The following is a 71,003-nucleotide window of genomic DNA, read 5'->3' on the forward strand; positions in this document are numbered from 1 at the left end:
AAATAAAGTTAAATTGAAGCTATTTTTTGAAAAAAAAAAACACCTCTTCTGAAGCTACTGTTGCAACAGCTGAGAACAAAGAAAGAAGTGAACAAATTGTAAACTGCCATAAGTTAAAAAAGGATCTGAAGGTGATATTAGAAGCACTCTATCATTTCAAAGAATACGATTTCTCCTGTTGCAAATTCCTTAAATAAAATCTGCAGCTGTTATGTACTTCATTGATAGTCAACTGGCTTACTTGAAACCAGGGAGGTTGGGTTTTACCCGGTCGGAGCCAAAGAATAACGCTTCAACACAAAACCTGCTTATGAGTGGCTGGAACTGACCTCACCTCCAAACTCCACAAACATCCATCCAACTGGGCATCCCAGAATGCATCCTAACAAAGTCTGATCCATGGATGTTTTGCCAAACAGATAAGAGGACCTAAAGAGGCCAATTATTTCCAACTTTATTGTCCTCTTTCTGTGCTGATAGTTAAGGGGACCTACAAGACAGAAATGAGAAAGCACAAAAAGGGCTTATATTATGCTTATTAAAATCTGCCAACAATACTTAATTTATTCCAATCTGACAGGAAAATGAACAACTTCAATTCCAATTCTAAACCGCCTACAATTATAGACAATATTCTGCAGTAATTTAATTTATCTTGTGCCCTCAAAAATAAGCCAGACAAGCTGCAGCAATGCAAATTTACAGCTTCCAAACAATCACATATAGCCTTACTTTTACCCATCTTACAGGGCTTTAAAATGCATATCCAATATTGTTTTTTGCGCCACTGGAAAAATGAAGCATGTCGCAGTAAGCAGATTATAGCCCACAGTAATATAAAGTTTGGGGAAGAAAAGTGCATTCTAACACTTTTAAATAAGGCATTTAGCTCAATACTGTGTTCTTCTTTGGCCTTCATTACCAGTTCAGTGACGGCAACGGCCAGTAAAGTCAGAATTAATCACATAGACTAGACATTTTTTGATATTTAAAAGTCTTTGTGTACAGTGCGTGATGGGAGAAGCAGTTTGGTTTTTAACTTGGTTTCAGCTCCCCATTCTGCACACAGCAGCAAATCATTTGTAAGACAGCAATCAATACAAACTTCACTCTTTAAGACAGTTTTTTTAAACTGCAGTCACTCATATTGATTTGAAAAAGAAAAGTAACAGATATCAAATTAAATAACTAAAAATATTGAGTCAAAACCAGAAGAAGAGTTTTATACATTTCTTCCTACACACACCAAATAAACAGATAAATAACTGGATTGACACCCACACCCACACGGAGAGAAATCTCACTCCGAGACAGACATCTCACTCCTGCTGACATCACCACACAAGACTGAGGACGTCTCTGCACCGCCATCGCTGTCAAAGTGTCAAGAAGAGACTGAGCAAGACAGACAGGCAGAAGAAGAGAGATCAAGAGCGTTTTTAAGACGGCAAGAGAAAAGCCATGACTTCTTCCTGAGATAAAAATGGCAACGGCGTGTGATCTTCAGAAGGGAAGTCAAGTTATGTTTGCTGTTTGATGTTTCTTGACGCTGAACAGGGTCGCCCCGAATCATCAGCTGGTGTCACAGGCCTCGCAAAAAGCTGCACCGAGTCAAAAAGTACCACCGCTGCTTCAGGACAAATCATGAACTCAATATCCGAAGATGAGGGCTCATAAAATACACCTAATTCAGTTTATGTTAAACGTTCCTCCAAGAAAGGTCCCATTAAACCTGACTGTAAATTAAAGCCAAGCATTCCTTGAAGGACTGAATATCATCTGCTGCTTTTTATGCCAGAGTTTTACACTAAGATGATCTTATGATGGGAAAGAGGAAGTTAGAGCTGTTTTGGTCAAACCTTGTAAATAATATGCATAAATCTCACGCATTGTTGCAAGAGCAGGTGATGAAAATAACTCTCAGCAGCGACCACAGCAAGCTTTAGCTCAGTTCCTGTAAATCTGACTAAGTGTTGGCTGAGGTCAATTAGTTGTGGCGGACATCTTGAATTGGGTTGACTCTAAAAGTCAGTGAGTTGAAGATAAACAATGAGTAATGTTTCAGTGGTTCATGAGATACTTTGCTAACAATAAAAACAGGGCTCGCGCCAACAGTTAGTGCCACAGTTTTAAGTAAAGATCTCACTCAGTGTGCTGCCCTCAGAGTACGTGTTGGGGATGATGCTCAGCTACCACCACCACAAATCCTAGCTCAAAATCTATAAACTTGGCTGTCTTTATAAAGTTAGCAATCTTTGTGTTTGCTAAGACTGATTAGCTGAAACGGACATCTTCAGTTGGCGGACTCCAAAAGTTTAACAGTTGCAAAATGATTACTTTATGTGATTACTTTCTGAGAGTTTCATTAAAATCCATCCACTGGTTCGTGAGATATTTTGCTGATGTGATGGACGAACAAACACACAGACAAGGGCAAAAGCATTCTTGGCCTTTCGCCTTCAGAGGCTGGCCACAAAAACTAAAACAGCTCAAGTAAAAACCCTGTTTTTCTCGCCTTCTTAGCTCAGTTAGATGATTAAACATTCAGCTAAACCAATTACATGTGTTCCAACGTGTGTGAGCCAGTCTCCTGAGGTGTTGTCACACTTTTGAAACCAGTTGAGACGTATCAGTTTCAGACTGAAGTAACCGCCCCTCCACCATCTTCAACTCCAATCTGATGTGTTTTATTGGAGGCAGCTGCCTCATAGGTCAGTCTAATGTGTGCATCATAAATCCCCGTCCTTCACTTCCTATTTGTCGACCTGTCGGTTGGGAAAATGTTCTTGTTGCAATAAAAATTATCCTGTTAAAGACAACCTGGCGTCGCCTCAGTGGTACAGGTGCAAATCCAGACAACGAAGATTCAGCATCAGCCGAGTCCTGTGCAGCACATTATACCCCACCCACCTACCTCTGTGCCATTATTTAACAAGATCATTGCAATACATGTATAATTAATGTCTGCAGATCATTATGCAAGATGTAGCAAATATTTTTACATTTTCCTTGGCATAATATATGCACTTTGTTCAACTCTTTTTAATTCCCTGGTTCAAAAGCTACTGACCAGAAATCCTGAATTCCTTTAAGTACGTTCAATAAGAAGCTGCTCTGGATTGCATTTCCCTTCCCGATATGTTATGACTAATATTTTAAATGTTTTGTGTCCAATTTGAGTGCCCTTGTCACTGGCCAGTGTTAGTGTCACATACATACGAATATTGTCATTAATGGGGAAAAGTTTGCGGTTGGAAGAGGTTTGACTTCCCAAGTAGACATTAGCAAGATTTCAGAACTTCGCTTGAAGAAATTAATCATGTTCTAAGAGTTAAGTTCAAACAAATTATGCCCACAAAGCAAAAGGAGGCATTAAAAAAAGACAGCAAAGCAATTCCAGAGCTTATTCATCACTTCTTTAAGTAATTGGGAAGTAACACTTAAAAGGAACAGCGAATGTAAAGTTGAGCGCTGGAAAGTCTTTTTTTACTGCGTGAACTGCACTGCTGAATGTCGCTGTGAAGGTCGCAGAGGGAGTCCAAGGGAGAAGCCAACTGTTTGCAACATTTACTCAGGGAGAAGAAAGTAGGAACTCAAGTAAATGCTAGCAAATTATGGAAATAAAAACAGCACAATCTGCAGAAAAGAAATAAAATCTTAAGATAACAAGAAGATGGCTTCTACAGAAGTACAGTACGCAGATCTGAAAATCCAAGACGAGCTGCTAATAAAAGGCACAAGCTGGCATGGTGTTTCCACGAATCCCCCCAAAGTAAAGATCACGAGCTCTGCATGCAAGACAGCCCAATAAAAAGATGTTTTGTTGCTGAAGGATGGAATAAAATCCAAAAAAACAAACCCCTCTTAGTTAGATTTTATACCAAGTAAGAGCAGATTACTATTAAGTCACCATGCAGGGTGCCAGAACAATCTAGTTAATTGGGTTTGAAAATGTAAAAGACAGAAAAACAGGCTTTTTATCAAGAATATATATATATATATATATATATATATATATATATATATATATATAAAATACTAAATTGATATTTAAGGATTTTGCTTTTTAAATCATATCATATTTTCCCTGATTGCTAGAACTAATTAAAAGCCTAGCATTCCTTGAAGTAATGCATATCACCCGCCATCTTCCATGCCAGAGTTTTAAACTAAGCTCATCCTAAGAAGAGAAGGGATGAAGTCGCAGAAGTCTTGCAAGATGCGAGATCTTGCAACATTGTGCTTGGAGCAGGTGCTTAGAGTATGTGTTGTTAATGACTCAGCTACTACCGCATCAAACTTTAGCTCAGTATCTGTAAATGTTACTAAGTTATAGTTATGTTTGTGTTGGCTAAGGGCAATTAGCTGCCATCTTAAACTGGGTTGACTCCAAAAGTTCACCAGTTGAAAATGGACCCCCAAATGTCTGCTTTCAAAGTTTCATTGAAATCCGTCTAGTGCCTTAGGAAATATTTTACTACCAGACGGACAGATTTGACTTCAGGGTGTGGATGACTCTCAGCTACCACCACAGACATTTTTTTAATGATTTCTTTTTTTGTCGCCCAAGCTGTTGCAGTGCAATATCTGCAATGTGATGTTGGCAAGTACTCATTTTTTTGCCACCAACAAAGAGTATTTATATCTTTGTAGGAGTAGATACAGTATATATGTGTCAGATTTCCTTTAATATGAAGCAAGGCTACAGGACAAGATGCATGCAGCTGTGCCTCACTTAAATATAATGTAAGCTGAATGCAAACTGTGGAACCAAATTAGTTTTTAGCTTCTTCTCAGTAAGAGCTGTCAGGCATTGTGTCAGTGACTACTAATTAACAAAATCATTTACGACGGAACTCAAAGTGCATTTCAACCAACGCTTCCTTCTGATGCAAAATGAAGAGAAAAGAAAAGGGTCTCGGACAAACGTTGTTCCACCAAATGTTTTGTAGCACTTCCACCCAAAGTTCTGGTGGACTGCAGCGAGTTGATCACCACATTTCAGAGGTGAGGTTAAGGCCTCCAGCAGTGCCTTTGCAACCTACAAGGGCAGTCTTAATGAATAGTGAGATACATGATAAATGTGACCATATGGTGGAGCCGGCTGGCCAAGACAGGGGTGCTAGCAAGCTCAGTTAAACAGACTCGCACACAGACTAACACACATCTCCATACCGCTCTTGTTTCGCTCCTCTTGCTCGGGAAGAGGACTCATCAAACTGCATAACTCAAGACAGCAGCAGGTAGGGGTTAATGACCTGCGGGTCCTTTAGATGGAGTGTGATGACCAGCTGTGAAATCACAACAACACTTCCTGTCAAAAAAAGTTACACTGAAATTTAAACGAGAACTCAAGCTGATTCCGCATGAGCCAGACTGTCACTTAACAGCGGTGAATTTTTAATTTCAAGCCTCGTATCAACCTGGCTCATGAGGGCAAAAGTCTTCCTAATAGTGCGAATGCTGAGTCAGCATTCACACTGTTGTTTTTCCTGTTTACTTGTTATGGACTAACTACTTCAGAATACTTTCTGCTGCTTCAGCCATTCTGGTATCAAAACAGCTCATTCAGGACATGACGGCTACGAATTGTGGTAATTGTAACTTCTCTACTTTGTTAATTATTTAACTTTATTTAGCTTTTAGTTACTATTCTGATCATTTTGTGTTTTAGCTACTGTGCTGTTGTAGCTTTCAGTTTTTGTAATTTTAGGTTTTAGCTTTTGTTTTACTAATTTTGGTTGGTACTGGTTAGGATTCAGCATAAAGGTCAGAAATGTACAGCAGTCAATACAATGTCCTAATAAGGATATAAATATATATGTGTGTGTGTGTGTGTGTGTGTGCGTGTGTGTGTGTGTGTGTGTGTGTGTGTGTGTGTGTGTGTGTGTGTGTATGTGGAGCTTCAGTGAATCACAACAGATAAAGCCATAGGTTGTGTGTCAGCTTCTCGTCTCCTCTCCTCTGCTGTATACACTCCTATCTATTACTGCTATGCAACACATGCTGTTCACATTCCGCAGCGACAGAAACACACACAATATTCCTAACTAGCCTAGAGTCACACCCACACAAACTTGATGCGTATTTACTCCCATATAGCTGTAACTAAAGCGTGCAGCAAAGAAAAGCCGTTGTTCTCCTTTCGCAGCAGATGCTAGCTGTCTTTAATTGGCTCAGCAGAAACAAAGGAAAGGCCTTGGATGCTTCGCCGCATCCGCGTTCCTCAGGTCTACAGGGAAGCCCTCCGCTACGCCAAGACACATAAAGGGTCCTTGGATGTAGCTGACCTTTTTTTGCTGTACAAAGGAGGCCAGTTCCTGATTACACAGCACAGTTTCAGGGTCTGTAATGAATCAGTAAGCAGCAAGCAAACTTCAGAGTTGTCTCTGACCGGGGGGAGGGTTCCTGAACTCCACATGCAAATGTTTCCAGGCTACAGATCTAAAACGAGCAACAAAGTGTGATACGGTGCGCCTGATCGAGACATTTTCCTCGTGAAATGTGTTTAAAATTCCCCACCTGCTCCTACATGTCCAACAAAAGTTTACAACACCATTCCTCACAGTGTTCACACACACACACACACATAGTTTATGGGCACCATAAGGCTTGACTGTCTGTGATTCGCAGCTGTCAAACATCCCCACCGCTTAGACACCGAGAGTGAGAAATACAACTGCGGGTGTAATTTGTGCTGGTGCAGTTTAGTTCAGCAGTGTGAAACAACTCTGAGACAGCAGTGTGATGTATGATCCTACCACTGGCATCATTGATCTTAACTTTAACTGTAGCAGTGCAGTGCTACTTGATGGGGTGTTATATTGCAGAGAGATGTACTACAGAGGGCGTACAGTGACCTTACCATCCATACATGTCTCGCTGGTGATTAATTATGGGCGAATAAAGTTCTACTTTGCCAAGAGGCAAAGTTGAGTGCATCCCGTATGTCTGTGTTTCCTGATAATTTCATGATGCACTAAGGCTTTACGAGCTGTGAAAGACAACTGGCTACGAGTCCAACCTTCAGCCACATTACCTCCACAGAATGGGTCTCGTATGCCTCTGAATGTTTCTTTGTTGCACAAGTGCCAAGGACAGGATGAGCCGAAACAACACAGCGCCCTCTGCTGGCAGAAATCAACCACAACAGAGACGGGCCGACGGCTCAATCTCGGTTTTCGTCACCCCTGGATCACTGGAAGCAGATGTTTACATCAAAAACAAACACAAGATGATCACAAGATCAACAAACTAAAACTGCAATTACAGAAGAAGCCCTTGGTGTTGTAAAGAGGAGGCTGCCGTGGTCAAATCAGTGGCCTCAATAATGTCAGGCTGATTAAATCTGGAGTTTTTCAGGTCCGGCACTTCCCCACCAATATGTAATCACACAGGCTCAAACATTAAAATTCATGTAACTCCTTAGCACAAAAACATGACAATCAAGAGTCAATCAGCTACTTTAGTCATCTTTAATTCAGCATCAACTGATTGCTTTACTACCACTTCCTTTTTGCCACTCAATTTGATTACATGAGGCTTTTTGGACGCCTACGAAGACTGTGTGTCTGCACATTATGTGTCCAAACAATCAATTATTAAAACCTCTTAAATTATTGAAATAAATATGAAGGGAATCTATCTCCTTGGTTTGAATGGTTACTCATTCTGATTCAAGCCATCTTTGCATTACAGTGACTCTTACAGCTTGCAGCCTAATGTAAAAGTAATTAGATTTTTCAAGTGACCATTATTTCTGTGATATATTGCCATAAAGATCCCATTTGAAAACACATCCAAAGTGCTCCAATGCAAGCACTTCATTTTGGCTCTGAACTAACGTGTGGATTAAAATAGATTTATTTGCATATATAATATATGTCTGTTCAGTATGTTAATGCTTAGTTAGTTCTGGCTTTAATGGCTGATCTGACGGTCTAATTTGGAGTTTGTTAATTGGTTGAATTACTGCTATGACACTTATTAATTTACTGGCAAGTCTCATTTGTTGATTTCAGATCCAAACAGAATTTTCCAACAGCATGATGAATGATGCAGAGTTTAACCTAAAATATGTCATATGTAGGCATTTAGGGTTTATTTAAAAAATACACAGATTTTATGTTTAATTCGCTGTCAACAATTCTATGCTCCATCTCAAAATGAGATAGAGCATAGAGATGCTCCAAAACATTTTTAAGAAATAAAAAGTAATTACTAACAGAACCTTTATTTGATTAAAGTAGCATACCACCTGCCTTGCAAATCAAAGTTTTAAAGAAAGATCTTGCACGAGCTCCAAGTATGTGTTGGAGACGACTCTCAGCTACAACCAAACCAAATTTGAGCTTAATATCAGTAAAAATGACTGAGGTATAGACATTTTTGTTTTTGCTAAGGTCAGTTAGCTGTGGTGGCCATCTTGGATCAGGTTGACTCCTAACGTTAATGAGCTGCAGATGTACATTCAGTGATTATTTTCCGAGTGTTTCATGAAAATCCATTCAGAGGTTCTGGGGATATTTTGCTAACAAACAGACAAACTAGTACACATGCAGGCACGATCGGCCTTTTTTCATGGCAGCGGGGAACCCAAATGTATTCGTTTCCTTTGACAGAAACAAGATGCAAAACAGCCTTTACTGATCTATAGTTGCATTCAAAATAAAAATTCTGCAGTATCACAATATTTAAATGCCATATTACAAATATCAGCAGCACAACTTTGTAAATTAACCTTGACATTAGGTAAAATGCCAAGTTCATCGCCAAAATAAGCCAAACATTTAGATTAATGTATATTGAAACGACATCAGCTGATTTAAGGTCATCTTTTAATGCGATGAAAACTGCATTTGAAGACACAAAAAGTCATTTTTTTCTTTGTACGGTTTCATTTTGTTTATGTAAAGAGTTAAAACTCACAGAAAACCCTAAAGGATTAGTCTATAATTCTACACCATACTGAATCATAAAATAAAAAGACATTAAAAATTAAATTAAAATTCAAAGAAGCCATATCATCAACTGTCCTGCAGTGGTTTGTGGAACTCAGGACACTAAAAGACTCAAATGAAAAGAAACAAACAAAGCTGCACATATTGCCACTAATGTCTTCCTTTCACAACACTGTCACTGCACAATGACCTGTCAGGGGTTAAATGAACAACAAAAGCTGGAATAAATAATGCAGTGTCATCTTTGTTAGCTGAAACAATGAAATCTTAACTGTAATATAAAATAATCCTTGAATAAAAAACAACACTGACCCAAATACATTTTGACTTATTTAACTCAAATGTGTGAAATTTGACAAACCAAAACTGTTAAATTTCAGTTCATTAGAGCAACCAACAAGGAACTGGTAACTTGTAAACTCTTGCATACTTAGAAACAAGAAAGTCTAGACTGTTTAATTTCTGCAGTAAGGAGACACACGTGACAGTGACATTACTGCTAGCATCATGCCACTTGTGTGTTTAAATGTTTCCTCTCTGATCCACCTGATGCTGGGTGAAGAATTGAACCATTTGTTGGACGTTGTCCCATCATCGTCCTTCTCTGGACTGTGAGCTCGGCCTCCTCTGGTCCTCCATGGCTGCTGCGCTCTCAAAGATGAAGCCTCCTATGACCACGGCTTCTTTCTCTGTGTCGGCCTGTAGAACGCGTTACAAAAAAAAAAAAAAAAAAAAACAGCAACATGCACACAAGACCACATCATGTTCCTACTTCTTACAGTGTCTATAAAAACTATTCACCCCCTTGGATGTTTTACTTTATTTCAAGTCAGCCATGGTCAATAAAAACTGGCCTTTTTGACAAAGAGGGGGTTTTTTTTCAATAAAAAAAAACTCAATGTCAAATTGAAATCAAACTACTGCAAATTAATGCCAATTAAATAAAATATGTTGACTGTACAAATATTAACCCCCATTTAAAGTGACTATCCTCATTCAGTAGAGATGCTGGTAGTCTCACAGTCTCCACAGTCAGTGGACACGTCTCAAAGATTGCAAGAACACCTGTTTGAAATGACTGATTCATGGCAGCATTAAAAGAATAAAACACCCAAGGGGGTGAATAGTTTTCGTAGGCCCAGTATTATTCTGACTTGTACAGTGTGCTCAATAAAGACTTAGTCACGCATGGGTCTGCTGGAGTCTGTGAGCTTGTATGTGTGTATTTGTTTGTGTGTGGGTGTGTGTGTGTGATTTAATACTTCCAGTGAGAGAAAAAAAAAAAAAGGTGTTTCCATTGGTGTTTGCTAGCCAGGCTGCAGATCCAGAAACCAAATTTTGTTGTGAGATTAAAAGGCCTTCTTTGGATTCCTGTTTTATTGATTGGAAAAGAAACTGGGCCAATCGTTACCTTGGCAGATGAAATCAGTATCTACATGGGCCGCAGCCAGGATCCAATAATAAATGGTATCAAGCAGCGATGAACATTTATCAAGGACGTTGTAAGTCTAGCTTCTCAATTTTCAGCTCCTTATATCTGAGCAGAACACATTAAAGGTGAAGTAATCTATACAGAAAACAGAAGTTTTATAATTTGACACAAAGAAGTTCTTTTTATTTGTTTTGCAGTTCAGGAGTGTTTAAAGTTTAAAGCTGATTGTTCACTTGATGAACGGCCATATAACAGATGCTGAGAAAGCTGAGAACGTAATTGAACAACTGCAGAGACTAGAGAATGTGTAACCTGAACATTACTACAAAATAAATGCAACAATCATACCTGCTTATTATGCACCGTGATGACAGGAAGGAATGAAACTGTCTAATGACAGTGTGAAACCAGCATAGTCAGTAGGAGAAGAAAAGAAAAAAAAAAAAAAAGTGAGACGAGAGAATGTTAGAAATGCCGCTGAGCCATGTGGCCAGAAAAATTCCCTGAGTGGAGCGTGATAAAGGCTTACCAACAGAAAACATCCGACTGGGACAAAGAGTTGACAGTGATCAGCAAGGTTACACAGGTAAGCTTACCATTCGGCTGCCTCTCTGATCAGAGGGGTGAGTTGGAGAAAACCGGCTGAGCATCTCCTCGATGTCTCTCAGAAGCAACTTGGCCTCTGACAACACTGCAGTAACAACCACACAGAAACTCCATAGCAGTGACCACCACTACAATCCCCCATTACATTTGGTATTTTTTAAACATATATAGATATACACACACACACACATATTAGGTCATATATGGAAAGGTGTTCAGTCGTACAAGAAAAACAAGTTTATAGAGAACAGACTGAAAGACGAAGAATTTCACTCATGGGGAAGTGAGCAAACGTCTTACCCTCTTGAGTCTTTGTGATCCAGATCTCAGATTCCTCTTCACGTGGCACGTCGCTCATCTTTACAGCTTCTTTAAGGGGGAAATATTCAAATGACCAATTATTTTATCAGTTGTTTTAACAGGACTTACCCTTAGAGCATTAGCAAAAACAGAATCCTAAAACACACACTGAAGTACACTCTTCAGCAGTTAAATAATTTTTCACTTTGGTTTTTAATCATACTGACTTACATATATTATAGTAACAAAATCAAGTTACACGTTCTGTTTAAAGTCTGTTGGACTGTATCTCTACACACAATGCTGTCTGCTTTTTAAATTTTGTTTGTAGATTTAGAAAATGTATAACTTTGAGGTTAGTATTATTATGATGTTTGTTAAACTTAGGCATTACAAGTTGGTCAGGAAATATATACAAAACAAGAAACTAAAATAGGTTAGTTAAATTTTAAATCATTAGCTGTAACAGTGGTCTCCAATCCTGGTCCTCGAGTGCCACCATCCTGCATGTTTTCCTTGTTTCCCTGCTCCAACACACCTGATTCAGTGGTTAAATGACCTCTTCATGTTCTGCAGAAGCCCGTTAATCACCCATTGATTCAAATCAGGTGTGTTGGAGCAGAGAAACAAGTAAAACATCCAGGATGGTGGCACTCGAGGACCAGGTTTGGAGACCACTGATATAAGTTCTCACGTTTTATGAGTTTTTTAATTTAATATTTTAAACCCATACATTTTTTTTAACATTTAAATTTCATGTCAGGAACTATTATAATATTGTTTTGGTTCATGCTAATGCGATAATGCTAACAGCTAGCTAGCTAATGTATATTTCACAACTCTTCTAAATATAAAGTGTTTGTTATTAAATATATTTACAATTACTTTTTGGTTAGAAATTAAATAAAACCCGATTATAATTCAAATTGAACAATGACTACGATAAACTCCCTAGCTTTGACTGAGATTTAACCATTAGGTAGCCATGAGTTATCAAAAATGTAGTTTTCTTTCCTTTCTTTCCCTCTCTCCCTAATGACTTGTATAAATTTATTCTATGAAACTGAGAATACTCGTAACATTTTTATTCGACTATTTCCACGAAATTTAAAGTGTAATTTTAGTCCTTCGCCTTACCACACGGCCTCCAGGACAAGCGCCCCGACTTTGCGCTTTTACTTTGAAAGGACTTCAGTCAAGTGACTCCCGGAAGTTTTTGTTTTCTCACCTGTCAGTTTGGAGCAGCAGGCACTGTGCGAGTGTCCAGCCTTCTCTGTCTCTGTCTTTCTCAAGGAAGCAGGGTTTCTTTTTTTTTTTTTTTTCGAGCATGAGTGGTAATCCTACGTGAGCAGTTGATATCTAATTGAGGACGGCACCCAACACGGTTGGTGGGAGACGAAAGTGAAACAACTGACTCATTTTTTCATTCACCTACTAGCCAAGCTTAGCTAGCTGTTATCACCATAACAGATCGATCTTTTTTATCACGTTTGCTAGCGATGCATATTATTTGTCCGTACATGTCATTATATTGTGATTGTATTATTTATTGCGTTATTTGTTCCGGACCCTATTTCGAAACTGTCTATAATGTTTTTAGTTGGTAGTCAGTGTTTACCAAAGCTAACATTATAACGTTAGCATCGTACATAAACGACACTCATAGACTGTTTACATCTCGGTTCGAGCTGCTGTTTCTTTCTGTCTTTGCCGAGTGAAAGTTCGTTTGTTTTTTTTTTTCTTTTGTCTAGAGCACCGAGTTGTCGGCTCCATTAAAGGAAGTCTGACAAAATGACGCCTCACTTCTCGTGTTTTAGTCGCGTTAACTTTCGGTTTCAGGAGTTGTTTGGGGTCGCTTTCGATTTATTTATTTATTCACTCCAAGGTGAGCTGCTCTACGGCTTATGTTTTGCTCGGCGCGTTTCTTCGACGCTGTTCTGACAACCCGTCCATTCCCAGTTCCTCAAATGTCTTAGCCTTTTTTTGTTTTTTTATTTTTACTTTAGGCAATTTGCCCCCTTTTGTGTTTGCTGCATCACTGCACGCTGACATCACGGCTGAAGTCTAAAAGGGTGTGGGGGTTTGCTCTGAGTGAAATGTCTGGTTTGGACTGTTTATGTCCCTTCTTGCTCATTTCCCCAAAGCAACAAGCCACACTGAGGTCCTTATGAAACAATCCTCTTTAACCTCTACCTGTAAAAAGCCAAAGTTTGTTTCAAAACAAGCGTGAATGTATTTTTCCTGATGTTTATGAGTGCAAGACAGCAGCCACAGACCCCATAGTCTTAGAGGAAATGATTTGACTTCATGTTGTTAGGAATTGGTATTTACTGTGCCATAAAACTAATTAATGTGATACCATTTGCAGACATAAATAAAGACACAGCATTCCTGGAAGGAAAGCATGTCACCCTCAGCATGACTTTTAAAAGAAGCTTTATTTTTAGAAATGACAGAGGTGCAGCAGTTTTATTCAACCCTTGAAAATAACAATATACGTGAGCTCAAGTGATTTGTTAGCACTTAGCATGTGAGATCTGTAAAGTCGAGGGAGTTACAGCCATTTTTAGTGTCTGCTAAGGTGAGCTGGTTGTGGAGGCCATCTTGAGTTTGTACAGTGACTACTTTCTGAGAGCGTCGTTATAATCTGTTCAGTGGTTCATGAGATATTTTGCTAATAGACAAACAGGGTTGACGCCAATACGTAATGCTAAACGTTTAAGCAAAGACGTTGATCAATGTGTAGCACTCTGATTATGTGTCAGAGATGATGCTCGGCTACTACTAAACCAAATTTGAGTTTAATATTTCTGTGTTGACCATTCTAAATTGGGTTGACGCCAAAGGTTATTGGGTTGTAGATCTATATCCAATTATTACTTTCTGAAAGTTTCATTAGTCCATTCAGTGGTTCAATAGATATTTTGCTAACAGACACAGTTGACTAAAATAGTTAAGAGCAAAGTTTTAGAAACAGATCTCATGTGATCATTTAGCTCGAAGAGTATGGGTTGGGGTTGACTCTCGGCTAGGAACACGTCGGTTTTTAGCTCAGTATTTGTACAAGTGGCTGAGTCGTGGCTATTTTTGTGTTTGGCTAAGGCTGCAACTTTCTGAAAGTCTCGTCAAAATCTGTCCTCTGGTTTTACGAGACATTTTGCAAGCGCCACGGACAAAAACACTATTGCCTGTTATGAACAGCGGGCGATAAAAAGACTCTTCGCCGTTAAAAAATAAATAAATAAACTGAACATCTTAATGTAATCCTCAGGTCTTCTCGGCTGCAGATTAGGCCTGCGCAGACATGGAACCCCTGGCAGTGGACGATGACATCTGCATCCTCAAACACGAGACGGCCTACACAGCCGCCGGTGAGAGCCCCGTGTCGGTGTGTGCCGGGGACGAGTCTGTTGCCTCCCACTTTGCCTTGGTCACAGCCTACGAGGACATCAAGAAGAGGCTACGAGACACGGAGCGAGAAAACACTTTGCTGAGGAAAAGGGTGAAGCAGCTGGAGGACAAGGTAGGCGAGTCAATGTAAACGGCACGAACTGTAGACAGGGAGGAAAATGCTAAAAGTTGGAGCTATATGTCTATAATTTATCAGTGTGTTCTCAGTTTTTATCCACTGCAGCTTTAAAGTAGTGAGATGAAAGTAACCTTTATACTAACTGCATTCCAATGAACTTACAATAATCTTTTTCACACTTTTTTTTTTTTTTGTTCCTCTGCAGCTTTTCAGGCCGGAGGCTCCTCCATCGGAGGGTCCCCATTATGTAAACAAGGCCTTCAGTGCTTACCGGGGAATCTATATAGAGAAGGAGGACCTGCAGATGGAGCTGAATAAACTGGTGCTTTTTTATCTCGTCACAAACCTAACGTTAGACCACGGGTGTTAAACTCCAGGCCTCGAGGGCCGCTGTCCAGGAGGTTTGGGGGGTTTTCTGCTCCAACACACCTGATTCAAATGGTTTAATTACCTCCTCACCAAATCATCAAGTTGTCCAGGAGCATAGCAACAAGTCATTCATTTAAACCAGGTGTTTTAAGGCAAGAACATGTCTAAAACATGCAGGAGAGCGGCCCCCGAGGAACGAAGTTTGACACCCCCGCGTTAGACAGAGTTGGTTTAGTGCATTGGTATGGATGTTGACTTTTCTTCCGTCTTCTTCTCCATTTTGTTTTTTGTTTTTTGTCAGAAAAAAGAGAAGAGTGAGAGCGAGAGGTGGCTGACGGAGCAGCTCCAAGCCAAAGAGTTGGAGCTGCTTCAGCTGAGGACAGAGCTGGAGACCTCCCAAGGTACAGGTAGAGCACACAGGTCTGACTTCGAGTCCGTGTAACAGCTGAGGACAGTTCAAATGCTACATTACCACTGCAAAATGTTTTATGCAACGACAAATCACATGTGATCACATACTATACACCTTTGGTCACTTTTAGAAAAGACGTATAGACATGTTTGTAAGCACAGCAAAAGAAACCGTCATCTTCCATGAGGTAACATGATAGATGTTTGAACTACGCTCACCCTTTTAGGCAAATCGGTGCTGTTCATGTCAAAAGTCACAGTACGACGACGCCAACAGAACCAGATTAGGTGCTAGACTGGACACACTGTTCCTAATGTTAAAAAAATAATTCAGATTTCTTTTAAGGGAGGTTTTGCAGAGTTGTTATCAGTAATCAATATCTAGCCTGCAGTAGAAGTTGCTGAAAGCAGTTTTCTCAGCGGAGATGAGCTAACAGAGAATCACAGCGAGGCCAGATGCTGACTGCTGTCTTCTTAAAATGACTCGGTCTCAGAAATGTCATGGCAGCTCATGCGAAGGCTGTTTTCTGAGTCTGTACATCGTCGTCAATCTTGCATTTAATAATTCTTCACGTGAAAGACTGTGACTATTTACACTGAAGAGGGAGGCAGTTTGCAGTCCGTTAACAGTCATGATCCGTGTGAAATGCTTGTTGCGAAACAAAACGTGTTTATTGCAACCTGTTGCAAAATAAATAAAACAAAATACATTTTCCTTACTTTCCATCGGACAGTTTCAGTTTCTCGCCTAGTTACGCTTACGTAAACAATCTCATGTTTCACATGGATCGTTAACAGCAACAGACCACGGTTGACTCGATCTTTAGTGTAAATAATTATCTGATGCACACATGACAGCGGTGTAAATGATTATTAAAAAAAAGGGTTCATGTGAAACAGTGAGGGAACTTCTGCCTGATATTCCAAACTGATGACACTCTGAGTGATTTCTGCTGCAGGTAAGATACTGAATACTGATAACAGCTCTGCAGAACACCTTCAAAAGCTTTTATTAGAGGGTTTAAAGAATTATAGGAAATCATGCATCAGTGGAAGTTATCTCAGGATTTGATCTGAAACTTATCAACATCTAAAACAATACATTTGTAATACATGTATGAAACGTTTTTCAAATTAAAGACTATTAAAAAATATTTTATTAAAAAAAATGAGGTTTTATGTTGATCTGCCCTTTGTTTGTTTGTACTCCTAGTCATGAAGAGCCTGAACAACCCTCTGGACTCCTGGCAGGTGGAGAGGGCCGACACGGAGCTCCAGATCCTCAAGCTGCAGGAGGAGATCGAGAGGGTGACGCTGGAGAACGATCGACTGCTGGAGACCAGCAAAGTGAGTGAGGCGGGGCGATGGAGAGGGGAAACAACAAGAAGAAGATGAGTCACTAAACAGAACGAGCGCAGCTAAAGCAGGAGGGCTGTAAAGCAAATAAAGAGGAAGAGGAGCAGAGAGGGAGTGGGCGTGGATGACAAAGGCAGAGGGGACAGAATTTAAAAGCTAACCGTTGAAAGGAAGAAAGAAACAACCTAGGCTCAGATTTGATTTGAAGAAGCCATGTTAAGTCGTGCCATACCAACCTGGAGTTACAACCAAATACAGAAAGCACGTGCAGTCTTTATTCTGTGTATCTGACCTCTGTTTCAGGAGGAATCCCACGGCCTCAACGGACCAAACTTGGACCAGACGTGTGATGCAAAGATTAGTTCGAGGTACAGTGCTTTTTGAATATCAATGAAGAATTACTGCTGGTCTAAACATTGTTTTTACATCATTACAAATCATTTATAGCTAAAGTATGGATGGAAAGTGTCAGGGTTCGCCTTCTTTCTACTGCTGTCCCCCTTTGTTTGTTCATTCTGACTGAGCCGAGGCGATGTGGCATTGAATCGGTGTGTGCTTTCAAGTATTGGGCCAAATTAGCTGACTGGTCGTAGCTGTGCATTCTGCCGTGCTGCTGCTGGATCAGACCCTCGTCGGCTCCCATCTGTAAATTCTGCCCACAGACCCCTACGAACAGGACGGCGGGGGTTGCAGCGAAGGTGCATCGGTCCCGCCGTGAACAACAGCTGTTGATATTTTTAGCAGGACGCTTCAAAAATACACATGCGGGAAATGGCAAGATTCCAAATGTCGGTTTAATGTTCAGATTTCAGCCTGATTCGAAACCTTCGAAAGGCAGTGCTCTCATGGTCACGTGAGTCAGGAAACATGTGTCCTGGGGGATCTGATCACACTTGGGCGGCTCAGACTGCCTTCAGCAGTGGTCCGGGACACTTGGGTTTTGTCTGCATTCACCCAGTAGTCTGAGAACAAACCCATCCATCCTAAAAACCATCCTGACCTGATGTGAGTCCACACAATCAGCTGAATTATCCAGCTAAAAGTTTTAATGAACCGATTGATATATTTCTTGCATTATATTAGTAAGTGGATTAACAGGATGCTGTATGGGTGATTTTGCCCATTTAGTGATGTTTTTTTTTTTTTTCAGATTCACCAGATTATAAATTGCTCCTGTTCTGTTAATCACACAACAGGAACCTGAACGCTGTTATGTTTCATATTCAGCTGTTTACCCAACGCTGCCAGCTGCCGGGTCACCGTCAGACGTTTTCCTGCACTGCTGAGTTTATTAAGTTCCAATCTTCAGTGTCTTTGTGCTGACACAGAGCTCTCTCAAGTCACAAATTGGTTTATGCTTCTTCACTTTTCCCCTATTGCACCTGTTAGGTTACATAATTAAGCTTGTCAAGAGTTGTGTGAATAACTCCACAGAGGCGTGACTTAGATGTATCTGAACTGTGCTCGTGTCAAAATAACGCCATTGTTCAGGTGACTGCACTTCCTTCGTGATGTCACAGGAACATCAGCAGAACCACTGATGTTCTGCTCGCCGCCCAGCTGACTGGGTCACGTGGCTGCGTGTTGATTTGCGTGTAGAGCAGGTAACTGAGATCTGAACGCAGGATTGGTTTTAGGGTCAGGTGCAAACGCTTCGTACTTAAAGCCGTCTGCTTCAGATCGAATCCACCAGGATCACATTTGATGGGATTTCATCTCCATTTTATTGAGCATGCAGAGTTTGTACAATTACGCTCTTCAGAGGTAGAACAGGTCTCAGTGTAAAGTTTAGGATTGTCCTAATTTAATTTCTGATTCAGATAAGTAAAACGTGTTCATCTTTCCGTTCTTGGTAAAAAGCAGAATTGTCCTTAAAACACATGTACTGTAATTAAAAAAGTACAAGAAACAACAGAACATAGGAGAGGCTTCAGGTTGGTTTTGTTTCTGAGTGATGTCACTATCAGTGGGCTTTCTCAGTTGTTCCTTATCACTCACCACTGAAGGCGAAAGAGCGATCATGTTTTTGCCCGGGTCTGTGTTCGTGTGTTTGTGGTGGTAGTAAAACATCTCATGAATCACTGAATGAATTTTATGAAAGTAATTATCGGGTTGATATTTACAACTAAATAATGTTTGGAGTAAGCCCGATTCAAAATGGCCACCACAGCAAAGTGATTTTAGCACAGAAACAGTTATAAGTTAACGCTATAATTAGCTTTAAAAAAAAAAGGTCAAATTGGGTGTGGTATAAGCGGAGTATTGCCCCCAACAGATACGGTGAGTGCACCTTTCATTGTTGGAGTCAACCTGCTTTTAGTAGCAAAAGTTTAATTTCAATGAAACACTCAGAGTAGTTATTGGCTTTACATGTACAACCGATTAACTTTTAGAGTCGACCTGTTCTCAGATGGTGACTGCACCTAATCGACCTCCACAGAAATGGTAATATGTAGGTGACTTTTACCTTTATTGAGCTAAAATCTGGTGTGGTAGTAGCTGACAGTGGTTGACAACCCATATTCCAAGCTCTAACAGTTCATCGCATGAGATTGCGCAAAATGTTGTTTTCAAAGTTTGACCAAAATGGCTATAACTCTTGATTTTTATTCGAAACTCTGTCATTAAGGGCAGCGGGTGATATGCATCCCTTCAAGGAATGCTAGGCCTTTAAGTCGTTTTTTTTGTTGTTGTTGTTTCGCTTCAACCTGTTTGGGTCTCCAGAGGGGCCTGGAGGTTTTTCCCATCAGTCACCAAACAGGAGGTGGATACACACAGGCTTCCTCCTATTGTGTTTTACAGAGGAGTGTACTTCTCTGTTTTGGCCACTAGATGGGGGTGCAGCTCATCACATTTTGCAGAACAGCCAAGAGACGCACAGAACCTCAAAGGCAACTCAGTTGTGTAAGATCAGGGGAGGGAAGAGCTAAAATATATATATATATATATATATATATATATATATATATTAATGTCCACGTCTTTGCCTTATGGACTTCCTTTTACCTGCTTGGTCTCCAAAATTTGATGTGTGAGTGCTAAACGGCAGAAAAAGGCACATTTTTCTTCCTTGCAGGTTTTCTTTTTAAGTTTGTTCTTTTTCATCAGGTGATAAACAAAAGTGTTGATAAGACTCTTTACCTGAGGTGTTGATTGGACAGTTTGCACATGTTTGTTGTTTGTTAAGGTAGCACCTTAATGTTAGTGATTGTTTCTAACCATGTTTTTTTATTTTATTTTATTTTTATTATTTTGTGATACGTGCAATATTACTGGCTCGGTTGTCAGCAGCTTGTGCTGTGAAGCGATTAAGCTCCACAGCTGCTCAGTCGACGTTGGTGCTAAATGTGTCAGCAAAGAGAAGCAAGTGATTTAGCAAAAGAAAATACAGTTAACACAGAGAGCGCACTCCAGCAGTAGCTCTGTCTAAGGATGAGTGAGTATGAGGCTTATTCGGTTATATTTTTTTATTGTTCGGATTCTGACAGTTTATATAGTATCATCAGCATGAAATCAAATTTTCTGAATTTAAAAACAGGACATTACTTTTGAAAATGTCCTTTTTTTTTAATAGCACTAGGTAAACGAGACCCTGTTGGTCATGTGGCTGTTTCAGAAGCATACGCTGTAAACTGAATGTCCTGTTCGTCTTTAGGGAGAAGAACATCCAGCAGACGTACAAGGCTTTGTGCTGCGAGGCCACTCGTCTTCAGTCGGAGCTGAAGCACCAGACGGGCCTGATTAGGAAACTCAGACCATTATTCAGTGAGACAAGACAAGGTGAGGGACCAAAGCACACACACACACAGAGAACAGTGGGTGAGCTCAGGATTGTCCATCTGTTTTACTTGTTTCATGTAAAACCATCCCGTGCTTATTTTTCTGTTTTAGTTCAGTTCAGTCATGTGATGTCTTTGCAGGTTTCCGTGTTCCCATAGATTTATAGGCACATGTTCATGCAGGGCACCTCAGAGAATAAAAATAATTTTAAAAAGGCTCCTAAAAGTAATTTACAGTTACTAATTTAATCAGATCTCCTGTATATCTAACCACAAAACATTAACACATTTAAATTTCATTTTCAGGTTAGTGCCACATTTATACTATAAGGTTTTCTGACCTGCTGAAACATTAAAACAAATCGAGCTCGGTTTGCTCCCAAAAATACTCGTAAATGTCAACAACTTCAGCCCTGTTTAAAGAGACTTACAAACACTTAAACACCTCCACATCTGTGTAAAAACCTCCATATCGTGGCAAGAGCGACAGTAAATAATCAAAAAGTAAGTGAAAGATGTTGTACAGTTATATGAAGTTATTTCTATTGAAGTGTTTTTAAACTGACAGAAAATTAAGTGATCAGACTTTTAAAAAAAAAGGTTACTACGGTTTCTGTTTAGGAAAAAAAACATCATTCTCGGTATAAAGATGGCAGCTTTTTGTTGCCGTTTGGATTATAACCATCAAACACTTTATTAAACGACATTATAAAAACAATTTATCCCTCCTTCCGTGGTTAGTTGTGATTACCTCTGCCGTGGAGTGTCAGGAGAGGAGACCTCGAGGTGAAAATTAAAACGACGCACAGCAAGAAAATAAACCTCCGCCTGTTTATTCTGCTGAATAGGAGAGTAATCCTGTGGCTCGGATGAGGCAGACGGAGTGAAACGGAGGGAAAGCAGTGGGAAGAGGAGAGGGCTAGAGAGGAGTGGGGAGTGTGCTATTTATTTATTCACTCTTTTCTGTGCATCTGTATTCTTCTAATGCTCCTCCTTTGGAATCACTTTTATTCAAATCCTAGACTCAGGAGACCTTCTCATGGAGGCATAGCGGGGAGGGATGGATGGATAGATGATGTGTGGATGGAGAGAGGTATGGTGAATCTTTCAAGAACAGAGACTCATTTAAACTTCAATCTTCTCACCCGTGGTGGCAATTTGATAGCAAAGCAATGACATCTGATTTGTGTATGGAAATAAAAAGAGTAGCTTTGCTTATGCAAAGAGGTTAGTATGATGACGCTTTGTAGGAAATATAGATTTTTAGATCATAAGGTTTTAGTCTGTGTGTTATTTTTACCTCAGAGCTATGGTTTTTTTCCTCTCATCACAAGGTTTTACACAAAGGGCCTAAATCTGCAATAGGAACAGATCTGCCATCATAGTCTCAGATAAACACTAGTTTCTTTCAGTTATCAAATTATTTATCCTTGCTAAAAGATTTGGGTAATGGCAGTAAAAAATTAAAAAATGTTTTCATGAACATGTTTCATCACATTTCTAGAAAATTAAATTAGAAGTATGCCACACCTGTCATGTTTTGTTGTGCTGTTTTTTTTTTTGTTTGTTTGTTTTTCTATCCATATGTTTTGCAGAAACCAGAATCATCTCTTGCTTTGCTTCCACTCGTCTCTCGTCCCTTTGTCCTCCTGCCTCTTGATCGTCTCCACATTTTCTCTCTCTAGCGTCTTCAACTGTCCCGATCCAGTGTTTGGATGACGTAGAAAAAACCAACAACCACCTCCCAGTCGCTCGCCCCCCCAGCGCCCCCCCGGTCCCCTCGTGCTCGGGCCGTCCTGGCCCCCCCGTCGTCGGCAGCCTCTCGGGCCCTCCTCTGCCAGACAGCCTGAGGGAGGACTGCTGGTACAACGGGCCCTGGCCCTCTCAGAGCTGCCTGATGGAGGCCCTGGTGGGCAGCGACGCCTGCTCCGTCGTGCTGCCCCCGCCCCCCCTGAACCAGGCTTCGCTGGACGACAGCTCGCGCTCCTTCCCCAGCCCGCCCAAGCCCAGCGACGCCATGTTCTGGGAGGGACACTCCGGTGCGTCCAACTCCTCCACCTCCATGGGAAACTTCACTCCCATGAGCCCTCCCAACACAGAGTGGACCAAGCCCTATTAAAGTCTGTGAGAAATGTGACGAGAAATAATTTGGTGGATTTTAAAGAAGCGAATGAAGGAATGGATAAAGTCTCTGACTCTGCCACATATTTACCACCTAACCTGCCTTAAGTTGATTAAACCGCTCATTAGTGGTTTACTAGACTGAACTGGAACTAATCGAGGCCAGGAGAGGCCTTTTTGAGGTAAAGGACTCATTTATCTGCTGTCTCTGCACGCCACATCAGTGAACATGTCTGACTCTGCAGAGAAAAAAGGCCGATGAGAGACCCGTAAAAGAATACATGTGTGTCCTTGCATGCACACGCGTCAGTGTGTGCAAGCATGCGAGTTAACAGTTTAAATTATGTGTGTGTTTGTGCAAATGTATGCACAGTGAACAGCGTGTCTGCGTTTGCAGATCAGCCTACCTGTATCTCTACGTCACCATATTAAACCTAATAGGGCTCAAAGGGCCTCTTCTCCGTATATCATGGCCACACATCAGTAGAGCCGCAACATAGTACAACAATTCCAAAGAAGGTGGGATGCTGTGTAACGGGTGAGCAAAGACTGAATGCAAGGATTTGCAAATGTTACAAACTCGTTTTTATCACAATGGAACATAGTAAACATGTCAAATGCTGAAACTAAGGAACTGTACCAGTCTTAGGGAAAAAAAAGAGAGAAATATCTATGGCAGCAACACCTCTCAAAAAACTTGGAACAGGTCCATATTTCCCTCTGTGAAGCATCTTCTCTCTTTTTTTAACATCAGTCTGTAAACGTCTGTAAACCGAGGAGAGCAGCTGCTGGAGTCTAAAGAGGGGGGTGTTGTCTCATTCTTATCTCATGTAGGATTCTAGCTGTTCAACAGTCCTGGATTTCCTTTTGTTGGATTTCCTGTTTCATGATGTGCAGAACCTTTTCAGCTGGCAGTAGGTCTGGATCGCAGGCAGACCAGTTCAGCATGCAGTACTTGGTTTAGGATCGTCTTGCTGAAACATGTAAGGCTTTCCCTGAAAAAGACATTACTTGGTTGGGACCATATGTTGTTCAGACACCTGTATATACTTTTCTGCATTAATGGTTTCTTTTCAAATGTTGTAGCTGCTCACGCTCTAAGTACCAATGCACCCCCATACCATCAGAGAGGCCGATTTTTAAACTGAGAGCTGATAACATGCTGAATGGTCCCTCTCCTCTTCAGTGCGGAGGATATGACGTCCATTGTTTTTAAAAAACGGTTTCAAGTTTACATCTGTGTGACCCCAGAACAGTTTTCCGCTTGGCCTTGTCTGGAGAAGATGGCAGCACTTCTGGATGGTGCTCATATATGGCTTCTTCTTTGCATGATAGAAAAATGGGTTTACAAACAGCGATTTGTTCAAGTGTTCCCGAGTCCATGCAGTGAGGCTCAGAACAGAATCAGATCCGTTTTTACTGCAGTGGCCCCCGAGGGCCCGGAGATCACAGCATCCAAGATTGACTTTCAGTCTTGTCCCTTGAGCTCAGAGGTTTCTCCAGCTTCTTGAAATCTTCGATGATATTGCGAACTGTAGATAACAGATATTCAAAGTCTGCTCTATTTTCTGTAGAGGAACATTATTTTGAAATTGTTATATTTTTAGACGCAGTTATTTGCAGCTGGGTGAACCTCTGCCCATCTTTACTTCTGAGACCTTCGACCGCTCTAAAATTGTGTATATTAATATGTTCCATTGTGAGTAAAACATTGGTTTATGAGATTTGGGAGTCTTTGCGTTTAAGTTTTGCACAACGTCCCAACTTTTTCAGAATTGGGGTTGTAGTAGATTTTTGTATAACTGTACCTCCTTGATGCCATTCTTTTTTACATTGGAATCAGTGTAAAGTGTATAAGGTATGTAGCCCCATGTTTGTCTCATGATCATGTGCAGGAGATGTGTTCGTATGACGATTTGATGTGTTTGTGCTTGTGCTGTGATGGAGGTGGTCAGAAAAGGAGCTTTAGGCTAATCTCGGGTTTTTGTTCAAGATCTTAACAGCAACCAAAATTAACTTTTATTTTTTATTTTTCTCCCCAAGCCCCTTTTTTGTTGAAGGCCTTACCCACGCTGAACACGTCACTTTGGAGATTTAGGTGTTTGGATTTTTTTGTGTGTGTGTGTGTGTGTGTGAATTAGAGACTGTGAGGAAGATCTGTGTTGCTCTGAAAACACCTTGCCTCCTTAAATCTGCCTTGTCTGTTTTCACACACCTGTTGTCAAATAGCATCGATTACGGGCTTTTCTTTATCCAGCCGTACTGTAAACGTACAGCTGTGCATGGTTAGGTATTTTACTTGGTCATAATATAAATTAAAGGCTCCCAAAAATGGCACCTATACACTCCCGTGTGTTTGTAAAACTCAATGACAGCTAAGACAAGATTTGTGAATATTTAGGCAGGTGTATGTAATCCCCGCTATGTGCCAATGTTGATTTTCCGGTAACCGAAAAAGGAGGAACTGCTTCAATATTTAAGTCGGATGATGAGTCTAAACTGATGTACAGACGCAAACGAGATAAAGAGAATGTGCATATCTGTATAAATGTAAATGGTGGGTTTCAGTACTTTGCCAAATGTGATTTTTGCACTCCATGGTTTCTTTTTTTTTTTCTCCCCTGATACCAAAACCTTTGATATGAGAGCAAGAGCTGTCTGCAGTGGTGGCAAAACGAAGAAACGTGAGCTGTGACTTCACAAATACGTGCACAAAGGCTTAGGGTTTGTTGAAACGATCGCTTTCATTTGCATTTTCTTCAATCTGTTCCATAGCTTCGGTCTTTTTGTTCTTAGTTTTAAAGAAACGTTATTTTACAGCAGTACTTTCATACTTCTGTAAAGGATTTGCAAACCAAAATGCAATGTACAGTAGATACGGATTATATTTTAGACCTACTGCACTTCAGACTGTTTGTAAATATGATTCAATAAATAAATGAATGAAAGGTAGCAACTGTTTGTTTCTCTGGTATCAGCTGCAATCATTAGCATACAGTTACAACGAGGAAAAAAAACAAAACTGGAGAAATAGCAGAATCATTCAGCGCTCACTAAATGCCAAGATGTGTTGAAGAAGCTAAAACTTCACTGTTAAACCTAACAGGCTGGCTGATTGCAAAAGTCTAACTGAAAGCTAAAAGTAGCAGAAGAAGACAAAAATAGAGCAATGCTGAAACAGATTTTTTTTGTGTGTTTGAAGGAATTGAAGAGATCTCAGTATATTTCTATAGTGAAAATATTTCTAAATAATGGTAAATATTTTTAAAAGTTTATAATTTACAAGAAAACAAAGTCACAGCAGCTATCTCCTGAAGGAGCTGCACATTAAGCTAAAAAAGGAACAAAGTATGCAGATGTAGATTGCAAAAACAAATAAATAAATAAAAGACAGGAAAAGTCTGAATGCTGACTTTGCATAAACAGGCATATTGCAAAAATTCATTCAGACATTTCCATTACTCACTAAAACACACTGAGAACAGTCACACCAAACTATAAACGCCTTAATTTTTTTGTTTATTTGTTTATTTTGATGCGGCAAGCAATTCTGTGTTGAACATTCGGTCCGTTTTTTGGGCCTGTTACACGTGATGTGGTCAAACTACTGCTCAATGATTTGCAACGTGGTGGAAAATAAATAACCAGAAGGGAGGATACGGGCAAGTGATGATATCACTGCGGGTAATAAACACCTAAATGTTTGCACAGCTAAATGTTTCCTGTTGTGGTTATAAGGTGTCGAGAACACCCAGTTAATAAAGACCTGACATCTTAAAGCAGCTGTTAAAGGACAATTCTGTTGAACAGGTTCACTTTAAATTACACAGTTTTAATTTTATTTCAGTTTAAACATCACCGTGGCAGAAAAAGGAAAAACAGAGGCCTCAGCCCTTCACCTGAACGTCGCTTAAAATAGACCATCTGATAGCCAGCTGGACTTTATTTATTTAAATTAAAGTAATGTATCCATCCTGCTGAAGCCTCAGAGCAGACTCTTCATGACCACTCGTGCTTTAATGATCAGGTTGTCCCTCGTGTTGAACCTGTGCCCCATGAAATCCAAAGTGCTGGAGTCTTCAGAAGGAAAGACTGGACAGCTGTATTCTTGCTATAGCCTAACTGCCTTTTTATTAAAGTGAGGTGAAAATAATTTTAATGCATCAAAAGTTTTAATTAGTAGCCACTCATGTGCACAAAAGAAATGTTGGTCATTCCACAGATTTTGTCATTTTTAAGCGAAACAAACTTTGTCGTACTTCTCCCCAGTTTCTCCTCAGTAAGTTTGAGTCTGCAGGAGGACATCTTAAACACACGTTGATTATTACATGCTGGTTGGAAGTCTCTGTTTCCTGTTCTTGGCCGGGATCCCTGTCCTCTCAAACTCCAGTTTCTCCTGAATGTAAAGCTGCTTGCACTCTTCGAAAAATGCTGGATCCTGGTAGCTGGTGGAGGACAGAAGGTGCGACATCGTTATTCTGATAACAGTCGTGTGATTTTTCCCGAGACGGACTTCCAGTAAAAGTTACTCATGGGGCAGAATGCAGGGAAATCCCACGTTAGACTGCAAGGGCTGCGTTTTGCAGAAAGAAGTGTAGAATACTCACTGTTGTGTCAGACATTCCTTCAGCGCCAAGTTCTCCTCTCGACACTTAAATGCCATGAGGAAACCAGAGTCTTTACAGCACTGGTTGAAGGCTGGATGAAGGAAAGGAAACAGTCAAGATTATTTATATAGCACTTCAGAAACAACAAAAGTACTGTACAGTAAAAGATTTCTCTAAACAAAGAGCAATAAAAGCAGATCTCAAAGCACAAACTGTGACACAGATAATACAGAATAGAACAAACTAAACAAAGTGGCAAAAACTTCCCATAAAACACTATGAATAAAATCAGTCCAACGCCAAGGACTAGATGTGAGTCTTTTATGGCACCTCAAAACTTTCAAAGCTCTGAGCAGGTCTTAGACAGGCCCCCTTCACACTGGATGACCACCACGCTTTTTTGCAACTCAGAACCTGGCTTCAGACAGTCATGATGCTACTACACTTCAAGCACTTGCCGAAGGTTATCCCCTGCTATTTTCTACGCCCTCGCGACGCTCTATACACCCACCCTGCCACAACTCTCTCGGACTAGGTCGAGGGTGCAGCTACAGGCGTCATATCTGCACTGGCTTGCTTCCATGATCGCGGTTGTAGCCTAGGAATGAGGCCAGTGTGGTCAGTCCTGCTTCTAATTCTCAATGACCGAACCGCACTGGTGTGCACAGAGCCCCCATCCTGGATACGCTGCCACCTCGCTCCTCCAAGCTCCACCCAGGACCCCGATGTGCAGCCGAAGACCTCGCCAAGACCCTGCAACGACCGTCATCCCTGTTCTGGCTGTTTATGTTGTTTACATCATAGTAGGGTCATCATCCAGTGTGAAGGAGGCCATTATTATTTAAATTATTTCTCAAAATAACAACAAAAGGCACAATCACCTCTACTTTGTCTTTAGATAATACAGCCAGATGTCGCGATTTGCAAACGGTCCCTAAACCCTCATTACGCACCCAGTGTTGTGCTGAATTTGTTTTTCCCTCTTTGATTCTGCAGCTCCACAACAAAAACAAAGCTCGGCTCAACACCTACAGCACAGGTTAGGCTCTACAGCTGGCAGTGGCCAGGATCCATACGGCTGGGACAAATCTGATCCAGGGCTCTGAAGCCTCTACAATCCAAAGACCTTCGCTCACTAAATAAAATGTGTCCAGAACCGCAAAATATGCTACAACTGTGATTATCACCTGTGGCCAGTGGGGGTGACTTTCTAAAACTAAATATATATCATGAATTGTAGCATTTATTGGTATTTTTACACTGATGCAGATTCTCAGTCATCCAGGACACGATGAATCCGAAATAAAAAGGTCAAAAGTTTCACTTCTCATCTTTAACTATTCAAAAAGCAGAGATTGTGGAAATCAAGCTTTTAAACTTGAGATGTTCTGTAAACTCGATTCACATGCAGATTACCCTCACTCTCCTCACAATAGAGGCTCGTTAGGGTCTCCAGGTGTTTGCCTGGATTTTCTCCATTTGTGGGCCAGACTCATCTGCATTTGAATCTAGTTTACAGAACATGTCAGCTTTAAAAGCTTGATTTCCACATCCTCTGCTTTTTGGTAGTTTTACAATTTACAACAAAAGACCATAATCATGTAAAGAAGGAGAAAAAAAACATATCTAATAGTTTATATCCTGTATTGATAAAAAAAAATAAAAGGTTGAACTGTGCAGGCCTTTTGTTAACACGTGAACAAAAGTGACTTTATTAAGTCACTTTATTTCTAATAACAGAAGGACAACTTGGAAAAATGCGTCAGAGCCACACACCTCGTTACACATGCAGGATCCTCAATGGAAGGTGTGGAAGACAGAGTCTTCACCTTGTTAGCAAGCTCTTTCTCAGGGCTTTAATTAAAAGCTCTGCCCTTCCGTCTTATCAGTGGCATCAGTATGGTTATCACACAGACCCTTTCATCAGGATTCACATGTAAAGAGAGGAAGAAAAACTGCAAAACCAATTTAGAGAAGCAGAAGAGTGCGACTAATCTAATCAAGCGACGCTTCATCCCCGTCTTAAGCCCAGAGGGTTGTCTCTGTGACCGCACTAAGACGAACCTACGAGGCCAGCGGATGTGGCTGGAAAGAAAAGTGTGATGGCACCTTCACTTCAGACTGGTGGGTTTGCCATTTTAAGATTTAAAGAAGTGAAGTGTGGCAGTTAGAGGAAAGCAGAAACAAGAGGTCTCAACATTTAGAGATATTTAGAGTTTTAAAAAACAAAAACAGACTGTGTGAGCAACTTAAATATAAACAAAAGGCCTAGCCTTCCTTAAAAGAAATGCATATCACCCGCCGCCTTTAATGCGTTTCAGACTGAGATCATCTGTGTGGAGAAGTGGTGCAGTTATAGTTATTTTAGTGAAAACTGTCAGCTACTACCACAGCAAACTTTAGCTGAATATCTGTAAAATGTACTGACCTAAAGCCATTTTTGTGTTAGCTAATGACAACTATTTGTGGCAGCCATCTTAAATATGGTTGACTCTAAAAGTTAACCAGTTGAACATCTGTTTCATTAAAATTTGTTAAGGGCAAGGACAAACAAACACAGACACGCACACAGGCAGAAACATAATCGCTTCATCTTCACTGACAGGTGATAATGATCCAAACACAAAATTCAGGACTTAAAGAAGGATTTAAGTAGTTTTTTTAAAAAAACATTGAATTTAAACTCTTTCCCTCATCTTTTCCTTGATTCTGATCAGAAGCAGACCCAGTAGATTCAGTTCAGAACCAAAAGCAGAACAGCTGTAATGTATGGAAGACGATTATTTAGCATGCAGGTTGCTCAAATGGATTCTGAAAGACACGAGAACGAACTGAAATGAATCGTTAGCACGGCGTGAACCATGTCAAGCAGAGCTAGAAGGAGGATATCTGCGAGTCGGTGGAAGCCGTTTGAACTCTACAGCTTACAGCACAGAACTGTGACCTCCACAGGGGCACATATGCAGAGACACCTAACACAGGAAAACATACTTATAGACTTAAGTTTTTCACTTTTTTTTCTCCCCCCCCTTTGTAAAACTCTAACACAGACACACACACACAGCACGAGAAGGCGGAGGATGAAGGTGTGAAAATGAGTGGGATGAAAAGGTTGTAATATGATGGGGGTTTCCACTACGCACTCAGCCACTATCTGTCCCATCACCTCAGCCTGCATGTTCACGGACAGTATGCGTCTTTGTCTTTTTATGTGTGTGTGTGTGTGTTTTCTTTAAAAAAAACATGTTTGACTTTATAGAGAAACATTACATCTCAACAGGCAGAAGAACCGAACGGCGATGTCAGAAACTGTAACCAACGTAAAAGCTGTTGGATGATGTTAAAAAGAATTCAGCAACATCCAAAACTTCACTGTCAGCGTCGCACATTTAGCTCAATGTTAGCTACAAATACAACCACAAAACAAGGTCGACTCAGTGACATCTCTGTAGACTCTTTAAACTAAACAGATGATTCTTAGCGTATGAATTTCAACCTTAACTGCTAACATTAGATTGAATTCATTCATCTACACTAGTCTGGATATCAGGTAATGTTGACAAGCCAAAAGGAAACATGAGTTTCATTTGTTCAGTGAACTGATCTGCACATTAAAGGACAATGTCAGAGTTAATTAAAACTTCTCCAGTGCAGGGTAAAAAGTTTAGGAGTTTTCTGTCTCAACCTAAACAGCAGCGAGTAAAACCCGAATCTGCTGTCCTGCATGTTCACAAGAACGTGCAACTTCGGTAGCATCAACCAGATGAAAAGCCATGCGACGTTGCTTGGCTGTGTGGAAGGTAACAAACTGGTCGGTTTTGTTTAGACTTCACAAACTCGTTAGCAAACGTCGCCTGTAGCGAGGAAGAACAGAATTCTTTGTTAGCCTAAAAAGATCTGCAATAAACCATGTTTCCTCACACCGAGTCAGAGTCCTATGAAGGCCTGTTCATAGTTAGATATCAGAGTGAGGCAAATGTCAACACTACACACACGATGGGGACCATCGATGCCAACTGTAGATTCACATCGACTCCACAGATAAAGGCAGTAGGTAGTGTTTCTATATTTGCGTATATGAAGATCCTTAGTGCAATTAAGCCATCATCAAAGGTGCTAACACAATACTTAATGAACCACTATACAAACTTTAATAAAATGTGCATTAAGTAATTATTGGACGTACGTCTATAACTGATCAACCCAATTCAAGATGGCTCCCATGGATACACCTAGATATAGTCTGAGCTCTAACAGACTGCACAGGACCGTTGTTTAAAATTGTGCCATTAAATATTTGGAGCTAACGCTGCCTATCTGGTACCAAAGTTTTTCATGAGCTACTGGACATATTTTAATTAACTTTTCAAGAAATAATTATTTTCTTGAAAGTTCCCTCTACAACTGTTTACTGTTTACCTCCTGAAGCCGGTCCAATTCAAGAAGGCCGCCACAATCAACCTTAGCAACGTTAAAATGGCTGTAACTCAGGTCATTTGACAGATATCGGGTTAAAATTTGGCACGCTAGTTGCTGAGAGTCATTGACAACACATGCTCCGAACGTGACATCTCACAATACTGCATGTTATTTTTAAGGTTTGACCAAAACGTTGATTTGCTCAAAAAGATGATCTCAGTTTAAAACTCGGGCGTGAAAGACAGTGGGTGATAAACATTCCTTCTAGGAATGCTAGGGCTTTAATTTAATGTTTGTTTGTTCTTTTTCCAAAATAGTCCAAACACAGACACAGTTAAAGACTTCCCTCATCTCGCAACAGCACCTACTTTGAGGTAAAAACAAAACTATGTTCATCTTTAGTTTCTGCCGTGCAGTCCTCGACTTTCTCTAAAGCAACAAGAAATTTATAGTTCGGCTCCAATATATTTTGGTGCCAAATATGTTCCTAATCTTTCAAGTAAAAATGTTTACGTAAATAAATTATGTTGAAGAGACTTTAGAGTGGAAAGGTGAGAATCCTGGGCCTCACACACACCTTCAACTCTGTCTGCACAGCGCTCCTTGGCTTTCTCCCTCATGATCTTGGGGATGAGTACATCCGTCTCCACATGCCTCAGGTGGACTTCCTCTAAAGAGGAGGGGGGGAAAGGGAAACATTAACCCACACATCAATAAACACCGCTGTTAACTGTTCAATAAGAGACAAACTTGGGCTCCGCTGTGTTGTTAATGTATCCATGCAGGTGCGATGCCCGACCAGTCTGAGCAAAATTAAATAGGGTAACTAAATGTAACCTTTTCAGGTCGACAGAGGCATTTTTAATCTATATATGTGTGCATTACGTTGCTACACCTAACTTCTAACAGGTATTATCATCCAGATAACGTTAGTGTAGCCACGAGCTGTTTACTTATTTATTGGCTAGCGACCTCGCTAACATGAAGATATGCTTATAAAGACACCGCGAAACACTTTGGAGATATTTAATGTTTAATACCTGTCTTTGTTGCCTCCATTATCGTGGAGCTTCTCAAAACATTACAAAACAGAGCCAATGTGACCTAGCTCGCTAACGTTCAAAAGACTTCCGCTGACGTAGAGGGGGAGGGGCCTGAAAAGACTACAAATCCCAGAGGCACACACGAGGACCCAACCGTCACCGTGTGTCACGTCGCTTACGTTACTAGTAATTAAATAAATAAATAACTAGGCAAAAACAGATATTTACAAACGTATTTAAATGTGAAAAATGCGATTCTTAAATTTAATTTAATAACTTTTATTTGTTTACTATATATTGTGTATTTAGATAAACCCCTCAATGCAGCACAACACAAGATGTCATATTTGCGGCAAATAAATAATATGTTTATACACAACTTTAACTATTGTTAAGACTAACTAAGTGTGGAATCAACTTGTTAAATCACATTATGAAGTTGTTATTCATGGGGAGCTCCTGATAGTGGGTCTCTCTTTTACTATCTTTAATTAAACCTTTTCTAGCCTATAGGATTAACTTCTGGAGTCAACCCAATTCGAGATGATTTTAAAAAACACAAAAAGTGCTAAAACTTAGTCAGTTTTACAGTTATTCAACTAAGAGTACTAACAGATTGCGCAAGATATTTTTATGTCAACAGTGTATGTGTGTTAGCAAAATATCTAATGTACCACTAAATGGATTTTATGAAACTTTCATAAAATAATCATTGGCTGTATCTTTACAACCAATTATAATTTGGAGTTAATCTAATTCAAGATGCCAGCTACAGCTAATCAATAATACTCTACACAAAATGGCTATAACTCAGTCCATCCATCCATTCATCCATCCGTCCATCCATCCATCCATCCGTCCATCCAACCAACCCAGACCTCGAATATAAAACACAAAGAAAACACAAAACATGTTTGTTTTTGTTTTTTAATAAGTAAAAATCAGCATTGACTTTTTTGAGCACAAATAATTTATTTTTAATAAATACATTTTAGTTTAAGCCAAAGTTTAACTGTGTTTTTGGCTGTGGGTGTTTTGTTTGTTTGTTTGTTTTTACCTGAAGCAGCCAGACTACATTTAACTTATCCTTTTTTTTGTTTTTACCAACAGCGACATTTACCAGCTCCTCGTGGGTTATCCCAAGGCATTTCCAGGCCAGAGAGGATACATAATCCCTCTAATGCAGGGGTAGGCAACCCTGGTCCTTAACCACTGAATCATGTGTGTTGGAGCAGGGAAAGAAGTAACACATGCATGATAGTGGCTCTCAAGGACCAGGGTTGCCTACCCCTGCTCTAGTGAGCTCTGGGTCTTCCCCGAGGTCTCTTTCTGTGGGATATGCCAGAAAAACTCAAAAAATGAGGCCTCCAGGAGGCATCCTAATCAGATGCCTGAACCACCTCAACTGACTCATTTTGATGCAAAGGAGCAGCGGCTCTTCGAGCTCCCTCTAGATAAAGGAGCTCCTTGCCTTATTTCGAAGGCTGAGCCCAGCCACCCTATGAAGGAAGCTCATTGCAGCAGCTTGTATCCGGGATCTCGTTCTCATGATCCAAGCCTCATGATCTTAGGTGAGGGTTGGAATATAGATGGACCAGTAAATCAAGAGCTTTGCCTTCGGCTCAACTCTTTCTTTACTACGACTGATCGAAGCAACGCCCTCATTACTGCAGACGAGGCCCCAATCCGTCCATCCATCTCCTGCTCCATCCTACCATCACTCATGAACAAGACTCCCAGATACTCATTCCTAGCCTGGAGGGAGCATTCTACTCGTTTTTAGTTGAGAACCATAGCCTCAGACTTAGAGGAGCTGACTCTCACTAACTCAGTCAAATTTACAGATATTGAGCAACACACTCTGAGCATGACATCTTGGGATTTTGCAGTTGCATATAATGTTATTTTCAAAGTTTGACCAAAATGGCTACAACTGTCATTTCTCAACATAAGATAATCTTAGTCTCAAATTCTGCTTTGAAAAGCAGCCAGTGATATGCATTCCTTCTAAGGCCTTCAGTTTTATCTGGTAATAGCCAATAAAAAATGACTGCATCACACATTTTTATTTATAAAAGTTATCATTCGGTCATGAAAAGTCATATATGTCAGGATTTGGGTTTTGTTTGAGTTATTCTTTAAGTTTCTTTCGTATTGGATTTGTTGTCTTCATGTTTAGTTTTGTCTTTGTTAGTGTGAAAATTGGTGCACAGTTCAAAGAAATCTGTTCTTTGGCTCACAAGGTGAAAATGCAGCAAAATCCTCCTGAAAGAAAGTCGACCTCCAGCCACAAAGGATCAGACCCTAAACCACAGACTGCATGCAGAGTTCAGCGAACCTGACCACAGTCAGCTGTGTGTCTGGATCCCATGTACAGCACCTCCACCTGTTCAATCAAAGAGACAGGTACACACACTGAAGCACAAGACAGTCTTCACACATTATGTTCTATAGGCTACATTAAGAAACAGGTGTAAACTATCCACCTCCACATTCAAACCACACACACACCTTGCACCTGGTGTGCCCTGACAACTCACACACTCACACACACCACCACCTCCATCACCAGAGGCGAAGTAGTGAATCTGTGAGTTGTCTGCCCGAAGCTTTCACAGCTCGCTGACCTTACACTGCTGAACTTGCCGTTCTCCTCTGTGGAGGAAGGGGTTCCTTTTATCTGCGAATCAAAGGGCAGAAAGAGCAAAAGGATGATTTCTAAGAGCAGAAAACAAAGACTTTTTTTTAAAAAAAACAGACCACAAGTCATCTCTTGTATGCACTTTTGTTATTCGCACGAGACTCAGACACATACACGTGTGTCTCTTCAGGTTCAGTCAGCAAACTCTTCTGCATGCCTCCTCACACCAGGTGGGCGCCTACAGATCAAGATCTCTCTCTCTTAAAAAAGAAGCAGAATCAGAACCTTTATTAACATGTCACATTCTGTCAATAAGACACAATTACAGAAATGGATTGATCATAAAAAAACACCTAGCCTTCCTTTCTTGTAGGAACGCATTGTCACAGCTCCATCTGTTCCTGCCACGCCTCTTGCCACAGTCACATAACTTTCCACAGTTCCACAGTTCTAGTCACGCCCATGTTGCCATGCCCACACAATTAGCCTCATCTGTTTCACCTGTTCCTGTCTCTTTAAATACCCACAGCTCACACACCTCAGTGCCAGATTATTGAAAGCCACCAAGCAAGTAGATGTCCAGCGTACTCCTCTCGTCCATGCCTGATCTTGACCTTTGCCTGTCCCTCGACCATCGTCTCTTGCCTGATTCTGCTCTGGACTCTGATCTCCCGTTACCGACCTTGCTTCGTACACCTGGACCTCGCTTTTTGGATTCTCCCCGTCTGGATTTGGCTTCGGAACTCTGACCTACCGGTAACGACCTCACGCCTGGACTTGGACTTTCCCTCTCGCCTCAGCCCCTTTCAGACCTGCCGGTCTGCAACGCAAAACCCAGCTAGAGTGGACTTACCAGTTCCGGTTCTGCCACTAGCCGATCACGTGAGTGAGTCGATCAAAGACTTTGAGCTTACTTCCAATCTCCTGGCAATAAAATCCTTAAAACTTTGTTGTGTCGCTGTGAGTTTGAGTTCTGCCAAGCCTCGCCTTGTCACACATAGCATTTGCCGCCTTTCATGCCAGAGTTTTAGACCCTGTTTACGCGTAAACAATCTTCTGCAAAGGTTATCCATTTTCTGATGCTGATTGTGAAAACTTTGAACGTGCACACGGCAGCGTTGCAATCTCATTTACTGTTAGACAAGATCACAAAAAACATGTTGAATCCTCTTTAGTCTCCATGCCAGGTCACTAGCAGGCACTGTGATTTTTGTACCCTATCTCAGCAACACGCATGCAACCACTCCCGTCCTCGGCATTAAAACAAATACAGGGAATGTGAGAGATGTGTCTCCGCCGACCCAAGAGATGGTGTAACACATGTTCTGTGTCAGAAGCTCTGAACTGAAAAGTTTGAGCAGCACAAACGGCATCCCCCATTTTTACTGTTATTCATCTATTCGCACAAGACCGAAAAAAAACTATTCACTGCAGCAGGTGCATGATTTCACACAGGTGTGTTTTCCAAAAACATCCACTCTGAGCTTTTCTTATTCTGAGAAAGGCCGAAGTTTTAGCTGTTTGTCAAACCTTGTAAATAACATTATGCACAACCTCATGTGATACTGTGAGATCTGACAAGATGTCATAGTGCTCAGAGAATCTGAGGATATTCTGTGTTACTACCACATCAGATTTTAGCTCAATATCTGAGTTATAGATATTTTTGTGCTTGAGGTTGATTTGCTCTGGCAGCCATCTTGAATTAGGTTGACTGTCAGTGAACCAGCTTTAGATGTGCATTCATTAATTAGTTTCTAAGAGTTTCAATAAAATCTGTCCAGCCGTTCATCAGCTGTTTTGTTAACAGAGAAACGGGGTTAATGCCAACAGTTAATGACGAAGTTTAAGGAAAATGATCACACCATGTAGTGCTCGGAGTATCTGTTGGGGACGATTCTTAACTACCACCACACCAAATGTCAGCTCAATACCTCTAAAATTAGCTGTGGTATAGCCAATGTTGTGTTGTCTGTTGTCAGTTAGCTGTGGCAGCCATCTTGAAGTTAATCAGTTGTAGATGTAGCTCCAGTGATTATGTTCCAAGAGTTTCATTGAAATCTAAAGAGTGGTTTCATGAGCAATTTTGCAAAGACAACAGACTCAGTTGACTCCAATAGTTATTGTCAAAGTTTTAAAACAGATCCTGAGTGATCAGATTTTGCTCAGAGGATGTGTTGGGGAATTACTCTCAGCTCTACCACACCAAACTCTGGAGATAGTTAACTTGACCACTCCCAATTACAAGATTATACCAACATGCAGATCAAGAATAACTTGAATAAATTTGATAATGTGTTGTAATATTTATTCTCGATCTAAATTCATTTTGTTGTATGAGTGCATTTTAGAGTTCACTTTACAGTGGAAAGAGCTCACTACCCCAGGTAGTATTCTGGCTGATATGGCAGGGGCATGGGCTCCCAACACTGATTCAATATTACCCCAACAGCAGGGGCCCATGAACCTGGCAGAAGGAGGTTAGCAAAGTTAAACCTTCTTACATCATGCCTCACTGCTCTGGGCCAACCACCAGCTCCTCCAACTGTCCACTGATGGCCTCAAAACAAGACCAGAGAGCATTTGTCAGGCCCCACAAACCCCCATTTTTATCTGTGATTTATCTGTCAAATATAACTCAAGTGCAGTCATAGAAAAAACACACTTGATGCACTGACAACAATAGAGAAAAACACAGCAAGAAGAAAACTTCAACTTTTATTACAATAAAAAGAGCTAAAGAAACTGCTTTGTCTGCCAAAATAAAATGAGAATGCCGAGAGCTGAAGGAGTTTCCTGTAAAATGCTGAAGAAGCTGAAAGTGAACTCTAAAAGCTAAGAGGCCAAACACATGCTGAACACTAAAAAAGCTAAATGCTAGCTAAAAGTAGCAAAACAGCTGAAAGCTAAAAATAATCAAAAGGCTAGCAGAAAACCTAAATGTTTCAAAAGGCTAGCTAAAGGCTTAATTAGCAAAAGGGTAGCTAAAAGCAAAAAATCACAAAATGCTAGCATAAAGCTAAAAGTAGCAGAACAGTAGTTAGAAGGGTAAAGGAGCAGAAGAAGACAAAAGTAGGGCAAAGTATGCTGAAGCACATTTCAAAGAGAACAATTTTTTTGAAGGAACTAAAAAGTTTCAATGTATTGCTAAGAGGGAAAATTTGTAAATAAAGTTAAATAATTTGAAAAATATGAGAGTTACAAAAACCAGATGTTACAGCCCCCATCTACTGATTAAACTGAACATTTATGAAATCCTAAAATAGCATTGAGTATGCAGAAGTAGTTAGACTGCAAAAAGGTCCAAAAAATACAACACAGGAAAACAAAAATGTGCATGCTTAACCAACATTCACACAATAACTTCTAAGTTTTTCTGCTTTAGAAACTTTAGGCATTTGTTGATTTGCTTTACATAATGCAAAGCACATATTGTGTGTAGACTGTGTGTCCACCTGAGGATGTACTTCATTGTCCGCCCTGCTGCTTCCCTTCCCACTCCGTCATATTCGGTGACTTTGGAGACATGGCTCAGCCGGCAGATGGGGTGCAGAGATGAGATTTTAGAGAGTCTTTAGGTCCCAGCCACGGGGATCCTCTTCAGGGTCGATGGAGAGCAGATAATCCAAGGGTTTCGGTGAGGGGATTACAAACCTACAAGCAGACCTCTGCTGTGGGGCACCTTCTGCAAATCACCTCTGTGACATTTGGCAGTGACGAGAGTTGTCAGAGTCAATGAAGTCAAAATGTCAGAATGGGTCGCATCTCGACAGCTACACCTTTTTACCGGTAGCTGCTGGTGGGTGCCAGCTTTTTTTTTTTTTTTTTTTTTTTTGGGGGGGGGGACTTTTGGTCCGAGAGATATCTTTGCTGAAGCAGAAATGGAGATGAGGATATAGGTTGTGTCATTGACTTTTCTGGATCCAAAGCTCTAATGTAAGACGGGAGGTGAACAGCAAATGAAACATTACTCCCAACTCATTTAACGTAACAGGAGTTCTTTCAGGCAAGCTGCTCAAGCAAAAACCATCATCCCATTAAAAAAGCACAATACCTAGTATGGAAAATCACACAAGACAAACAACGATGACAAACTCTGAATGAATAGAACAACAAAACAACAAATGACTGACCAGCGTGAAGCAACTATCCATGTGAAGCAGGAAGTTAAATTCAGGAACTTGTACAAAGAAATGTTATGACATTTGTAACACTCAGAGTAGATGTTGTGAATAATTCTTGAGTACAACCACATCAAATTTTAGCTCAACATCTGTAGACATGACTGAATTATAGGCATTTTAGAAACAAAGAACATAAATATAGAGAACACAGAAAAACTGTTCTGGTATTTTCCTTCCCAGCAATTTACATCTTTTCATCTTCTCTACTTTTTGCTCATATGTATTTTTTTACAGTTACTATAGAAGTAAATGCAGTCATTTTTGATTGCATTATTTACTTTCTTTAAATTAATTCAGACAATTATATTTGAACTACTCGGACAGTGCCTTTTTTTTGCTTCCCTCTGGCTCTTGCTTTGTTGGCACGCCCCAAGTAATGTCAGGATGCATTTTCTCTGAAGCAAGTGAAGGGGTCTGCCACTGTGCTGCAATCTGCACCCGCTTCTCAGGCAGGCTAAACCCTTTGACACCACAGTTTTTAATTAAAATTACATTAAGAGTAATCAACCAGAAGAGTTTGGGGATGGAGGTCAGAGGCATCGGGGGAGGGGCAGGTGAGCAGGGGAGAGGCGTTGGATTGATGACACCAGTTGTCTCTGCTGTCAGCCCTGTAAAGAACTGCTCTTATGTTTATTAGGGTTTTTTTTTTCTTTTAAGTGATGATAAGGTTTATCACCCGCTGCTAAAGGTGAAAGGGCAATTCTGCTTTTGCCAATGCCTGTGTGGGTGTGTGCAGGCAGGTGTTTGTTTGTCTGTACTGCAAAAAATCTAAAATCTCATGAACCACTGGATGGATTTTAATGAAACCTTCAGAAAGTAGTCACTGAATATACATTTACAACTGATTAAGTTTTGGAATCAACCCAATTCAAGATGTTTGCTAAAACTAATAAACATTAGCCAACAAGAAATGTTTTTAACAGTTTTACAGATATTGAGCTAAAATTTGGTGTGGTCGCAGCTTAGATTGAGTCCCAACATACATGGTCTGTAATTCTCTTGTTTTTCATTTTAATATGATCTCTAATTAAAAATCTGTCATGAAAAGGAAATATGCAGTTCTTCAAGTAAGGATTGCTTAGCTTCAATCCTAGATTGCTTTTAATTTTACAAAAATTTATAAACAAAAGAGTCATAACCAATAGATTTTAAAGCAACCTCAAATTTCTTTTTTGTTGTTATTGTTTTGCACAACTGAACATGAAGTATAAAAAAGATCCAAAAGCTCCATCTAGTCGTATTAAGCTTCAATAGTTATTCCAACAATGTGTTTTTAAAATTAAGTTGCTAAAAGATTTTTTTTTATATATATATTTTTTTTTTTGTTAAGAAGGGACTCATCTGGATTTCTCGCTGCATCCGTAAAGGGAAGAGCAAATGTTAATATGAGTTCCTTTTTCCCAGAAAAGGAGAGGGCTGTAGAGAGGAGGGTACAAAGACCCTATTCGTTCTCACTTGAGGGGCTCTCGCCAAGATAATTATAAGCTTTATGAAAGTACGCAGCCAGAAAAAAAAAGTGGAAGAAACCCACCGAAAGAATGGATAGACAGGAGAAGAAAATTACTTTTCCCCTCTTGCTTTCGCTTTCTGCCCCCTTTAACAAGGGAGGAGACGGCAACGGATGGAAGAGGCCTTCTTCAGGAGGCATCCTGTGTTTTTTTTTTTTTCGGGGCAGTAAAGAGGAATGAGGGACTGCCCTTCTTGTGTTTCTTCAACTCATTAAGGCAGAACACCTATGACCGCGGCACAATGACCAAGTTTCCTCTCATTACATTCCTCTCAAAAATAAAAGAAAAAAGGAAGCAACAAAAAAAAGGAAGACCACAGCATTTGAATAGGAGTTTGATATAGAATGCACTAACACTAAACAACACCAAAGAGAACATCTTGTCTTTTGATCAAGTTCTTTCTCCATCTCTCCTGCCTTTTCCTTGTTCTTTTTTGCTCGAATATCATCCTCTCTAGGCTCCTGCGCCCGTATTGCCTACACTGCGCCGAGCGCCTGAATGCGGTTGATTATCTAAAAGGAAAAGTTTGTACCTGTTGAAAAGCTATCCTTGCTTTCTTGGCTTGTTAATGCCAACAAAAAGCAGCCACAGCAGATGGTCAGAGGACACCACATGCTGCGGAGAGCCTTTCAGACATGTCCCTAATAAGAATGCAGCGGTGAGAGCTCCTCTGAATGCACGCAGGGGCGAGGAAGATAAGGGAGGAGAAAAGAAAAGAAAGGGGAAAAAACATCTTTTTACCTCTCCATCTATAATTACTCCAAATGAAGAATAGGCTGAAAAAAATAGCCGGGGAGACTTTCCATTATGATGGGGAAAAAAAGCCTGTCAAGTAGAGAAGGCAAAGCACAAGATCGATAGTTTTTTAATGGATGAGAAGAAAGAAGTTTTTGTAACATCTCAGAAGTAACCACGTATTTGCTTCTGTGCATGAGTGCATGGATGCTCAACTAAAACCACATTTGTGGTTTCTAAATGCACAAAAAGCACAGTCTATACATGCATGTGTATAGATTGCTCTCGGGTTGTTGCTCAATCTGGCCTGTAGTCAAGATGCTTCCCTCTGAATCCTTGTTTTTTTTTGCCTCTACTTCTTTGTTTGCTTTCACAAAATGGAATATCTGCTTTTAAACAATCTTTATTTTACTTAAAAAAAAAAATCTAAATGAGTTCTATACATAAGGGCAGCCTAATCCCTCCTGTTTGTGTGTTGGACTGACAGTCATGTGAAAGCTGCCCTGAAGAGGAACTATCATCTTGTGCTGTAAAAAGCTGGTAAATGTTTTCACACTTTCACAGGGAGAGTCGTGTGTTGCTAAACCTCTGGGTGAGGTCAAGCTTGGCCTAGAGCATTCATCTTGTCATCGGGCCCTTCACACCTTAAAATAATACAGAAATTTACACAGCAGCGACACACTCTCTCTGCAGGCTCAGAGGGTCACACCGAGCTGAACCATGGAGATGGTGCGACAAGGGTCAGTCCAAAATACAGCATATCCATACAAAACAAACCTCTAATTGAATGCTTTGAGCTTTATTTATTTAATTTTTTTTGACTGCAAAAATCACTTAACATTTTGGTGAAGTCTCTGTTACAGTCACGCTCTGACTCGAAAAGGCAGAAGAGATAAAAAGCGAGAAACTAATTGTGAATAAGCAGAATAATTTGACAAAAAATGTCTACTATTTAACAAAAAAGGCTTTCATACATGCCATAAAACATACAAGCACAATGAATACAACAACGAATAAGACGTCATTGCTATTTTTTTCATATAACATGAATCAAAAGGTACTCATTGGAAAGTATGAAATAAACAAAAAACTAGAAGCACTCGGAGAACAGAAACGTCCACCAAGACAAAACATCACAAAAAAATAGTCAGATCCAGAATGTAATCTTGTGGTGAGGGTGGTTTTTCTGGGGTTTGTGTGTCAGTGCTTGTGAGTACTTCCTGGTAGGCGTGGCCAGACAACTGATTGACGTCTCGTCAACTCTCCCTCCTCACCTGTAAGTGATCTGACTAATGGCAAGGACAGGTGGATTTAAGGCGGTGGCAGAGACCAGACCAGCGCTGGAGCATTACCTGCTTGTGGTAAAGTCGCTGAGCCTCTGTACAAGAAAGCTTTTTGTTATCCCGAGTTTGATTAACTCTGTCTCGCTTTTGTGCCTCAGGAATTACCTTCTGCCCCGTGGATCCAGTCTGGTTTTCGTTTTTCCTGAGACCTCTGCTAACGCTCATACTACCTGCCTCCCGTGCCTGTCTGTCTGCTTCACAATATCATCTGGAAGGAATACTCACCACTGGAAGGATACTCACCCTGGAACCCGAACCCACCACTGCTTGCTTCTCCAAGTGTTGGACTCGCTGCCCTGTCGTAAGAACTTTAAGTACAAACCATCACTTACCATTCGGAAGTTCCTCGCGTCTCCCTTCGCCATACTTACCGTGTCCTTCGCTCTTTCAGATCCCGACGTTCATCCTGTAGATATTTCACCTGCACTGTAAATAAATCACTTACCTAAACACTCCTGGTTTCCTGTGTCTGTCTGCTGCTGGACTGCTCAATAAATATTCTCTGGGTTATGACAAATCTAGATCACCACCAAAATTTGATCAATTGTTTCCCGTGACAACCCTAACGTTTTCTGAAAATTTCATCAAAATTATTAGTTTTTTGGTAATCTTGCAAACAAACAAACAAATCAACACTACCAAAACCTTCACGTCCTTGCTGGGAGTAAAAAGATTATCCTGAACTGTATCAATGGTGCCGTTTGACTGAGTTTACGCCAGTAATTTTCCAGATATTGTATATTGATATGCAATTCTGAAATGTGGGTACGCACTCAATGTAAACAAGGCACTTGGCTGAATCTGTCAAAAAATCCCATGAAAGCTTGAGTCACATCACAGGCCTGCGTTAGTCTATGTAGGAGAACATATATGGCAGAATCGGACAAGTAAAGAATCTTGGAGAAGATGTTTAGATGGTAACAAAAAGTAAATCTGCTGCTAAACGCAAATGAAGAAAGAGATAAAAGAAAAGGGAAGACAATGTCAAAAATAAATATTAATGATCAAGCAGGGCATGGGAGTGCCATAAAGACAGAGCTCAGCGTTCACGAAACTTTTTACAGACCAGTAAGTTTACCATTCCAAGCTAGCCTATTTTTTTATCTGCGTACTTTACTCAAGAAATGTGAGATTAAATTAATACCTATACATCAAAATGTTGAACATCTCAATCCCAAACAGCTCTGGACGTTGCCTTTGTTGACCTAATTTTGGTTACTTTGGCTGCTCCCATAGGTAGACAAATGCAGGTAGGTGGCAGCCATTCACAAATTTTGAACTTAGGGACGCATTTACCACTGATAAGAGAAAATATAGTGTGGATTTTGTTTCTTACTATGTATATATTTTTGACTGACCTTTGTGACTTGGCAGAAAGTAACTTTAAAATAAGATGGCTTGACTACATAAAACGAGGCGGATTGCTTCTGCTTTAAATTTCTGTTTGTGACAGAGCAAAGAGCTGTCTGAGAGCATCAGAAATGCTCAAACAGTTAAAGAGGTTGCAAAGCATCACCTTTTTAGATCGCTGTAAGAAGCCTTTTCAAGAGTTTCCTATGTCAGCAGCGGGTTTCAGAGTTAAAACTGAGAAGATAGTTTCAGTGTGGTGCTAAGATGAAACTCAAAGTATGTTAAGTTTGGTGCAGATTTCACACCCGTGCACTTATCATGCGCACAAATACTCAAATTCATACAACTCTGCAAGGATCCTGGTGACCCTAAATGGACATATCATACTCAGCTCCACGCAACCCCGCAAATTCCAACTTGGAAAGTTGGACATTCCTCACCAACACGGGACTCAAAATCCAATATGGCTGCCTCACATATGAGAAGCTGCGAAATCTGGAGCGCTGCTTAGTTTATATGTCATTAAATCAGTTACAGAGATTTTACTCCCTCTAACAGGAGACATATCTCTACCAAGAAAAAAAAATTAATGCAACAAAATATATTATTGGCTTCAACAGTTATTGAGTTCAGCTGTTAGCAAATTCTTCTCATTTTCCAGTTTCAACTTAACCACGGTTGAATTGGGCGTGACATTACTGGATCCGTGTAGCATAGCATTAAGTTTTCACTTGAAACAAAAACAACAAGTATATTTTTTTAAAAACGCTTTCCAAAATAATAGTAAAAAAATGTTTCTGATGTCAGTGTGGACAGAAGATTTGAACCTTTTCAGAAATAATGATGTAGCATCTTATTTCACCCATGCCTGTCATTTAGAGCTTTAGAAACCCAAACAAACATGGAGCCGTTTAACCAATTTTTTTCTGTCTCAGTTTATTTTAACACTGTCGCAGTAAAGCTTTGATTGTGTACTGAGAAGGTTCATAACTGAGAGAAAAATGTAAACGGCATGGAAAGAAAAAGACAAGTTTCAGAAACCTTTAGCCAAGCTAAGCAAGTTCTTTCTTTGTATTTTGATATGTTGCTAATGTGGAGATTCTCGTCACACAGTGGCTGGACATGGGTGTTTTCATTTTTCTTTGATTGTGGATGAAGAATACAAATGTCAGCTTAAAAACCATTCAGAGCAGTGTAGGCGGGCATAATGGTTATAATGCTATCCAATTGCAACATCAGCAGGCACTTGGATAGCATTTTACAGCGTATTAAAAGCAGCACTTCTTCTCGTGGTGCCTAATTTGCTAAGCTCCTTTGTCACCAGCAGAATATGAATGGATTATTTTGAGGCTTTTATTTACTGGGATGCTGTTTGAGAAGGTGACTACTCCCACTGAAGGTTTGAGAGCAATTGGCAGTGTTTTTGCAGGATCACATTGTGTAAGTCTATAATAAATTACCAAAATGGTAAATAAAAAACCCTAACAATATGCAAATCAGGACCCAGTTTATCTTCATAGCCTCAGTGCATCAACACTGTGCGTGTGTGTGTGTGTGTTACACACGGGACGAGAGTGGGGGTACGAGAGAGCACAGGCCTCACACAGGGCGCTAAAATATACAGTGAGAAAAACTGTGCGAACGTGACAGCTGAACAATAGGAAGGATTGTGGTGTGTGTGAAGGAGTTGTAGGGTTTTTTTTTCAGGCAATAATTTATTTTCATAATCAGTATTGGTATATTTTCTTTAAAACACAAATATGTAATCCTAACTAAAGAAAGATGTTTTGTGAAATGTTTTTCACAGGGTTTCTAACTTTGAGTAAGGAGGCTTTTTTTTTCATCTTTGCGTTATTTTTAAACCAGTTTCAAACTCACACATGGTTGAGGAAAAGGCTAATATTTAAAGCCTTTAAAATACTGCATAAGATCTCACACACTGCAGCCTTTTGGGGGTTATCCCCCCCCCCCTTCGTCTGCAGATTGATTAAATCCCACAAACACTGTAGTAAACATACACACGCCACACACAAACAGAGCGCAGGGAGCATCGAAGCAGCCTCTCAATTATGAACCTCTCCTCAGTGCTTTCGACACCTCATGTTTCTCTGGTGATGACTAGATTAACACGCTGATTAAGATGCACTTAACCCCATAAACAGCAGTTCCTCCCGTTCACATACCGTCAACAAAGCGAATTAAAGCAAGACTGAACCTCAATTATGACTGACAAAGGCCAAACAATGTCAGGAGTGGTGGTTTGGGGACAAGAGGGGAAATCGGTGTCACTTTAGGCTCTATTATAACCAAAGACTTTAGTCGAAACATCACTTTACCATGATGTGATTTTGATTTGGGCAATAGGGGCCAAATTTTAATCATTTATAGCTATAAATGGTTTGAGAAAATGAAGAATAACTGCACAAAATGGGTCAAAATCAAAACACTGCTAGTCCTTATGCACATTTAAATATTTAATCACTTGCATTGTGTTTTAATCAGTTTTATTAACAATGTTACACAGGATTTTATAAAGTTTTAGCAGTTTCTATACAGTCAGAAAATTGGGGTTTAAGAACTTTTTTATTTTTTATTTTTTTTCATTTTTAGCTCAGATCTTAGGTATGTTTTCTGCCTAAATCCAAATTTTGAATATGTCAAAAAGATCAACTGGAAATCATCCAAACATAATTACATCTGTTTACCTGCTAAGTTCTGATCTTTTTGTTGTGATAAACAACAAGTCTCAGAGACCGCTGCCTTTCTAAAGTCGTTCCCAATTCATAAAGGCGTTTTTACTTCAAAGCTTCTGAGCAAAGCAGATTAATTAAGTCTCAGGCTTATACCTCTGAACCATAAAGAGCTAGCAAATTACCTCGGGGTGGGAAATGATTACAACCATGGAAAACAATAAATCAATCAATGAATCAAATGAAGCCTGTGTGCCGTCACTGGCTTTTCGCTCCTGCACTCAGTCATCTGTGGAATAACAATGCGAAAGAAGGGGATTATAGTTAAATTGTTAATCATAATGTGATACCACAGTCAGCAGATTCCCCATATAAGAAAAAGATGATCAGGGTCCTGCCTGTCTGCTGCCAGAGACGACATAATGCAGAAAAATTCTTTCCACTCGACTGGAGCAAAGGAGGCGGTTCTAAACAAAACAAAGAGACTGTGGTTTTTTTTATTGTTGTTATTTTTTCTTATTGGTTATTATTGCGCTTGTAGATACACTGAATCTACAATCCTAAATCACACATGAAAAATTGTTTGGTCAGCTGACCCTTTGTCTTATATTTTTCTTAAAGAAATTTCGATCAGAGGCAAAAAGGGTCCAGTTGTTATTAGCAGAAAATCCAAAACTTAAGGTCTCTGTGATGGCAGAGTCCTTTACAGTACTTCACAAGAGGGTTAAAATATGTTCAGTGGTTCATGAGATATTTTGCTAATTTTGCTAACAGAACGCCTTTTATGGTAGCAGGTGATATTTTTTCAAGTGAGAACAACGTAAACAAAACCCATACTTTGACAAAGTGTAATGAAACAAACTGTGTTTTACATTGCAGGTGTTGATTAACAAACAACTTACCTTAATTACTTCACACCTTTATGCATATTTAGATGGTAAGTTTAGCCTTCTAATTGTTGCTACAGCCTAATTCCTGTCTTAATGACGTAACGTCCCTGATTTATTTTGCGGGCGATCGCTCTCAGTCATCAGAGATCCACTGGCAGGCCTGAGCTGGGTGCTATGTGCCCTTTTTGGGTTTGAGTTTCTTGGTTGAAAGCTGGCCACCCATAAACTGTAAAACAAGCGCTCATCTGGATCTCTGCGTTCAGCCTGACACAAGAACAAGACATTTCAGGAGCCTGTTGGCATCACTTATTATCACTTGTCGCACGGCCTCAAATACGTCCCTGTCTTTGTGGATAAGTTGAATCCTACCAAGTCAACAGCTCCTGACTGTGACCTGAGTTCAAACTGTGGCTGCTTTGTGGAGCTGCTAATGCTGGCAGATTGGTGGGCAACAATTCTTTAACAGTACAGATTGGGTGATAAAAGTGAGGGAGAGCTCTGAACGGGCCTCGACTGGCAGTGGTCTGAGACTTTGAGAAGTTCTCGTCAGATGAGTGATCCAGGAAGTCATGGGTCTTGGCTGGGTGAATCTTCTGTGGAGATGAGTCTCTCGTGTGAAGTTGTGATTGGGGTGAATTAGTTGGGATAGACACTTAATCATCACTGACATGTCCTAGATAGAAAGAATATATTTACAGGGAGAAGAGATGTTGGAAGTTGCTGTGTCTTTATGACTTCCTCTCGAACAACCGTGCAGGAACAGAGCTTTTGTACTATCACCATGTAGAGGTTTCAGCTCTCTTTCAATGGTGACAACGGGTTTCTTTTGAATTATTATTTAAGAAAAAAAAAACGAAAAAAAAACTCAAGTCTGGTAACAAACAATGTTTTAAACACAGTGTGTCACATAACCTGTCTGCACCCCTTAAGTTAACTTCTCTTGGACAGATCATTTCCTGAAGGAGACTTCCTTAATCTTAATGGGACTAACTGAAGACTCGGCCTTAAATAAATAGGAACCTCATCCTGTATTTGGAAAGAGATATTCCGAGAGATAGCCTTCCAATATAAAGCCATGCAAACAGAATCTCATTAGCAAATGCAAATGAGAAAACACCCAATCTTCACAGAGAGGCAGAAGTGTATCTCCATAGGATAGCTGGAACATGACAGTCCCCCAACCGCCCCCACGCTGAGCACCAAATGTGATGGTCCGCTCCTGCTGCTACTCTTAACAGGATCTAGGACGAAACCATAAATGTAAGCGAGGGGGTAGAGGGGGGAGTGGGTCAACGGGGGCCCTCACCTTTTGCATTTAGGGGCCCTAAACTGTAAATGCACACCTCGGTTGCTGTTGAAGTATGCCAGGAGAAACGTTAAAGGGTTCTAATGTTAAATGTTAACCTTCCTTCGTGCACCTCTTTTACAGATCAGATCATTACACATGTCTCTACCCATAGCGAATAGTTCTATGTTGTTGGGTTTTTTTTCATCAGTCTGTGAGACAAAAAGAACTTCTGCGAGTTTACAAATGCATTTAAACACAAAAGTTTTACTTCTGGCAGGGAAAACTTTATGCAGTGGTATCTAATTAGCATAAGGGTTTAAAAGATGAGTTGTAAAACATTCTAATTAGGGAGACTTAATCCAAGTTGAACTCCTTCTATATACAATAAGTTGTGCCACATACTTGCAGAACATATTTCTGCGTAACTATATGATCTGCGCTAACAGCTGGTCATGTGTTGGAGGCAAAAAAAAGTGGGATCTCATTCAGGCAGAGTGAAAATGATTTTGTAGGTTTGTTGAAAGAGAGGCTATTCGCGACGTGAGAAAGGCAAACTCTTCAAGCCAATCTCTCCTCGGAGGGCGTGACTGTCGTGACATCACAAGCTGCGTTGAGCACGGCTTCCTGGCGGGGCTCCAGACCAACAGACCTTCTGCTGCCGGTGGGGTGGCGGTGGCCTAGGGCAAGGCCCCAATGGCCAGGTCACCAGCTTTTTCCTCCTGCCTGGCACCAGCACTGCAGGGTGGGGGGTGACCGGCAGGATGGCAAGATGTCAGAAGCAGCAGAAACGGCCCTTTAGACGTGTTAAAAAGCAGGCACAGCTAGAGGAAGCTGCTCATTGAGCACTGCAAGGACAGGGTGAAGCCATTCAACGGACTGTCCAATAAACATGAAACAGCCACGCAGTGTTGTGTGGGCCAGTAAAATGATCTAAATAACAGAGAAAATGTTTTTTTATTATTCATACTTAACCTGTTGAGCAGCATGAAGAGCAGAAAAACAATGCAAATAATAAAACTGGCAAAATATACTTAAAGCCAGGGCTCAGATCTTTTGAATTGAGGTTCTGTGGAAAGGTTATGAATGATTAATATCTTACCTGTTGTAGACAACTTATTAAAAGACTTTATTTTGAAAAAAAAAAAAATCTGAGCAAATTGACCAGCTAGCAGCTAGTCCAAGCAATCCCAAGACCAAAGTGAACTGCTGACGTTTAAACCGACTCCAACCTCAAATAAATAGTACTAGTTCACTCCATCACAGTGTTGTAGAACTTTATATTGCCAATAACACCATTACTTATTTACTTACAAATAATTCTATGGTTATTTGTGAATGCCAGAAGCAGCTAGCTGTAGCTATTCTGCTGCGGCCTGGGGCAGTTCTGGCTTCAGTATCATAATATTTCTGCAGGAGTAAACATGTAATGCGAAACAGACCATACTGTAAGGATTTAAAAATCGCTCGCATGAACTACTGTGAAATTTTTGAGATTGGTGCTGCTTTAAGATGGCAGTAACTCACTTTGGAACTCGCTCAGAACTGAATGACGACCTAACGGCTAGTCACACCAAGTCCGATCCCAGAGTACATTTTTATACTTTTTAAACAACCTCAGACTCAAACATATGTGATGGCAGTTCATGCAGGCACTATTTTATAAAACCTTTACACTATCACTGTTTTTTTTTTTTTTTTTGTGCTGCCCTGGAAGTGCTGTAGCAAGCTGCTACTGGTGCTATTTGAGCTTGCAAGAATCCACATAATTCTGGGTAAAAACGGGCACTAGCAAAACTGATGGCGATGTGAGGGTATGAAGAATGGCATTTGTATAAACCGCTGGGAAAGTTTTGAAATCTGAGTAGTTTGAGGACAACATTAATCCACTCTGGTTAGCTATTAGCTTCTCAATCCTAGTCAGTGTATATCTACAACAGTCACTATCTACAACAGGTAAGATAGTATTTGTTTATAACTTTTTACAGAATCCCTACTTCAAAGATCTGAACGACTGCTTTGAGTTTAAAACTAATGTGTTTTACTGTTAAATATGAACACCACGATGAAAGCAAAGTGGAGTAAGAGATGCGTTTTACACAAAATCTTTAAATTACTAAAACATGTTAAAAGTTCACTCGAGGTTTTAAGGTTTTGCTGCTATGACTGACTCCATTAACGTGGCAGGATATTAAATGTGAGAATTTCAGCCTCGTCGGTTCTTACTAACAAATATCTTAAAGTCTGAACGAATACGAGCTCATCTTGGAGCAGAAACTTGAAGAGATTTGTGAGGGAGTGGGCTGTTTGAGTCACTCCTGCTTTTGACTCATTGGTTTTACCATCAAAGTCTCTCATCAAATGTGTCAGATTAAGAGTTAGTGAAATTTAAAAACAAATCTTAAAGGGAGAGGAGTTGTATGTCCTTTTTTTATTTATTTCAATCCAATACAAGCTGACCCTTCAAACTGAAAGACTCAGGAGGATGTGTGTGAATATGAATAGTGGCACAAATGAGCGGGGAAACGACCCACCCCACCCATCTGACTCCATATTCGCGAGTTTACAATCAAACAACTCCTTCGCCTCGTCGGCAGAAGCGTATTAGAGCACAGACTGCTCGCCGCTCAAAAAGTTTGGATTGGTCTTGTCTCATGCGCAGTGTGTTTATTTCAGAGGTGGCGACCTGCTCTGCCCAAGCCCCTCGCTGTCTTTGTCATGGAAATGTTTCTTTGAGCAAACAGCAGAAGCTGAGCATCGTCTGGTGTGGGGAGGAAAGTGAAGTGGGCCTTCAAGCTGTTAAAAGGTGTGCCGTTAACACAGCCTGGGCTTCCTTTGAAGCAAAGAATCACAAAACAGCCAAGAGGGAGAAAGAAAAAAAAAGAAAGGCTGGCAGGAGAAGCTTCAGGAGCCAAAACGGTGCGAGTCGAGAGCTACGCTGCATGTGAGTGGATAAGCTTCACGCAGATATCTGAAAATCAAAAGGATATTTTGCTTAAGACGATCAGCATCTTCAGTCCCCCCTTTTGAACCGATGAGGGTTCAAACTGATTGTCTAAACTTTCATGGATGACCTGCTAAAATATACCTGTGCAGCTGCTAAAGAGTCGTGCATTCTGACAGAATACCAGACCTCTGAAGTGAAATCTGAGGCTCTCACAGGGGTGAGTTTGTCACATTTCACTGTGTTTAAACGACATCAAACCCAGGAAAGTCAGCTGGCCTCTGCGGAGCTAATGAAGGACGGGAGCGAGACAGATCCCGAGCCCGATGCCTCCGTGTGAACGTGATCAGATGGATCAGGAGGAGCTGTGATGCTGAGGATCCCCTGCCCCTCCCCTGGAGATCAGACCTGATAAAAGGGCTGCTGTCTGCGCATCATGGCCACAAGGAGAGATCAGCAGCTGAAAGCAGCAGTCTGATCAGCCCTCCTCCCTCCACATGGCTTTTAGTCTGAAGTAGACCTGGTTCTGGTCCAAACCCACCCCAACAGGATGTCCCTCTCTGCTCAGCCTGCTCAGCTTGGCGGCTCCTTACAGGCGTTGAAGCTGTTTAAGACAGTTCTGCATTTCTGATGCCTCTCGAACCCGAACAGAAGGAACAAAAAAACTTGGTAAGTTCGTATTTAAATACAGATTGTTACATATTTAGGCTCGCAAGGGTCCATTTAAAACATCCCCACACCAATTTCAGAGCTGTGTTTAATATAATTATATATTGTGTCTCAAATTATTTTGCCTCTTTAGTATTTAAGGCAGCTGGTAAAGCTCGCGTGCTCTTTCTGCGAATACTTCCGTGCTGTTTGGCTTGATTGGACCTCGTTTCTCCCAGCAGAGAGGTTCAGATTGGGTTTCTCTCACATCTGATCGGATCTGTCTGATCCAAGAAGCATCACACGTTTCTTCAGACGGAAAATTAACAGTCCATTTTTTCCCGCTGGGACAAAAGAGAAATAAACGAATGAATAAATGAATGAATGAATGAAGGCGAAATTCATTAATTTTGAACAGAGGTAGGATTTAATTTTTTTTCGTTTAATTCTAAGGAAGTAAACATGTTAGTTGATGTTTTTTATTATTCTTGATTTATTTATTTTTTCCTTTAAAACCTCAGATGCATCATTAGTTAAAATGTATTTTGAGGTGTTAATTTACAAGCATAAATGCTACAAATAAATAATAATAAAAAAATCAGTTTTCTTTTAAGCAGATTCTGATCTCTTATATTGAAATTCACTCTTGAAACCGAATGTGTCACAAACTACTCGAGCCGTGGGAGAGTTTTCACTTTTGACACCAACACTAAATCTGTGCTTTCTACTGGAGACTTCAGGTTTGTCACGTGATTTACGAGAAATTGCCACCCGGGTTCATCTAATAATAACAGTAATAGTAATAATAATAATAATAATAATATTAAATCATCCGACATTTCATCTGAGGTGGTTTTAATAGTTCAGATGCGCCAAAAGTCTAAAACCATTTGTGATTTTTTATTTTTTAAAATCAGATTAAACTCAGATGTTTGAAACTCTTCTTGTGATTTTTTTTTTTGATAAAAAGAAAAAGGCCTAAGTCTAAACAGTGTCTTATAATTGCATAAATAGCTAATTTCCACATAATTATGAATATAAAACATAGAAAACACAACATTTATTTTTTTAACAATAAAAAAAGCATTTAATTATTATTATTTTATTTTTTTTGTCTGGGTGCACAGCCATTTTCTTTTCAAAATAAATATTTGAGTTTAGGCCACAGTTTATCAGTTTATTGTGCTGGGGGGCCTTTTTTACCTGAAGCAGCCGGACTACGTTGAACTTTTCCCTGTTTTTGTCTTTGCCGACAGCTCGGGCTCCAGCGGAGGCTCAAAGGACACATTTAAAGAGGAGACACTCATTGTACCGGAGCGGGGGGAAGATTCGGCAGCAGTTTGAACACGAGCGGAAGCTTCTCCGAACGGCACCGGGAGAATCATGCTCGGGGGAGAGGGGGAGAGCAGCGCCTACTCGGCCGCCAAAGAGGAGGAGAAACGCACGTCTCCGGCCGCGGATGGAGACGAGTCCGCGGCCGGCAACAGGTACTCGGAACAACAGGGGATGGGGTCCGACCGGTACTACGTCCCACACGCGATTTCGAAGCAGAACCCGGAAGCGTCGTTCCTCCCGTACACCCCGGGCGGGGCGGTGTACAGCCCGCCCGGGGCCGGCAGGTATCCCTCCTCTCTCCACCTGGGCTCGGTGCTGCCTCCGGCCGGCTACTCCCCCTCGGCCCACTTCAGCCCGTCCTACCAGCACGGCCAGAACCTCGGCTGCCTGTACCCGCCCTACGCCGGCTCCGGCTCCGCTCTCAGCAACATGGCCCTGGCCGGCGGCGCGGGCGCGGGCCCCGGCCTGAGGGCCCAGGTCTACCTCTGCAACCGGCCCCTGTGGCTCAAGTTCCACCGGCACCAGACCGAGATGATCATCACCAAGCAGGGCAGGTGAGGCGGTCCGGACCGGTCCACGAGCAGCATCAGCATCAGTGAGAGTCCTGCTTGACTCGGTGTGTGTGGGTGTTTCCAGGCGGATGTTCCCTTTCCTCAGCTTTAACATCGCGGGTCTGAACGTCACGTCGCACTATAACGTGTTTGTGGAGGTGGTTCTGGCGGATCCGAACCACTGGAGGTTCCAGGGGGGCAAATGGGTCACCTGCGGGAAGGCGGACAACAGCAGCCAAGGTACGGAACCGGGTCGAGAACTTTTTAATTTCATCTAGGCGCATTTATTTACCCCCTGACCTTTTCTTTCCCCTCTCGCATTTTACGTTTTTTATTTATTTTTATTGTAATTATTTTATTTGCTTTTTATTTTAGGGAACAAAGTTTACATCCACCCAGAGTCCCCGAACACAGGGGCCCACTGGATGAGACAAGAAATCTCCTTCAGCAAACTCAAACTCACCAACAACAAGGGGACCAGCCACAACACATCCCAGGTAAATAAAGCCAAATAAATAAAAAAAATAAAGAATAAAGTCTTTACTCATCACTCATTTAAAAAAAAGAATCACGTGTTTTTAAAGTAGACACAAATGTCATTTGATTAAATTGTAATTTTTTATTTAGTTAAATTCATAAATGAGTTTTTCTCATTTTTGTTTTGGATTTTAGAATGCATGATTAATACCAGCAAAACATCTTTTTTATTTAAATTTATTTATCTTTCCTCCCCATTTTAAATATTTTGAAAAATAGGCAAAAAGCATACGTAAAAGCACATATATAAAAAAAAGTAGTAAAAGTTTTGCAAATGAATCAGACTGAATAAGAATTTGACTCGAGGTGGAGTTTTTTTGTCATGCAACAAAAAAAGAAAAGAAAAAAAGAGAGAAAGAAAAAAGCCACTGAAAGTCCTTTTTGCACAAATGTGATGCATGCAGACAAATGTGAGACGATGAAGCTGCGGTGCTACTTTTTTATTTATTTATGATTTGTCTCCCCTGTTGTTTAAACATCTGCAGATGATAGTTCTGCAGTCGCTGCACAAGTACCAGCCCCGGCTGCACATCGTGGAGGTGTCTGAGGATGGAGTGGAGGACATCAGCAGTGATGTTAAAACTCAGTGTTTTACATTTCCTGAGACCCAGTTTATCGCGGTCACCGCTTACCAGAACACCGATGTGAGTGCGAGCAATAAAATACCACTGCAACCATACACTTTTTTTTTTTCTAAAACTGCTTTTATATTTTCTAACAAAAGCCTTTGGAGTGTTTACAGTCATGACAATTATTCTTTCTATTGCTAAAGTACGATTTCTTTTTTTTGACACCTTTCAGTTCTCATTTTCACAAGTTTATTTTTGGTGTGCATGTGGTCCAAACAAGCAAAACGAATAGCTGTTTTCCTCTAATTTCAAATCTCCTCTTCTGGTTTAGATAACACAGCTGAAAATTGATCACAACCCTTTTGCCAAAGGATTCAGAGATAACTATGATTCGTGAGTATTTTACATCAAGCTGCAATAATATTTTCACACAGAAGGCAGCACGTTTTGAAAGTGCATTTGCTACATATTGCTCCTCCTTGACTTGTCGTTTTATTTCGTATTTTCCAAGGATGTACACCGCTCCAGAGAGTGACCGCCTCACCCCGTCTCCAAACGACTCCCCCCGAGCCCATCAGATTGTCCCCGGCACGCGCTACACCATGCAGCCCCTCTTTCAGGACCAGTTCGTCAACAACCTCCCCCAGAACCGCTTCTACAACTGTGAGAGAGCGGTGCCGCAGACTAACAGCCTGCTCTCCCCTCAGACAGAGGACGTGGCGTCGCAGAGGTGGTTTGTCACCTCCGTGCAGCAGGGGGGAAGCTGCACCATGAGCGCCAGCAACAAGCTCGATCTGACGCCCTACGAGGGCGAGTACTCGGGCTCCCTCCTCCCGTACGGCATCAAATCTCTGTCCATGCAGACCACTCACGCTCTCAGCTACTACCCGGACTCTCCGTTCACCACCATGTCTGCGGGGTGGGGGTCCAGAGCCGCCGCTTACCAAAGAAAAGTGCCCCCCAGCCTGCCATGGTCCCCGCGGCCCAGCCCGGCCGCTGGTTTCTCCGAGGAGCCGGGGAAAGCTAAAGCGCAGACTGAAGAGGAGGTGCACAGCACTGAGGCGCTGATCAGCTCCTGGACAGAGAGCCAGACTTCAGCTCTGTCCCCCAACAAGGCAGAGTCCTATTCTGTCGCCTGCAAGCGAAGGCGCTTGTCTCTTAACGGTCCGAGCACGGACAGCTCGTCTGTCAGCAGCAAGTGTGAAGACCTGTCTTCTGCCGCACCCAGCTCCTACAGTAAAGAAGCCCCCCCAACCAAAGGCATGGCTTCTTATTACTCCTTTTACGCAAACCCCTGAGTTCCTCAGAGTCAAAGCCTCGTTTGTTTCAACTGCCACAGTAAATAAGAGCTACTATTTTGTTTTTATTGTTCCCGTAAGAACCATTACCTTTTGTTTTTGGCAGTGATAAATGTTCATTTCTTTTTGTAGTAAAAAAAAAAAAAGATATCAACAGCATAAACAATCACATTCAAATTAAAGGGATGGCACAATAAGCTTTAACATCTTCAGACCCATTCTTTTAAAGTCTGCTTTTCTGAACATATGTTTTAAATAATCCCAATTAAGTAATTGTGTTCAGTGTTTAAGATGCCCTTTCTTTTTGTCTTTTTTTGAAGCTGTGCGATGTATGTTTTCTTGCTGCATACATTTATGTCTCTTATCTTTACAGTGAGATTACATGTTTACAGATTATTTATTGAAGGCCTGTTTATATGAAGTGTGTGCACTCTTAAGAGATGAGAATAATATGGTATATATAGCCTCATTGCAAAGTTCAAATATTTGATAATAAAAGGCACATGTGTTCTCTTGCACGTCTAAGTGGTCATTTTGAGCATTGAAACAATTTTGTTCCTGTTTAAATGCTTATTGTATTCATATTTCACAGGTTAATGTGTTCATCCTGTTGATACATGAATATACTTGTTGATATTTTAAGTTGTTTAAACGTAAAGTCAATATGACGCTTCCATATATTTTAATAGGTTCACAGCTCTTGTAATCCACATCACAAACTGAAGAATGAAGGCTGTTTTTTTTCTGCGGACTTTGCCGCCCTCTAGTGGCCTTTTTTCTTATTGCACTGGCAGCTCTTAAAATTCTCTGATGAAATGAAAGTGCTTAGGAGTAGAATACCTCCTAAGCACTAAAAGCCCATAAAATAATCTGTTTTTTTTTATGTTTATATGTGGACTATAAATGAGGACTATCCTATAAATTGTATTTATTGTGCCTCAAAATTCTGATGGTATAACTGAGGGTTTACACAAATAACAGTTGTGGTTGTTTTGCCACACCTTGTCCGGTCAAACATGTTGGAGAAGTGAATAAATCGTCTTGACTTTGAAGTTCTTACATGATTTAAGAAATGCATTCAAAACTCCCATTTGACACGGGTCCCAAGGAGTTGTGGTATTTTTCCAAAAGACACCAAACAAGAAAAATAACTAAACAGCAAACAGCTACAAGAGAAATGCAAAATGGGACACACAATGTTTGTTTCTCTTGTACAGTTCTTCATGACACATGATAAACAAAGTGAATTGTTTAAACTCTGATTTGAGACGTCGCCCTGTTTCGACACAACTAATTTAAACTAATGGGCCATTAAAGGTACTGGTTGCAATGTTCTGGAGACTGGTAAAGTAATTCATGAAGTAAGATACATAATTTACACAATCCTTTTCCTCATATCAGTGGTTTTATGTGTCTTTAAATTAGAAATGTGTGACCGGATGCCTTTGTTTACCTACGGAAACAGCCGAAGTGACTGAAAACAGAACAACAATGGTGACCTGAGAAGTCAGATAATTGCATTGGTACGTAATTACTCTCAGACTTGTTGAGTAAAATTATGCAGAAGAAAGTGCTTTTTTATGCTGATTACGAACCCGCATTTCAGAATTGCGTACAAGTATGTCTGGAAAACTACTAGAATAAACTCTCTCAAACTGCACAATTTAATACAGTTCAGGATAACCTTTTTTCAAATCTTTGATTTCATGGTTTGCAACGTAGAGATATGAGTCAGAGCAGGAAAAAGGTTCAAACCTGCAGGACAAGACGCGTCTCTCTGCGCCTGTTTGGAGGGATGTAGTCAAACCTGGCAACCCAACTAGCAGGGGCAACCTCCCTCCTCAGCACTGAGCGCAGTGTACCTACAGGAGGATTTTACGAGAAAAAGCCGGGTTTTCGCGGTCCTGGCGAACAGTGAACGCGTCGGGTGGTTTGTCCAGAGGCGAAACGCGCCGTTTGCGTAAGTCGCAACACTTGTCAGTCATGATTCACTGAAGTTTATCAGTGTTCTAGTTAGCGTTAAGTTGGCTAGCAGCGCTGCTAGCCGCCTAGCTCGTCGGCTAGCGCGTGCCCTGACGCTCCGTGGACGCAGATGCGTCACGATGTTTGTTGTTTTTGAATGCAGCCGAGGGACTCGCCGTGTTTTGCCATTAAACAGCAGCGGCGACAGCGAAACGGTCTAAGGTCGGGCGAGCGGCGAGTGACTCCACGGAGCAGAAACGCATCAAAGTGAGCACCGAGAGAGAGGAGAGGAGAGGAGAAGGGGGGCGGCTGTTCGTTACGATAGCATGACACGCTGCCGTCGGGGTTGAGCTAGCGAAAAAATGGTAAACACCACACGACATGATGGGGAAAAGGCCTGCATCGGGGAGTTCAGTGACAGAAGTGGCAGTTCTCCAGGCAAGCGGTGTCATTTTCCCCCTGTTATTTAAGATGGCTGTGTGGCCAGGAGCTGGTGGATGTGGTTTGTTGGCGTCGGTACGGGGGTGGAGTGGCGTCAACTATCGTCAGATTGGTTATTTCAGCAATGCGTCTGGACGGCGTCCACATCGATTACGTGCTCTGTCTATAAAATTATATCTCTTAATAGCAAAGGGTGTTTACAAGGGAGGCACTGGCCGAGTTTCATCTTGTGATTGTGTGTGATCTCAGGCGGATCCTTCCCCATAACGTGACACAAGCTGGACAAGTTAACTTGTTCCACATTGTTTACACAATTGATCCTTTCCCCCAAGCCGTGGACTTTTTATAGCTTATTGTATGAATCTGAGCAATGAAAGGAGACAGTATTGTCTGTGCAGTGAAAATGGTCATGCAATTGCTGACAAAAAAAACCTTAAATAATCCACATTAATCTAGACATCAGTGTCCAGCACTTCATCAGTCGATAAATGAGAGTTTGATGTTACAGCTTTCATTTTATGGTAAATGTGCATCTGCTTGTGTTTGTATTGAAAGTTAGTGGATCCTGTCCCTGTAAAGAATCGCTCCGAGTTGGATAATTAACCCAGAAAAGGATCGAAGTAATGAAAATCAGATTAATGTGTCACAGACTCCAGCCTTTAGAGCACATGATGATAAAGTTGTTCATCAAGTCGACTTAGTTTTTTTTTTTTTTTGCATGTTTTCTGATCTGAGCAAAGTTTGGTATTTGATATGTACTCTTGAAGAAAAAGATATCAGCAGACCCTTCAATCTCTAGAGTACTAAACATTAAATTTAATCAGATAATTGCAGAAATTGAGGTCGTCAATTGTCTCACAACCCCCCCCCCCCAATTTTCCTTTGTGTTTATCTTTGCTGATGGATGATTTGATGAAACATACCTCAGATGTTTTCTCTAAATTCCACCACACTGACATCCCCCGCCACCAGGGACAAAAATACATTGGATAGTGTTTATATGAACATTCCTGGCAGCCACGGGTCCTTCCCATGTTCTTGTTTTAGGCTGTCGGACATATTTCTGTGTCTTTCCTGCCAGCAGCTGATGAAAAAGGATCAAATCATCAGGAAGTTAAAGACCCAGCATTCCTTCCAGGAATGCGTATGGCCCACTGCCTTTCACAGTGGAATTCTTAATGAAAATCATCTTATCATGAAGAAGGACAGAGTTCCAGCCATTTTGATCAAACCTTGAAAATAACGATTTAGTTTGACATTTGATCCGCAAGACGTGAATTGGGTGGACTCGTGGTTAATCATCTATTGGAGCTCAGAGTTTCTGTTGTAATTTAGCTGAGTATCTATAAATCTGACTAAGTTATGTCCATTTTTGTTTTTAGCTCTGGATCTCTAACATTGGCTAAGTTACAGCCAGTTTTGTGTTTCCTAAGGCCAGTTGGTTGTAGCGATCATCTTGAATTGGGTGGACTCAAAGTTGACCAGTTGTAGATGCGTATCCAGTGGTTGTTTCCTGAGATTTTCATTAAAATCCGTCTAGTCATTTATGAGATATCGCACAAATGAACACGCACTCTGACACAGGCAAAGGCATAGTTGCCCCTTTTTGCTTGTGGTGGAAGGCAATTAAAAACAGTTGAAGTTTGGACAGATGAAGCCACAGTTCAGTGCACAAGCTGTTGCATGTTTAGAGAAGCAGCAGCCCAGAGAACGTCCATGTAAATCTGGTGGCTTTAGCTCAGAAGGCTTTGTCTGTGTTGTAGTCGAATGTCAGATAAGTGCACCGGCAAAGTTTATTGTTCATGCATATGATGTCACAAAGCTTTTTTTTTTTTGCTCAGGTGAAAGAAAGGAGAAGGAAGATCCGCGGCTCCAGTATGAAGCAGAGCAGTACATATTGCAGATTTGTGGCTCAGCTGACCAGTTCATAAAAGCATCTCAGTGTCCCAACACTCATGACCATATGGTGCTCTGGTGGAAGCAGAATGCTGATTCGCTGCGTGCTATTTCTCCATTTGAGGAAATATTGCTTTATAATGAGTCCTGGACTCAGTGGGACGGGCGGCATTGGCACAGAGAGGCGGAGGCTCCTGGTGATAGCAGAGGAAGTCTTGTCCTTTGCTCGGTGTGAGCTTTGTGCTCACCATGTTCAGTTATTCAAAAGGAAAAATAAACAGAAAGAGGTGTTTACAGTGCTCTAGTGATGCCGACACAAGCACTGGTTGCAGAGAAGCCTGAGCAACCTTGAGGATGGCATTCTTGTGATCCTTTCATAACTAGCAAGGCCTTGTTGGATTTAAAAAAAAAAAAAAAGAAGCATAAAGGATTTAATTGTTTTCTTCTTTTTTTAGGGCATACAGAACATGCAACATGCTGGCTTGTTTGACGTGAACGGCTCGAAGAAGACTTTAAAGGCTGCTGTGTTGGTCAACGGCTTGAACCCACAGTAGGAGAAGAAATGGGGAACACTGCGACCAAGTTCCGTAAGGCTCTCATCAACGGAGATGAGATGCTGGCCTGCCAGCTCTACGAGAGCAACCCGCAGTTCAAGGAGGCTCTGGATCCCAACTCTACATATGGAGAGTCCTACCAGCACAACACTCCGCTGCACTACGCTGCCCGGCACGCCATGATGCGCCTACTCAGGTCAGGAAAGAGCCCCGGTGAAAGCCAGCGATGTGAAAAAGTTATCTCGTGTAATTAACACATTCAGACCCTTTTTTTTCCCCCCATATGATGTGGTCAGAGAGGAGAAGGAGGATTCATGGGTCAGGGGTTAATCATCAGTGCTGTAGTTTTGTGTCAGGTTTCTTTGGGTAGCTGTAATATTTATGAGCAGTCTTATAATACAATAATGGGGTATTATTATCAGAACATTTTTTTATTTTATGTTTTATCTCTATACGTCTTGTTCCCATCTGTCCCTCCTCAGAGCCATCTGTTCTCAGGAATGTGACATGCTGGGTTGAAATAGAAAGGGATTCCAAGAGCTTCTCATCTTACAAGTTAACAACTTCGCTCGTGTTTTGTCTCCATCTCACTAAGGCGCTATTTAAAAAAAAAAAAAAAAATTCTCTGCGCTGTCTGACATTACTTCCTGATTAAATTTCTTGGGTTTGGTTTGGAAACTTGATGGCAGATAGAGGAATGGTGTTATGTATGTAAACTGAACGGACTGGTATATTTGTGATTATGTTGTAATCCACAGAAACCTTGAAATTCTGACACTCAGGCTTAGTTGAAAAATATTCCAATCGAGGCACTTTGTGCATTTCACTGTGGGTATTCCTTGCATATACAGTAGATTTAAAATAAAAGTGTTTGAAGTATCTGATGTTTAATTTGCATCACAATACTCAATTAAAGGCCTAATGTCCTTGAGGGAAGGTGACTAAGGTCACCTTATAAAAAGAAGAGACAATTATCAATGTTTTGGTCAAACCTTATAAATGACATTATGAATGATCTCATGTGATATTGCAACACATCACAAGATTAGCAGTCAGAACACGTGTTGGGGATGACTCTTAGCTACTTCCACACCAAATTCTAGCTCAATATCTGTATATTTGACTAAGTTATCTTCATTTATCTGTTTTACTAAGGTTGATTAGCTGTGGCAGCCATCTTAAATAGGGTTGACTTCAAAGGTTAATTGGTTGTAGAAGCACAGCCAATGATTACTTTCTGAGAGTTTCATTAAAATTTATCCAGTGGTTTATGAGATATTTTACTGACAGAGAGTTTATGTCAGTAGTTAGAGGCAAAGTTTTAAAAACAGATCTTGTTCAATCAGTTAGCTTTCAGAGTATAAATTGGGGACGACTCTCAGCTACTACCACACCAAATTTTAGCTCCATATATTGTTTTGAATTAGATTGACTACAAAAGTTAGTCAGTTGGGGGGTCCATTAATTGATCATTTTTTGGAAGTTTCATTAAAATTCGACCAGTGGTTCATGTGATATTTTGCTAACGCAACAAACAAACACAGACACGGGCAAAAATCTTCTAGTGTTACGTCTTCTGCAGCAGGTGTTAATTAGACTAAAGCTTTATCAGCTGCCTCAGAAAATGTGGGTATTTTGTCATTATTTTCTCCCTTTTTTTATATGAAAATTATCATGCAAATTGCATTGTTTTAGATAAAAAAATATATCATCGTTTTGGCTAACAGACATAAGTTATACGAAAAGAACAATCTAGACTGAAAATTGTAAATGTTTGAGTTGACTCATTCACTACCACTAAACTAAGAATAAAGTTTGTGTACCGGCTTTATTTTATAAGCCCAAAAGCCATAAATGACTTATTATTCATGTTCAGTTCTTTTATTTTTCCCCAGGTCATTTCTTCTAATCAAAGACGGCAATCCCAACAAGCGTAACGTGCATGACGAGACCTCTCTGCACCTTCTCTGCATGGGGCCTCAGATCCTGACCTCTGAGGGGGCGCTGCAGCCACGGATCTCACGGCCGTATGAAGACGAACAGCGTCGGGCCGACTGCCTGCAAATCATCCTATCATGGAAGGGAGCGAAGTTGGACCACGGAGAGTACGAGACGGCTGATGTGGACGCCATTGACAAAAAGAAAAATACCTGCCTACACTACGCTGCTGCCTCGGGCATGAAGACCTGTGTTGAGGTGAGGAGTCATTGTTCTGTAGGTAATGTTTTTGTAACATGTTCCTAAGTAGACACAGATCAGAGGTTTTAAATGTGGAACATGGAGAGCCTCACAAAGACAAATATTTGAGTAGAAAAAATAAAGAAGTCAGATTAACTTTCATATTAACACAAATGATTCAACTTGTCCTTTTGTATCATTTAAACGTGTAATTTCTTGCATGTGGCCTTGTGTTAAATAGTAGATGTAGTGATGTTTGGTAACAAACAATTACTTACATCTTTATTAATCCCTGGGTCATGTTGCAACACAAAGACAGGTTAAATAATTAAAAACTGACTCTAGTTTCTACCTTTAAGACCTGAGCCTATTATAAACATTATAGCTCGTGCTGTCATTATAAATAATAAACTGAAAGGGAAAAACAACCGCCTACTGTAATAATAATGATAATGTCCTTTGGTGCACAATATGCATTATTACATTTATCAGATGAATTCAGCTATGGCTTCAAAGCTGATTGTTAATCAAACTGCAATGTACTTTCTCATTCATTAAAATAATATATAAATATAAAAGTTTAATATGATTGAATATTATTTCAGTCTATCGTCTACTAAAAGTCATCTGATGAGATATGCACAGATTATCTCTAACACTGAAGTCATCCACTTGAATCAGTTTGTTCTGTGGTCCCATGACAGCTGGGACAGGGGTGGAGGAGTGTGAAAGTGGTTGTTGAAGCTGCACTGACAGAAACAGCGAAACGGATCATCTTTAAGATCATCTCACTGGGCTGCCACTGTTGCTGACGAGTTGTCAAATGGCATTTGCAAGGGAGTCTCCAAAGTGTCTTGAAGTGTTTGCAGCAGGGGCTCTCAGTTTCTTTGCTTGAGGCACAGAGGCGCGCAGTCCTGACACTTGAGTTTTGAACATGTTGGGGGGGGGGGATTTATGCGATAAATCTTTGTCTCAAAATAGTCACAGAGTCATTGGGGAGTCATGGGCGTCTGCAGCCGTCGCCAGAACTGGATTTTGACAGCTGGACAGAAGCTCTCCTCTGACAGAAAACATCTGAGGCAAACATCCAGGTCTAAAAAACTGCACCGACGGTCACTTGGTCGCAAACACTCTGAAAACTTGCCTATTTTCTTATGAATTTCTTGAATTGCTATCTAGTCTCCAACAGTCTTAGCCTAGTGAGATACTGGCTTTATTGAAATCCTCGGCAGCTCTGCACCTTTCAGCCCCATCGGCTCCAAAACCTTTAGACTTTCGACCCACAACATCAAAATCTCAGACTCGTGACCCCAAGCATTGCAGGTTGAAGTATATCAACATGGCTAATATCTCATTTAATAAAGATTCATTCTGAAACATACATTATTTTGATTTTCTTACACTTTTTTTTTTTTTTTTTTTAAATTGAGCTTAATTTCTGAGAAGTCAGTGTGATAAAATGATAAACACAACAATATATCAGGATTTGAGGAAACTATTACAGAGGCCTTATTAGTGTTTGGGTGCATGCACAGATATGAGGTCAATGTCTGCTTTTTCTTTGCAGTTTTTCAAAAATTAAAAGCAGTGTTTTTAAGGAAATGTTTTTTGTGTAATCAGAAAGATTGTGGCCTTGTTTTCAACATTAGCTGTACTGCTTCTTGTAAAGCTGACCGTGAAGGAACAAATTGATTCATTAATGTGAAGAAAAAAAAAAAAAAAAGGAAAATGATTTTCCAACACAACAAATTCATCGGAAATTCTTAGAGGTGAAAACTGAAAAACCAAATGTTTTATATGAGTTATTCAAGTCCCTCCACCCCCACCCTCTTTAGGCATTTGGGGGAAAAAAGATGCAACAATATTTATAAAAGAATTTCTAAGAAAGCTGTTATTTTCCACTGCCTCCAGTTTCTAGAGCTGCAACTTCCTTGTAGTGTCCAGAAGTACAAAGTATTCAAAGTAAAGAAGCCTTAAACACAGCTCCCACTGAGCAGAAGCAAAAAAAGATTCTGCCAAGAAGTACAAGAAGGCCGAGTTTTTAAAGATTTTATGGGCAAATGAAATGAGAGTGACTCTTGATGGAGCAGATGGATGAACCTGCAGTGGGATCACTAATGGACACAGGGCATCAGTTAAAGTTGGACCCCAGCTGGGTGGAAGATGGCTGCTGTCATTAAGGAGGAGCTGGTTGGTCTTTTTCAGGTTGAAAATGGACTAAAAATGAACTCCCAAACCCACTGCGGCTTTCTGGAGAACGCTGTCCTCGAGCGGTTGCACAGGAGGGACAGGAAGCGTGCGCCTCTCAAGAGGGCCACAAAGCCTTGACTCGTTCCTCGTCCTGCCTCCCCAGGAGCCAGTGACCGACAGCGGTGTGCAAGTTCACACTTTCAAAGGAACTAGCTCAAAGTTTATAGTTTTTGAATGGTGTTCATGTTTCACCGTTTCAAAAGTCTGAAGTAAATTCACAGCCCACAACGTGAACTAGTTCTTCTTCATTTGTTAGTATGTCATAGTACCATTAAACAACTTGGTAAATTCTGATAGATGACATCATAACACAAGAATGCTCAACTTGGAGGCTAAATGACAACAGCTGAGGGCTGGGTTAAAAACTAGTGAGAAAGGAAAAAGTAATGTGCTAGGGTTTGCATATATTTGCATCGCTGTTTTTGCTTATCTTAGCAGTACCTTAAGTCTTAATTCCCAATCAAGCTGCTCCCACTCTCATAATTTTCTCCTTTTTATTTGTAAGAAAGCGAAAGAAAAACAGCCCATTAAGAATGTTTTTAATTGCATGTGCTTTCTAAGCACAACAAGGTTTATTTTTAATAAAACCAAAACTCCTGATGCACATTATTCTGAGCTGTTATTTCAGCTATACCTAACATGTATGATGGCCAGTAAAAAAAAGGTAGAGATTTCACAATGTCTCAGAGGTTTTTCGTACACTTCTGTCCTCCTGCAGGACTCACAGAACCTGATATGCAGGTACATTTAATCAGTTTTAATTGTTATAGCTTCAGTTCTTAGTTATGGAAGTTTTTAAAACAAGATGTGCAGTTATCAATGGGCCGGGACACTCAGATACAGCACCAGCCTGACTGCTCTGTGCACACAGCAGACAACCTGTACTCGATGAGAAAATGTTAAATTTATTTTCTGCAAGAAATAAAGCTTTATCCTGCAAGTTCCAGTTTGTAGCAGCCGTTCATTGTTGAAGACAGTAACATTTATATTGTTGCTGTTTTGAGCTACATCATCAAGTTCATCCGGTTAAAAAAAACCCAATCTCATTAAGTAAAAAATAAACAAAAACAGAATGTTACTCATGAACGTGCTCGTATGAACATATTTGTGTACAACACAGATGAGGAAGTGGAGAACAAATAATGGTTTGGCTCCCTGAACCTGAATTTAATCCAACACGAAGCTTGTGGGTCACGAGATCCATCTGGAGTGAAGATATTGCACCTTTCTGCTCAGCATGTTATAAGCTGTGGCTGCTGCTTCAGAGAAACATAGATATGAGCATCAAAAAAACGAACAGACTGTTAAGCCTGTGGTATTTACTGAAAGTCCATTCATTAGCATTTCTAAAAGATGCGATGGTATTAGTAAATTAATTTGTTCTGCCTAAAATAAAACAAGCAAAGTTGGGAAGGATACTTTTTGTGATATATTTCTTAATTATTTGCATTATTCTTAAAAAAAAGGGGGGGATGAATAGTGTTTTTCACTTGTAATGTATTCATGACTACCAGGATTGAATTTGTTCAGCAAATAAATTAACCTGATAAATGCAAATCGTCTGTTTGTGCTCACAGATTCGTTAAAGCTTTGCTCCGGCTGCAGAGTTTGTTTTGGTGTAAATTTGCAACTGTTGGTTGTAATGATCAAGGTGCAGCTCTAAATTAGCTTTGGAGACGTGTGGCTGGTAATCCTACATGTTGGCCTTGTTACAAATGTGTTTGTTGGACTTTGCCTCTCAGCCTGTAAAAATTAGTTATTTGGAAAAGGTGTTTTTTAATTTTTTTTGTCTGTATTTTAGACTTTAACGACTCCCGCGTGTTAATATGTGCTAAAATATGCAATAATAAGTTTAAATGATTAACTGAAGTTTGAGGCTTTTTGTTATTGGCATTAATGTGGCTTTTCAAATGAGGTTAAACCCCTGATTTGCAAACAAACACTAATTTGTGAGTTGTTTTTTTTTTCCTGCTTTTCTGTGAAGTTGCATTTCATTGTTTTTATATTCTCAAATTTCAGCCCTAAATAATTTTGACTGCAGCTTATGTCCCAGTGCTCCAAGCCAAACCTTTGTCTTGCTCTTCCTTGTTTAGTTGCTGGTGCAGAAAGAAGCGGACCTGTTTGCAGAAAATGAAAACCGCGAGACTCCATGTGACTGTGCAGAAAAGCAGCACCACAAGGATCTGGCCCTACGCCTGGAGTCGCAGATGGTCTTCTCTCTGGCCCCTGAGGCCGAGGGTATAGAAGCAGAATATGCAGCTCTCGACCGAAGAGAGGTACAGAATAAGATCGTAAGAGGCAGTGAGTGTAATCCCTTCAGTTTTACACCCCTCTGGTGTGACTTACATCAGTACAACCAAAGGTTAGTCTAGTTTCGTCAGCATCTGACAAAGATTTTCCCTTTTTGTCTAACAATCACTTTGTTTTGGCTGTTGATGTTTTATAAACATGTATTTCTTATTAAGCTAACACATAACTTCATCTAATTAAAGCAACACAGGTAGAGTCACTTTTAGTGGCGTGAAACTAAACTTATGAAGGTGTAAAAGAATCAAAAGCCCTTCACAAATAATTTATGCTTTTTGTACCCTTTAAGATCAAGGCACTCATTTAGTAAAAACTAATTATTAGTTCATTGTTGAACAGTTTGCTTGAACCGTTGTTGTTTTCCTTATGAAGAAGTTTTGGCCTGACATAATCACAGACAGAAACACAAATTAGTCACACAAAACAGACTGTTACAGGCCACATGACTGATCTGCATCGGGATTTTATTAGTTCATACTGTGTGGCTAAGTCATGCCTGTTCTGCTTCTCTTTTCTCCCTTTCCCTAAATGTTTTTTTGTCTTACCTGCATTTCTTCACGTCTCCGTTTTCTCCTTATTTCAACCTTTTGTCAGTTCTTTGTTCCGTTTTATCTGTTCTCCGCCCATTATTTTACTTTAATCTATCCTCTCATTTTTCTCCAGTTACTCGGTTCTTGTCAGTAACTTTTGTCCTCTCTCGTATCTGACCTCTTTTCTCCAGATGTACGAGGGCCTGCGGCCTCAGGATCTGCGCAGGCTGAAGGACATGCTGATAGTGGAGACGGCTGATATGCTGCAAGCTCCTCTTTTCACCGCTGAAGCTCTGCTACGTGCCCATGGTACTCTGAAACACACTCACACACTGACACAGATCTAAAGGAGCCGTCTTTATATTAGCGCTGGAAGCTTAGTGTTGTAAACAGATATCCTGTTTTTCATGAAGAAAATAATTGGATTGTAATGAAATACATTTATTACTCTTGAAAAAATCTACCAAACACTTGGCTTTTTATTAAATCAATTAAGTACTGATTGATTCCTTTAGTAACAATAACAATAAAAGTATTTTCCAGAATTTTCCACCAGTTTCTGAAAAGCTGGACCCTATTTGTAAACATTTGAAACATCTCTATGTCTACAACAACATCTACAACATTTTAGTACAATGTCAGTTTGATGAAGACTCTGTTTCTTCATAATTAACTTTTCCTTAATGGATTTGCAAGCCTCCTGTTTCTACTGCTGACACCATCTTTTAATATTATTTAATGCAATGCAGAATCAGCTGATTGAAAAGGAGCAACCTGTCCACTTTCTGAGGCAGAAAAGGAACCCAAACCACAACCTTTTCAGCACCTTCACAGTTTGTAATAAGTTCCCCGGTTTCTGTGGCATCAAATGTTTTTAATGTTACTGTGCCACACTATTTACTGTTGTTTTGATCTTTTTTAGATGGCACATTTCTTATGTAGTTTAAAGTCAAACTATAAAAATCATTTGTTGGGAGTTCATATCTTTCTGACTGTGGATAGGTGACACCATCAGGTCGAAGAGTCGCCTGCAGATCCAGTTGTTCAAATCAAATTGTCTCAAACTTCTTTGTGAATCACACAAAACACTCTTTGTGTAAATTGACTGAAAGGTGCCTGTCCTAAACAAGTGGACAGTTCCAGTGTCTTTGTGGATTTTTGACAAAGATAAATAATTTATTTCAAATTATTTGACAGGATTTTAAATCCCTCACCAGACTGATGGATGTCCACACCTTTTGTCCTGAAGTTCTTAGAGATCTTGGCCTTATAATACCCCACACCACCCTAGGGATCAGCAAAACCAAATGTCATATGTTTAAAAAGTCACCACTTCCTGAGAGGGATATAATAACACTGATGATTTTAACTCCAATGATTTTAATTCAGTTAAAATTTTTAAATGGGTACATACTATTTTCAAGAGCATAGATACTGTTTGTTCA

General features: G+C 40.5%; 4 protein-coding genes across 7 annotated transcripts in view; 3 read left to right on the forward strand and 1 right to left on the reverse strand.

The window, feature by feature from the left end:
- The first annotated feature begins 11,929 nt into the window (after positions 1-11,929).
- azi2 (5-azacytidine induced 2) lies at positions 11,930-25,815 on the forward strand. Of its 3 annotated transcripts, none has more exons than XM_017410027.3 (8): positions 11,930-11,963; positions 14,570-14,821; positions 15,033-15,149; positions 15,498-15,603; positions 16,821-16,954; positions 17,267-17,331; positions 20,619-20,743; positions 22,428-25,815. In XM_017410027.3, the coding sequence occupies exons 2-8, from the start codon at positions 14,603-14,605 to the stop codon at positions 22,859-22,861; spliced, it is 1,200 nt and encodes a 399-aa protein (XP_017265516.1). In that variant the 5' UTR covers positions 11,930-11,963; positions 14,570-14,602; the 3' UTR covers positions 22,862-25,815. The 3 variants fall into 3 exon arrangements, with proteins under 3 accessions (XP_017265516.1, XP_017265515.1, XP_017265517.1); XM_017410026.3 differs by lacking the exon at positions 11,930-11,963 and adding an exon at positions 12,519-12,682; XM_017410028.3 differs by lacking the exon at positions 11,930-11,963 and adding an exon at positions 12,520-12,682 and having other exon boundaries at positions 15,498-15,597.
- Positions 25,816-26,373: 558 nt separating this feature from the next.
- Positions 26,374-33,057, reverse strand: cmc1 (C-x(9)-C motif containing 1). Its single transcript, XM_017409827.3, has 4 exons — positions 32,930-33,057; positions 32,467-32,559; positions 27,471-27,561; positions 26,374-27,308 (listed from the first exon to the last, which is right to left on the reverse strand). Exons 1-4 carry the CDS (start codon positions 32,946-32,948, stop codon positions 27,188-27,190), a joined length of 324 nt encoding a protein of 107 aa, XP_017265316.1. The 5' UTR covers positions 32,949-33,057; the 3' UTR covers positions 26,374-27,187.
- Positions 33,058-52,947: 19,890 nt separating this feature from the next.
- Positions 52,948-57,958, forward strand: eomesb (eomesodermin homolog b). The gene is made up of 7 exons (XM_017409894.3): positions 52,948-53,171; positions 54,407-55,039; positions 55,122-55,276; positions 55,412-55,533; positions 56,059-56,217; positions 56,474-56,535; positions 56,654-57,958. Exons 2-7 carry the CDS (start codon positions 54,534-54,536, stop codon positions 57,438-57,440), a joined length of 1,791 nt encoding a protein of 596 aa, XP_017265383.1. The 5' UTR covers positions 52,948-53,171; positions 54,407-54,533; the 3' UTR covers positions 57,441-57,958.
- Positions 57,959-59,243: 1,285 nt separating this feature from the next.
- The window catches only part of LOC108232276 (ankyrin repeat and IBR domain-containing protein 1), a 40,956-nt gene continuing 29,196 nt past the window's right edge, over positions 59,244-71,003 (forward strand). Inside the window, exons 1-5 of one of the 2 annotated variants that reach the window (XM_017409923.3) lie at positions 59,244-59,400; positions 62,195-62,489; positions 64,189-64,489; positions 68,815-68,997; positions 69,750-69,867. In XM_017409923.3, coding sequence (XP_017265412.1) covers positions 62,302-62,489; positions 64,189-64,489; positions 68,815-68,997; positions 69,750-69,867 — 790 coding nt within the window. In that variant the 5' untranslated portion in view covers positions 59,244-59,400; positions 62,195-62,301. Of the gene's footprint in view, positions 59,401-59,483; positions 59,670-62,194; positions 62,490-64,188; positions 64,490-68,814; positions 68,998-69,749; positions 69,868-71,003 lie in introns of those variants that run through there. The other variant, XM_037980584.1, reaches the window with a different exon arrangement.

This window comes from Kryptolebias marmoratus, linkage group LG16 (assembly GCF_001649575.2).
Source record: "Kryptolebias marmoratus isolate JLee-2015 linkage group LG16, ASM164957v2, whole genome shotgun sequence".
Taxonomy (NCBI): domain Eukaryota; kingdom Metazoa; phylum Chordata; class Actinopteri; order Cyprinodontiformes; family Rivulidae; genus Kryptolebias; species Kryptolebias marmoratus.

Bases quoted from the DNA above. Each gene is read 5' to 3' on its own strand.
- azi2 (XM_017410027.3), top strand. From the start codon at position 14,603: ATGGAACCCCTGGCAGTGGACGATGACATCTGCATCCTCAAACACGAG. The intron at 15,150-15,497 runs GTGCTTTTTTAT...GTTTTTTGTCAG, and splicing joins AGATGGAGCTGAATAAACTG to AAAAAAGAGAAGAGTGAGAG. The intron at 17,332-20,618 runs GTACAGTGCTTT...GTTCGTCTTTAG, and splicing joins GATGCAAAGATTAGTTCGAG to GGAGAAGAACATCCAGCAGA.
- cmc1 (XM_017409827.3), bottom strand. The intron at 27,562-32,466 runs GTGTGTGTGAGG...TCCTTCATCCAG, and splicing joins CTGTGCAGACAGAGTTGAAG to CCTTCAACCAGTGCTGTAAA. The intron at 27,309-27,470 runs GTGAGTATTCTA...GTCCTCCACCAG, and splicing joins AAGGAATGTCTGACACAACA to CTACCAGGATCCAGCATTTT.
- eomesb (XM_017409894.3), top strand. From the start codon at position 54,534: ATGCTCGGGGGAGAGGGGGAGAGCAGCGCCTACTCGGCCGCCAAAGAG. The intron at 55,277-55,411 runs GTACGGAACCGG...TTTTTATTTTAG, and splicing joins GGCGGACAACAGCAGCCAAG to GGAACAAAGTTTACATCCAC. The intron at 55,534-56,058 runs GTAAATAAAGCC...AAACATCTGCAG, and splicing joins CCAGCCACAACACATCCCAG to ATGATAGTTCTGCAGTCGCT.